The 70,519-nt window shown below is 47.3% G+C and overlaps 1 protein-coding gene across 5 annotated transcripts; it reads left to right on the top strand.

Moving 5' to 3' along the window:
- Window positions 1-3,365: 3,365 nt before the first annotated feature.
- On the top strand, window positions 3,366-46,536 carry IGF2BP1 (insulin like growth factor 2 mRNA binding protein 1). 5 transcript variants are annotated; one of them, XM_038547608.1, is made up of 15 exons: window positions 3,366-3,566; window positions 4,769-4,829; window positions 29,492-29,540; window positions 30,075-30,126; window positions 32,706-32,769; window positions 34,914-35,195; window positions 36,489-36,623; window positions 37,277-37,399; window positions 38,067-38,202; window positions 39,391-39,507; window positions 39,833-39,952; window positions 40,720-40,794; window positions 41,616-41,747; window positions 41,968-42,081; window positions 44,127-46,536. In XM_038547608.1, the coding sequence occupies exons 1-15, from the start codon at window positions 3,392-3,394 to the stop codon at window positions 44,217-44,219; spliced, it is 1,728 nt and encodes a 575-aa protein (XP_038403536.1). In that variant the 5' UTR covers window positions 3,366-3,391; the 3' UTR covers window positions 44,220-46,536. The 5 variants fall into 5 exon arrangements, with proteins under 5 accessions (XP_038403536.1, XP_038403534.1, XP_038403535.1 ...); XM_038547606.1 differs by having other exon boundaries at window positions 39,385-39,507; window positions 44,127-46,535; XM_038547607.1 differs by having other exon boundaries at window positions 39,385-39,507; window positions 39,836-39,952; window positions 44,127-46,535.
- Window positions 46,537-70,519: the final 23,983 nt, after the last annotated feature.

A 70,519-nucleotide genomic window follows, 5' to 3' on the forward strand; every position in this document is an offset into this window, starting at 1 on the left:
AATTTTTTATTTTCACAAGTGTCTATTTTCTCCCTTACTGTCATCTTAAAACATCTAAAAGAAACTAATTTCAACTAACATTTAGACTTCTTTTATATTTTTTAAATGGGAAAAAATTCTGAAAGTGAACTGAATTCAGTGATTACTTTTACAATTTTTGTTTCCCTTTGAATCTAGGCTAGGAAAAGGTGGGCTGCATTTCACAGGCGTTTTAGAGGTCTGGATGGAAATTTTTTTGTGGGGTGTAACTTGCTTTTGTTTTAGGAATAAAGAGATAGAGTAGTGGGCATGTTCCCCAGGGAGAAACCCTGAGAGGTGCTTCTATTAATTCTTAAGAGATTTAAATTAAATGAAGGAAACAGCACAAAGTTTGTGGGAACTGCAGTACCCTGCCTAGGACCCTCTCCCTTGTTCCCCAATAAAACAGAAGATTTCAGGAGATTGGGGCTCCTTTTTAGGAAGAGGCCAAGGAATACAACAGCCTTTCTGAGACCATCTTTTAGCCCTTTCAAAAGTCCACACACATCACCAAGAAAAGTCCCCGGGCAACAGACACACATTCTGGCAAGATTTTTTTTTTTTTTTTTTTCTCCTGGACTCTGAATTTTCCTCTGAATTCTCTTTGCTCTGCAGTTTGTATTAGCTGTTTTTTTTTTTTCATTTAAAAAAATGTTTACTGAATGCCTACTATGTGGCAGACACCGTTTCCAGCTCGTTGGTTTGTGTGAAAATTATGGTCTAAGAGCTGACTAAATATTGAGAGTCAGAAACGGTGGGGAGGGGGTCGCAGGAGGTGTGGGGGGTGGGATCCAGATGTCGCCCACCTTCTTGCAGAGAAAACATTCTTTTTCTACTCAGCAACTAACAGCTCATAGTATTTTCTGTTGCCCCATGCAAAGAAAAAAAAAAAAAATCACAAGCCCCCAAATCCAACAAACACGTGGCTGGCTAGAACAAAACGCGGATTTGGAGAGTGGGTTTTGAAGGTGGTGGAGATGGAGAAACCGAGTTGGAAGCCCTCCCCCCACGCCCAAGCCCCGTTTCTTTGCAGCGCGCGGGGAAAACCGGGAGGGGGACAAAGGTGCGGCGTGTGGTCTTTTAACTCCCGACTTTTTGAACGGTATAAAAATCGTCTGGCAGAGGAGCGGTGCGCCCAAGTCGGGAGTCAGCTCCCTGACTCTGCAAACAAAAAAATAATAACAAGGAAAAAAAATCCAAGGCATTCATATCAGTGCAGCCAACACGTGTTGCGGAGTCGGCCCGGGCCGCAGGCGACTGAGACAATGGGGTCGGGGACGGGGAAAGGGAGAGTGACCCCCTTCCTCACCTGCCCTCGCAGCACGCGTGCCCCCGACAGAATTGTTTCTCCCACCCGCACAAGCCAGAGCAAAACCCGAGCTTCCGCCCAGTCCAGGGAGAGTCTGGCATTACTGGGGGTCCACCCCCTCCGCCCCCCGCCCCCGGGCAGGGGAGCTCCGGGGTCCCCGGGCCGCGCTCCCCGCCACCCCCCGCCCCCCGGCGCCGGCCCAGCCCCCTCCACTGGAAACTCGTTGCCCTCGCCCGCCACTCGGCCCGGGATCCTGGTTGCGCGTGGACCGCGCGTCCCGCTCTCCGCCGCCTCTCCCGGACTCCGAAACGCGCGGCGGACGGCCCCCTCCCCCACCGCCGAGACGGGGTGCGCCCGCCCACGTGTCGCCCCTTGCCCAGTCGGGTCCGTCCCTCGGGCTCCCGGGGCCGGAGGATCCGGAGCGAGTTGGTCAAAGGCGAGGAAAGGGACCAGGGCGGATCCGCTTCCCCCTCCCCGGGAACGGGCGGGGGAGGGGCCGCCGCCCCCTCCCCGAAGCTCCCGCCCCTCGCTTCCCCGAGCGCCGAGCGGAAATTACCCCCTCCCCCCGCGGGTCTGACCTGGGGACGTGGGCGGGGCCTCGGCGCTCGGCCCCCCGCCCCCGGCCCCTCTCCCGCCTTCCCGCCCGGATCCGAACGCTGCGCCCCAAACAAAGTTCCGAGCCCCGAACCCGGCGCCGCGAGAGCCGCGGTCGCCGGGCTGGGTGGGGCGGGCGGGAGGGGACTCCACCTGTCTGCCCCCGCGCCCGGGAGGGAGACGGGGAGCGTTCGGATCTCCGCCCGGTCACTCCCTCCCGGAGACGTCCCCTCTGCGGTCCGCTCGGGTCTGCTCCCGCTACCACTCCTCCTCCTCCCCTTCACCCCTCCCTCTCTCCTGGGGTCAGCTTGGGCCGGAGCCGCGCGTCCCCCCAGGACCCCGGGACGGTGTCGTTGGGCAGCCGAGCCCCGGGGGCGAGCCACCCTTCCTTCTCCCGTGGGAACCCCGAAACGCGGTTTCCTGCGGAGCCCTGCTTCCCGGCCGCGGTCCCCCGTGTTCCCAGCTTCCCGGTCCCGCGCTCGCAGGGTCCTTCGGTGCCGGATTCCCGGAGGCAGGGGAGTCTCCCGGGGCCGGGGCGGGCGAGGCCGAGACCCCTCACTAAAAAATCTAGGGGAAGAGCGCCTTTCTTTAAAAATCACCGGCTTGCGCGACCCCCGCCTGGAGACCCCAGAGTCCTCGGCTTCTCTTTGTCTATCTCGGCCGTTCCCCGCCTGTCAGTCGCTAGCAGTTAACCGGGGTAGGGTGGGGAAACTCTCGCCCCCCACCCCCGCCCCGACCCCCACACGAATAAAAAATAACCGCACATTTCACCCATAAAGAGGTGGGAGATTCTGGGCCCGACCGCCCTCCCCCAGCCGGGCCCGGGGTAGGGGGATGGGTGGGGGCGGGGCGCCTCCCTAGGGGCCAGATTCTTGCCAAGGGGGAGGGGGCAATTAGAGCTTCGGGAACGCAGCCCCCACCGCCCAGTTCCCCGCCCGGGGTGGGGGGGGGTTGAGTGCCCCCTCCCTTCCCACCCGGGGCTGGAGATCGGTGGGCTGGGCCCGGCCGGAGGGCCGGTGGGCCCAGAGGCGTCGGGGGTCTTCCCGAGCCGGGTGGGTGGGGGCTTTCACCACGTGGCTTCGCCCTTTTTTTTTTTTTTTTTTCCGCTCCATTTTTTTTCAAGTCGATTTTATTTAGAGGCGGCGCCAGGGCGGCCGCGGAGAAACGTGACACACCAGCCCGCTCGGAGGGGTTTCGGACAGAAGGGAAGGAGCAGCGCCGCGTCGTCCGCCTCCCAGCGCGCCGCGGGCACTTCTCCCGGGCCTCCCCGAACTCTCCCGCGACCTCTGCGCGCCCTCAGGCCGCCCTCCGCGCCGCGGGCTCCGGACAACTTCAGGGGTGGGGTGCAAAGAAAGTTTGCGGCTGCCGCCGCCGGCCTCCCGCCTCTCGGCCTAGGAGGCTCGCCGCCCGCGCCCGCGCCCGCCCGCTCGGCCTTGCCAAGGGACCGCGTCCCGCCCCGACACCGCCACCATGAACAAGCTGTACATCGGCAACCTCAACGAGAGCGTGACCCCCGCGGACTTGGAGAAAGTGTTTGCGGAGCACAAGATCTCCTACAGCGGCCAGTTCTTGGTCAAATCGGGCTATGCCTTCGTGGACTGCCCCGACGAGCACTGGGCAATGAAGGCCATCGAAACTTTCTCCGGTAAGAGCGCGCCCACCTCCCCGCAGAAGCCAGCACGACGCCCCCGGCCCTCCCCGGCTCCCTGCCCGCCAACTCCTCTCTGTCCCCGGCCTGCGCCGCTTGGCCTCGCCATCGACCCTCCGCCCGCCTCTTTCGACGCCCCCTGCGTCCCCCCGCGCCCCCCGCGCGGAAATAGCCCGGACCCCCTCACCCTTTCCTCCCAGCCCGAGCGGAGGCCGGAGGCTTTCGGAAGGCCGCCCCTGCCCCCCACCGACGGGGCGGGGGCCCCACTGGCGGTGTGTCTGTGGGGGTTCCCACTCGGGCGGCCCCCGTCTGGGGCGTTATTCCCCTGCACCCCCGTGTACCCGAGGCCGGACCCCCGCCCCCGCCCCCCACGCGAACACCACCCCCCACCCACCCCCACCCACCCCCAGCTCCCTCTCCTCGGCCCTAGGCCTTTCCGGGCGGGGAAGAGGTCCCCGCGCCGTCCCCGAGCTCCCCGGTTCCCAGTGGGACGGCAGCCTTCGGGCGGGACCGGAGAGGAAGGGGGGTCCCGCCTCCCGCCCTGGGCCTGGGCTTGAGCCATTTTGATTTGAAAGTGGGGCGTGAGCGGGGTGGCGCGGCGGCGGCGGCGGCGGGTCGCCATGCTGCTTCCCGAGACGCCCAGGCTGGGCCGAGAGGCGCGCGCCGCGGCCGCCGGGGACCCTCCCCGCGGGGCCCCGCTCCGCTCCCCCAGGGCCTCGGCCCGCCACCGGCCCCGACAGGTGAGCGCCTCGCCGCCCGGAGCCCTTCTCTGCGGCCGCACGGGGAACTAAAGTTTCGTGCTGCACCCCTCCCCCGCAACGCACTTTGGGAGCACCGAGGAGCCCTTTCTCTCCCCGGCCCCTGCTCCCCACCTCCGGGGGCCGAGAGGCAGCCCGCCCCCACCCACGCCCCGGCCGCCCCCCGCCTCCCAGATCGGGCGCCCGCAGCCATCCACGACCCAAGTGACCTCGGCGAGAGAACAGAACAAAACGAAAATTAACAAAACACAATAACGAATTTATAGATTTCCACCATTCCCAGCGCGACCGTTTCGCGTCCGGCCACGGAACCCACTGCCTGGATTCCTAGGCAGATCTCTGATCACAGTAACTCCTGAATTACCCTCTTTATCCTTTTCCCACCCCACACCCCTGTTCAAGATCTTATATTGTCTTTTTTTTTTTTTTTTTAATCTTTAGGGAAAGTCGAATTGCAAGGGAAACGCCTAGAGATTGAACACTCGGTCCCCAAAAAACAAAGGTAGGAAAGGGCTCTTCGACGAAGAAGGGAGGCAACCTGGGGGCGCTTAGAGGTTGTGTTAAGGGGTCCATAGTGTCTCCAGTGGAAGAAACCCATTACTGGCCTTCCCACCCCCAACTCCGGATGTTGGGGGCAGGGAGGGAAGATTGGCTAAGATCTTGTAATGGGTGGTTTACAGCTTGTAAAAAATAAGCTGGGGTTGGGGTGGGCTGAGAGATGGTATTTGGAGAAGTAAAAGGCAAAAAAAATCAATAGAAAAACCTTGTGGAGTTTGTTCAAGGTGTGTGGGGCCATTTTTGTGGGAAGCTAAAAATCTTTGAAGAGTTGCAACTCGACATTTCTGCAACTTCTAGCAGGCCTCCTTTTTTTTTTCCCCAACCCGTCCTTTAGCATAATTCTTAAGTGGATGGGGGTGGGGGGATCCCTTTGACTTCCTAGGAGAAGTAAAATGAATTCCTGCCCCCAAAAGAATTCCCTTATGCTTGTGTTATATGTGTATTTCTGCAACAGGCAAGGGCATTTTTTTTTCCAGACCCCTAGCCCTAGCCCTTCACATCACACGCCCTCCCCTCCCAACTGGATTTTGCAAAGAATATGCTTTGGCTGTGCGATCCTTTCCGAGCCCCCCTACCCCCACTCCTTCAGTCCATTGTTATAAGGGGACCATCTGGGGTGAGAGCTTTGTGTTCAGGCTGTGAGCTGGGGCTCTTTGGAGGGTCTAGAACTCCCTGGATGAATTGTGAGAGAGGGAGATTGAGTGAGACAGAGTGAGTGTGTGTATGTGTGTCCCAATACCTTCCTACTCATTTAAGCAAAGTGGGGTATCTCTATCATGGTATCCCTAAATCTGGTTCATGGTGGCTTTCAGATCTTTCATTGAACTCTGGCTGGGAAGTATAGGGGCAGAGTTTCTGCTTTCTCAAATCTGACTTTAAACATGTTGACAGTGAAGAGTTTTCCCTCCTGTTGCTGCTCCCAGGAAATCTTTGATCCTCCGGTTCTCTCCCCCATCCCCTCCCTAGGTGTGTTCTCCCTCTCATTTCAACTAGAAACTTGCTGCATTTAGAATAATCCTGGCTTTTTCTGGGTGGGAAAGTGGAGGTGGGTGGCAGTTTTTTGGGTTTTGTTTGGTTTTTTTTTGAGCCTGTGAAGTTTTAACTGTAAAGTATAAGTGAGATAAAAATCGGTCCAGTAGGTTTAGCTTGAGATATTTTAAGTAACTTGGAACTATTGTATCTATAGATGATCAATATGGCTTGTAACTATGTTTATAGAGCCTGTGATTTAACCTCAAATGCTTCAAATACTCTTATTGGAAAGGCAATTAGAGTTAGTAGTAAAGAGGCAATAAAATCGGAAGGAAGAGAAAAAGTCTTATTTATTATTTTGAAACATTTCCTGGAGATGGGAATGAGAGAAACATACTGACACCAGTGGATTTATTGAGAAAACTGGATATTTGAGCTAAAAGCTCAGCGTTTGAAATATGTTGATGAGAAATGTCCAGAATAACTGGAATTCTGACGTGGGATTTTTTTTTTCCCTTTTGCTCTTCTGGATGGTTTAAATTTTAAAGGGAATGAAGTGAAAGCAAGAGAAATTGCAAAATGTGATGAAATGGGACCCCAAACATTTATATTTTAATTTCCATGGTGCTCTGTATTTATGGATCTTTTCCCCCTAAGCCATCTGCTTGCTTTCAAGCCATTTTTAGGCTCCTTCTTGTTCCCTCCAAAATGCATGACTTAGGGCGCTTTTGAGTTAGGAAGGGGTGGGATTTGTAAGAGTGGGAACAAAATCTTCCTTTCCACATCCATATTAAATTCCATCTTTTGTGTGTTCTCTCTCCTGCCCTGAAATAATTTTTTGAGCACACTGAGTTAGTTGTGTGTGTGTGTGTGTGTGTGTGTTTGTGGGGTGGTTGAGAAGGCACTTCATTTTTCTAGAATGAATCAATTTTTGAAGTTTGAGGATTTTAAAAAAAGTTTGTTTTCATGAAGTCAGTTTGCTCTATCATTTTGTGTTCTTTGAAGGAAGCATTTTGTGGTATGTGTTCTCAGTCTGTCTGAAAACTTTCTTTAGTTGGTCTGTTCCTGGCTTTTTCAATCTCATGGATATATAGACCAGGAACTAGTTAATTAACTATGACTAATATTTTAAGGAACATGAACAACTGTGTATTTTATATATGTGTGTGTGTGTATATATTTATATACACTCTTGTTTTCACTGTTTGAAAAAATAGAAGCAACTTTTGGATACACTCAGTTTCAAATAAGTTAATGACTTTAAACATTTCTAAGAGATTCATAAAAATCTAATAACCTAAGTGTTCCTGTTTTTTGTTTGTTTTTGAGAGGGGAATTAAACAAAAGGTAATAGGCAGTTACCTTAGCATCCTCTGATTTTGAACTATTAATTCATTTTGTTCTAACTTTGTATCTGTTTGATATAGTTTGTACTTTTTAAAGAACCCAAAAGACTGAGCACATGCCTTGAAACTGAGAACATTAATTTGATATTTTAAATGGATGATATAAAATTTCTCCCACCTTCCCAAACTCTCTGAGACAGTGTTGGAATTTTGGCAAACAGTTTTGTCTTTTGGTTGAGAATTTGTATATATTTACTGTCAAATATTAGGACACTGGGAAAAGCCAAAAGCAGTTTGAAAACAATTGTGGAAAGGATTTGTATGTGTTTTATTTTGAGAGATGGAAGAGTAGTTAAGGTGGGGGGGGGGGTCCCATTTTAGACTTGTTTATTTTGGGAAATGACTTGCTTTTTAAAGGAATTGAACTTTTGTTTCATTTGCCACTGTGCATGCCTTTTTCTAGAGGAATGTGACCTAAAGATAGCATACATACTGTCAAGTGTCACAAAATAAAAGGTGTTAAGAAAAAAATGCAAGAGATGTACTGCATTTCTCTGCATGAAATGTGTTCGACTTAAATGACTGAATTTCTTAGGCAGGTTAATGGTGGTTCTTTCTCTAAGCTGACTTAAAATGAGGTGGGCTGAACACTTTCCCTTAATTTTCCAAGTATTTAAAAACAAAAACCAAAACCAGAAATTGGTGTCAGAACCATAGAAGTGTAAGAACTCTCAGAAAATACTTAAACTTTATTCTGATTTTACAGTTTAATTTCCTGAAGTTAGCAGCTTTGAAAATCTGTGTGATGGGATGTCTTGTATGAGGCAAAAATATTTTTAATTTTAAATGATTTGCTCTGAAGCAATTGGATCACTAAATGTTTTTAAAACAAGCAAAAAGATGTTGCTTTCAGAAATGGATTTGTCTTTAATGAAATTTGTTCTTAGGGGCTGAAAATGAACTATAAGGAGGGGGTTAAGAAGCAAGGGAATGTCTAAAAAAAAACAAAGAAGTAAAAAAGTGGAGTGGGAGGATTTTCAGGCACTTCACTGGTTGTAGTTGATAGATCTGACCTGTATTTAACTAGTAAGCTTAAAGTAGAAACAGTTTATGACATTTTTAGTAAAAGTTTTTCTATTAGGTTTTTTTTTTTTTGCTTTTAAATAAACTTAACAATGGTTGTTTCTTAAATTTTTCAGCTCTGTTTGGAGGGAAGGTGGAAATTCTCTCACATTTTAATTCCTACCTAGAAAGTAAACCTTACAAATTCATAAATTACGTTTTCTTCACTGGTAGGGAATCCCTTAACTTGTTATCATTTAGTGCACAGTATTTCAAGGTATTTTCCTAAAGGCAGTGTATTTGTCCACTGGGAGAGTGGTAGGTTTCTAGAACGCTTTATTTTCTGACCCAAAGTAGAAAGATGAAATTTTATTCTAATGCTTTCTCAGATGGAGAACTTTGGAGGAAAGGCTGGGAAGAATTGTAATTCCCATCACTAATTTATTCAAAGTATAGTTAACTGTTCCAAATGTAAAGTTTTAATGGCACAGCTTTTGGTGGAAGAAGAGGAAAACATTCTTATAATTATGTTTCAGAGATGAAATACATGACATTAGCAATTGGAAGAATCTTGATTCAAGGGTTCTGAGCTTCTAATCTTTTTAAATTACCTTAATATATGTCATTTGAATCTATTTTATGTGTTTGGGTACTTTTGAGGCTTATTTTTTAGCGTTTATTCTGAACTTCAGTGTGTAACAGTTGACAAAGATACCATTGAGATAGGCTAGTGAGTATAGAATTTTAAAAAATCAGAAAAAAAATTTCAGATTTGGTTTAGTTGAATGAAAAGGGGGGAAGGAAGCCCAGCAAGTGCTGTGTGAAATTTGGAGTTTTTTAATTTTTTAATTTTTTTTGTTTTTTTCTGAAGGTGGACATTGGTTATATCTCTGGTTTTTGTATGGGGGATGGTGGTAGTGGTATCATTAGAATGAATGTATGAACCAAAGGCGTTTGAAGAACATTTTGCCAGCTGTTAGGATTTGAATTCCGTCTTGTTCGCTCCCCATCCTCTTAAAAGATTCTTAAAATGTGGCTAATGTCTTCCAGAAAGTGCAGCTTAGAATTTGCGATGGGAGTGTTAGGGAGGAAAAAAGAGGAGGAAAAAAAGTAGCAGGGGAGACTGGAGAAATCAGACGAGTTAGTCCGGGGTTGGAAATTCCAGACGGGGGAAAAAAAGAGAGAGAGAGAGATGGGGGTTGGGGTGGAGTTCCCGCTTCCCTTTAAAAGAGAAGCGGCTGGAGGCGCCCAGCGACCCACGGGAGAAGGGGTCGCACACGGCAGCTTTAAAAGGCGGGTGGGGGACTGGGCGCAGGGCAAGGCTCCTGCTGCTGTCGGAGTTGCCTGCCTTCCCTTCCCCTTTTCAAAAGGCAGAGAAAGTCGCGGAGGCGCTGTAGGCGCTTCCTGGAGAGCCCGCGGCGGCCCCGCTGCCCTGACCTTTCCCGGGCCCGCAGCTGCTCCGGGCGGCCCCCCAGTCTCTGCCCGCTCCACGCCCCCGCGCCCCCCGCAGCCGGGGGGTTCCCGGCGGGGCTGCCTTCCCCCGGGGTCCCCGAGAACCCCCGGCCGCGGCGCGCCCGCAGCTTCGCCCCGGTCCGGTCGCCCCAGATCCCCAACCTCGCCCACGTGGAGCGCTCCCCGGTTGCTGGCGCAGCCCTTCCGAGCACCCTGCCTGTCTGCAGACCTTTCCATTCAAAGGCCAAGGCGAGTGGAGAGGGTGGGAGAGAGAGGGGTAAGGAAAAAAGAGGATGGGAGGTGGAGAGAAAATGGAGGTGCATGTAGTGGTTGCCCTCTCCCAGGAGCTGAGGCCCCTCCCTTGGCAACAGGGCACAGAGCTGGAAGAGTTAACAGGGTCCAGTAATCTTTAGAAAATTGCCTGCCTCCATGTCCCAAAGGCTGATTGGAATAATAACAAAGGGACAGTTACCAGAGGTTCTAGGGTGGGTTTTTTATTCGTGTTGTAAAAGAGAGACAACAGGTCCTCCAGGGGGGCCACTGACTGGGCTTGCAAGAGTTTTCTGGGGTCCCAGCCAGTGTCTGACTCCATGTTAATGTCAGGTTTGCACACCATTTCCACCTGTGCTGAGCACATTTCCTCTCCTCCCCCACACCTTTTAAAATGCCTGTCAAAACAAAAGCAAGAAAAGGTCTCAAAAAACAGGCACTCAAGAGAGCGCATGCCCCTTTGGTTACTGATAAAAAGTTCGATTTGGCTAGAAAAAGATCATACTGGGGGAGCGTCTGTGATAACATACCACTGCAAGGAAGACAGTGCCAGCAGAAGATGTTCAGTCCCAAGTTTGCTAACTCCATTCCAATAGAAGAGCTTGAATGTTCCCTCAGATTTTGTTCAGAGTGGGGGCTCTGCTTTTCTAGTGAGTAGGAGGGGTCATCCTAGTATGGAACAAGCAGAGCCAGCTTCGTAAGACCTCCTGTTTGCAGCTAGTAGGTTTGCAATAAATAGTTGATGAATGAAGGCACAACAGGCTTTTTTTTTTAAGATTTTATTTATTTATGAGAGACAGAGAGAGGCAGAGCAAGAAGCAGGCTCCATGCAGGGAGCCTGACCTGGGACTCGATCCCTGGTCTCCTGGATCACACCCTGGGCTGAAGGCGGTGCTAAACCGCTGAGCCACCTGGGCTGCCCAGGCTTTTTCTTTTTTTAAGATTTTTATTTATTCATGAGAGACACAGAGGCAGAGACACAGGCAGAGGGAGAAGCAGGCTCCATGCAGGGAGCCGGATGTGGGATTCAATCCTGGGTCTCCAGGATCATGCCCTGGGCTGAAGGCAGCGCTAAACCGTTGAGCCATCTGGTCAGCCCCGGCATAACAGGCTTTAACCCTAAACACAGACCACTGAAATAGTGTGTGTTGATTGTGGGCAATCACAGGAGAAACGTAGGTCTGGCTCTCATCATTTTAATACAGTTGGAGAACACCTGATTGCAAAACACGGAAATATAACTTCACAGAACACATTCCACCAGCCACCAGAAATGTAGTCCTATCACAGAAGTCCAGTCTTCCAGGATTTGATGTTCTGGTTGTAGGGCAGAGAGCAGAGAGTATGGCAAACCATTAGTGGTAACCTGGTTTTGAATTAAATACAGAGCAAACAGCTGGATAATAAGAAATTTGGCTGGTATGTCAAGGTGTTTGCAAGATGCCTAAGGACAAGTTTGATTATTAGACAAGTGGCATTTTGGTGGCCAAAGGCATATAAGGGACCTGTCAGAATGGGTGGATGTGAATTTTGCTCATATTTGGGAGAAGGGTGTGGAGATCTCTCTGAGTGGAGACAGAAGTGGAGGATCTCTTTCCTATACCAGGTCTGTCTGGTGGGATTCTAGTCAGCCCTCTCAATATTTCGGTAGGAAAAGAGGGTGAAGGAAAACTTCAGTTTTTATTCATTTTGAGTAAGTTCCAGTTGAAAAATTGGTTCTTCATCCAGATGTTTTGACCACTTGAAATGGAAAATGTTAAGTGTGAGTGAAATTTGATTGGATAGTCAGTTGATTGGATGTAGTTAGAAATGGATGCAGAGGAGAAATCGGGATTCAGGAAAAAATGGTGTAAAGGTTGTTTGTGGGGTCTGAGCACTTTGGCAGCAGGAGCTGGTGGACAGGAATCATTCTGACCTTTTGAGGCTAAAGGAGGGAGGAAGCTCTATTAGGTCAGGGTCTCCCGACCTACCCTAGGTGCCTCCTTCCACCCTCTTAGAGGACTGGAGGAAAGGTCTCTCAGGAGAGAGAGCTCAGGGTTTAAAAAGCAAGAGCTTTGGAGTCAGGCAATGACCGAAACTGCAGAAGTTAATCTTCTTAAGCCTTAATTTCTGTAACTGTGAACCCATGTTATTACACATTAACTATTATTATTGCTATTATTTGTTTTAGATACGACCTCTCTGCCTCCTGTCTTTGTACTGGGGCAGCTTGGGGCATAATCTAAGGCCATGAGTGCGGTGTTTTAAGGATTCTTCTGTGACTATGACATGTATTTTTTGTGGAACAATGATGGATAGGCATACTGAAGGGGATTTATATGTAGGATGCTTTAATGACCTGTATGCTGAAAGGAAAAGCCACTTTTTGGGAGAGGGAGATGAAGCTCACCAGGGCAATCTCCCCAGAGCCCTTGGGTTATGGACTCCATCATGTCAGACAAAAGACTTGAAGAAAATGCATAAGCGTGGTGGAGAATGTTCCTCAAGGGAGTGGGCCATATATTCTGTTGCTTATGCCCTGAACCCAGGCCAGATGAAACTTCACACTTAGGGGCTACTGTAAAAGGTAGGGTAGGGACACTGGGGAAAGAGGAACCACCTTAATTCTGCAGATGAGGTAAGTGTTATAAGAATTCAGAATGAGGGATGCCTGGGTGGTTTAGTGGTTGAGCATCTGCCTTCTGCTCACATCGTGATCCCAGCGTCCTGAGATCGAGTCCTGCATTAGGCTCCCTGCGGGGAGTCTGCTTCTCCTTCTGCCTGTGTCTCTGCCTCTTTCTCTGTGTCTCTCATGAATAAATAAAATCTTTTAAAAAATAAAAAAATAAAAAATAAGTTCAGAATGAAGGGGACTCTTGAGTCCTTGGGGGTCTGAGGAAGGAAGAAATGAGAGCAGCTTCCCCCACCTGGTGGGAGATGGGATGTTTGCCTTGACGTTCAGCTCTTGGTAAGCTAACAAAGTAGCCTTTCAGAAGTTGGGGATCCCTGGATGCCCAGGAAGTGCCTACACAAATTGTTTCCCTTCCTATGCCCTTGTAGAGGGCAAAGCCTCAGTGGCCTCCCTTTCCCTTGTCCCCCAGACTAGAGAGAGAACCCACCTTGATGTCCGCTTCCTCTTGGGCCCTCCCGGCTCAAAGGGTGCACACACACCCACTCAAACAGACCTCTTGCCCCTTTCGAAATTTCAGTCTAGGGACTAAGGATTGAATCTCCTCTTAGTGGGGTGGGAAGAGGAAGGGCTTCCAATCCGGATGTGGCTTTTGGCCATTTAACAGGCTTGTGACTTTAATCAGTTACTATAAAGGGTTTTACAATTAGTTTATGTGGAATGATGTGTGTTGCCTCTTTTCTGGAGTGGTGTCTGGGATTGCTAGGGGCTCCTTAACTTCCCATGAGGTACTCTGAAGATGAAGAGGACAAAATGAGGGGAGACAAGAACTCAAGTGGGGGCTGGCGGGGTGGAGTAAACTTGGTGAGGATGTCTGTTCGGAGCTAGAAATATTTATTCTGCTTCCTCCTCCAGGTCTCTAAGTTGTTTGGGAGGAGAAGTCCAACTATAATAGAGCAGTTGCTTTGGCAGGATTTGGAGACAGAACCCGAAATTAAAGAGTAGAGATGATCCTTCGCAGACCAGACTGTTGGTGGCTACAGCCAGTGTGTTCTGAGCAGAGACTAGACTAGGAATGTGGGCTTGGGGAGGCAGCAGCATTCGGAAGAATATTCTCTTGACTCCTTATGCCGAGTGTCCATACCAGCAACTTCTTTATTGAATGTTAAAAGAAGGGAAAATCTAGCTGACTATAGTCATTTTATTTAGAGGGTTTTCCTGCTTGTGGTTATTACCATTTGATTCAAAGCTGCTGCTCCTGGCTTTTTAGATTGAATAGGGTAGAGTGATAACCTGTCCAGAATCAGCTGGGGCAGACAGGTGGAATATGATGATCTTCATAAACATACTATGTCTCTATGAGATATATTTTTTTCACTTTCCTACTCTTGCCCCTCACTATCTTGAATGAGTAGTTTGCTAAATTTAAACTTCTAACTAGAGGAAGAATGGAGCCTGTCTAGGCCCAGGCTCATTTGCTCTTTTTAAAACATCCCATGGTCAGCAACTGTAGCCTGGGTATGGGGGGGGGGGGCGTGGGGGGCACTTTGCCACTCAATCATTAGCAAATTTTGCAGGGGGGGGAGGAGAGATGTTAAAGATACATATTTACAGCCAAATTCCACATAAGGAAATAGTTAACAAGATGTACAGACTGGTGAGATAGCTAGCATTTTGCTGTGAAGTTTGGTACCTCTCATGGTGTATTCGTTCATTCATGCACCCGTATGTTCACTCATTTTATTTTATTTTATTTATTTATTTTTTTTTCAATTTTTATTTATTTATGATAGTCACAGAGAGAGAGAGAGAGAGAGGCAGAGACACAGGCAGAGGGAGAAGCAGGCTCCATGCACCGGGAGCCCGACGTGGGACTCAACCCCGGGTCTCCAGGATCACGCCCCGGGCCAAAGGCAGGCGCCAAACCGCTGCGCCACCCAGGGATCCCATGTTCACTCATTTTATATATTCAGAGTCTACTATTGTGTGCCATGCCCTCTGCCAGGTTTTAGAAATACAATGTAGAACAAGTGAAAGACCAGTCTTAAGAGTGAAGATGGAAGGAAATACAACTTATCAGTTCATTTTTCTCCAGGAGCTTTTATTTTATTTTTTTAAAAGATTTTCTTATTCATGAGAGAGATACAGAGACATAGGCAGAGGGAGAAGCAGGCTCCATGCAGGGAGCCCGATGTGGGACTCGATCCTGGAACTCCAGGATCATGCCCTGAGCCGAAGGTAGGCGCTAAACCACTGAGCCACCTACGCATCCCTCTCCAGGAGCTTTTATATTTAAACTTTTTCCTTAGTATTTTAAGAGAATTTTAAACTAAAAAAATTTTGAAATTAAAAAAAGTTTATTTGAGAGAGCGAGTAAGCAAGACAGAGCATGAGCAGGGGGGAGGGGCAGAGAGAAGCAGACTTCCTGCTGAGTAGGGAGCCTGACTGTGGGGCTTGATCCGAGGACCCTAGGACCACGAATCTAGCCAAAGGCAGAAGCTTAACCAACTGATCCACCCAGGTGCCCCAATTTAAAAAAAAAAACAAACCTTTAAATTAAAAATAACTTATCTATTTATTTATACGATTTTATTTTTAAGTAATCTCTACACCCAACGGGGCCTCAAAATTACAACCCCCAAGGTTGTAATAATTGAGTGCTCTACAAACTGAGTCAGCCGGGCACCCCTAAATTAAAAATAATTTTAAGGGGCACCTGGGGATGCCTGGGTGGCTCAGCGGTTAAGCGTCTGCCTTAGGCTTGGGTCCTGGAATTCTGGGATCGAGTCCCACATCGGGCTCCTTGCGTGGAGCCTGCTTCTTCCTCTGCTTGTGTCTCTGCCTCTCTCTCTCTCTGTGTCTCTCATGAATAAATAAATAAAATCTTACATTTTTAAGGGGCACCTGAGTGGCTCAGTTGATTGAGCATCTGCCTTTGGCTTGGGTTATGGTCCCTGGGGTCCTAGGAACAAGCCCCTGGGTCCTCCCTGCTCAGTGGGGAGCCTGCTTCTCCCACTCTCTGCCCTTCCGTTTCGCCTGCTCTCCACGTGTGTGCAAGTACTCGCTTGCTCTCTCTATTGTGCTTTCTCTCTCTCAAATATTTTTTAAAAATATTTTACTTATTCATTCATGAGAAACAGCGAGAGAAGCAGAGACATAGGCAGAGGGAGAAGCAGGCTCCCCGCAAGGAGCCCAACGTGGAATTCGATTCCAGAATCCCGGGATCATGCCCCAAGCCTAAGGCAGACACTAAACTGTTGAGCCATGAGCCACCCAGGTGTTCCTCTCAAGTATTTTTAAAGATTTTAATTTATTTATGAAAGAGAGAGAGAGAGGGAGAGGGAGAAGCAGACCCCCACTGAGCATGGAGCCTGATGTGGGGGCTCTGTTCCAGGACCCCCGGGATCATGACCATAGCTGAACGCAGCTGCTCAAATGACAGAGCCACCCAGGCGCTGCTAAAATCTTAAAAAATATATTTTAAGTATTTTAAAATAATTGAATACCTTTTAAATAATTAAATCTTATGTGATGAAGCATATATAATATGACATTTACTATCTGACCATTTTTAATCGCACAGCTTAGTGGTATCAAGAACACACTGTTGGGCAACCATCGCCTGCATTCATCTCTAGAACTCTTTTTATCCTGCAGGACCAAAACCATACCCAGTAAACAGTAACTCTCCATTCCACCCTTCCTGTAGTGGTATTTAAACCATGGACAGTTTTGCTTTTTCCTACAGAGTGGTACTGTTTTGTCCTACATAAAACGGGTGTTTTTGCCTGACCCCTCTCTTGGCATTAATACTAATTATTGGGGTTTTTTTTTTTTTTTTTTTTTTTTAGCACCTTTGGGTCTTTTTCAGAGTGGGTAAGAGACAAGGATTGAGAGAGGGAGCTGCATAAGAGGTACAAGATAAAAATCTCTGGCCTCCAGCATTTTCACTTTAGATCCAGGAAAAGCTGTGGGACAGAAGAGGCCAAGAGACTATGTATTAAAATGGGAGGCACACATTCTCAGCGACTAAAATAGAGGAGGGAGGCTTTGAGTGAGCCAAGCTGTGTTTTGGAGGATAGGCAGACAAAATAGGGGTGGATTAAGGAGAGCATTATGGATTGACAGGGAGATGATGATGGGAGGACAATTGATCTAGAAGAAAGGGATAGCATTGTTGTACAGAGGCCCTCTGGCAGGTAGGGCATATGTCCTTGTTTAATTCCCTTATTGAGCATCTTTGCTCCAGAGCTCTGTTCAAGGTGATCCAGATCAAAAGATGAGCTCCTTCTACAATTAGAGGGAGTGTTTATGGACTATCTCGTCACATTTAAGCAGTGGGACTTTCACTGGATCCTCATAAAGACTCCTGCAGGTGTCTTCCCTTCTAAAGAAGAAGAGGCTGAAGCTCTTGAGTGGTTAAAGTAACTTAGCCAGGGTCTGTACTTTGAAACAGGTAGTAGTGCTGGGATTCAAACCCAAGTCTTTCTACCTCTAAAGCTGAGCTCTCTTAGAAGGGAGGGACAGGGATCCCTGGGTGGTGCAGCGGTTTAGCGCCTGCCTTTGGCCCAGGGCGCGATCCTGGAGACCCGGGATCGAATCCCACGTCAGGCTCCCGGTGCATGGGGCCTGCTTCTCCCTCTGCCTATGTCTCTGCCTCTCTCTCTCTCTCACTGTGTGCCTATCATAAAAAAAAAAAAAAGAAGGGAGGGACAGGTGATCCTCTACCATTCAAAGAAACTGAATCTTACCTTGAGCTTTTCTGGGGGGAGAGCATAAGGTTAGCAAATAAAAACACACCCAACATGGATTTCTCCCTGTTCTGAAACTCTTCTTCCCCAGGTGTTTTATTTTTATTTTTTATTTTTTTATTTTTTCCCCAGGTGTTTTATACCTGCATTGCATTTTATTTTCCTCTCACTGTTGGGATTTTCAGGCAATCTTAAAACAAAATGAAACAAATCAAACCTGAGAAAAGTCACCTCTTGTCTGGGCAGCTAAGATGGGAAATGGGGATTCTGCTTTTAGAATGAAAAAGACCCACAGAGAGCTGAGTGAAGTGGAGAAGGACTTCAGCGGGGTTAAACTTCAGGTATCCATCTCAGCCTGCCATTTCCCCAGATGTTGTGGGATCTGGGATCTCTTATCTTTTTTTTTTTTTTTTTTTTTTTTAAAGATCTTATTTGTTCATGCAGAGACACAGGCAGAGGGAGAAGCAGGCTCCATGCAGGAGCCAGAGGCCGACATGGGACTCGATCCTGGGGTTGCCAGGATCAGGCCCTGTGCCGAAGGTGGCGCTAAACCACTGAGCCACCCAGGCTTACCCTGGGGTCTCTATCCTTTCTGGTTTCTCATTTCCTCACCTGCAACTTCCCCATCTCCAGAAAACCCATGAAATAAGCTAGGAATTTTGAGTTAGAAGGGGCTTCATCCTCTGGCATTCTGGTAGGCATCAGGGCTGGAGCCTTTGGCTGGTTTTCCCCTCCTCACTACTCTTTGTTTGGGTTCAACCCCAGGGAAAATGGGAGGCTGGGGGGAAGGGCAGGGATTGAGATACTTCTCTTCCCCTCCCCCTCCTCCTAGCAGAAAGGGACAAAGAGTTCACCTTGGTTACAAGCCTACAGAATCATAATTCATAGCTTATGTAAGTTTTTGAGGAGCAAGAAGTCAGGTACCTTGTTTCTGCTGATGAGGAGGAGCAGGGATGCTTCCTGGCTAGTGTCATCTTGGGTTAGTCACTTAACCTCTCTGAGCCTGTTTTTTGGAACTGCAGAATGGAAATACTCTCGTCTGTGGGGGTTCAGAGGCTCAAATCAACCTCTAGTCACTGTTCTAGTTCATAGGAGGTGTGGTGCAAAGGAGGACCTGGTAAACTCTAAAGTACCATGCAAATGTGAGTTAATAAAATTATCATTAAATGATGACGCCCCAAGAGGGTAGACAAAGAAGGTCCTTCTCACCCCCAGACAAATGCCCTACTCCGTGTGGGAGGGGAGGACTCTGGGATTTTAACTTTTCTGACGGGGCTCCCAGGACTCCCCGGGTTAGAGGGTCTTTTTTCCTCCAGGCCGGGCCCCCTCGGTCGGTGCCTATGGCCCAGCCCAGCCCACTCCGGAGCCTCGGTTCCAGCCTTCTCAGTGGGAGGCCTCCCGCCCGGTGCTGCCTCCTCCTGCAGCCCGGCCGAGGTCTCTAAGGAATGCCGCCTCCCGGGCCATTCTGTCCCCTCCAGCTTTTGCGGCCTCACTTCCAGCCCTCTCCCGGCCCCCTACCCCCAACCGGTTCCCACTTAAATGCTTGCAGGCCCGTTTGCAGGCGGGAAGCCCCCTCCCCCACAGGACCACCTCAGTCACAGCCCTGACCACAGGGAGGTCGGGTCTGGATTTACTAAAGGACCCCGGAGGGGGAGCCTGCCCCTCGCTGGCTGCCTGGCTCGCTCATGGGGTCGGGTTTCGGCCGGTGGCTCTGGAGTGAGAGAGACAAAGGGCAAAGTCCTGTCCCCACCCCCACCCGGCAGCCCCGGGGGCGCTGGGCCCCTCCCCGCCCCCCCATCCCCCGGGCCCTGCTGGGGAGCCGAGGGCCCCCTGGGCCGCGCCGCGCGGGACCGGCTCCCGAGCCAGTCGGGGTACCGAGGGGGTTCTGGCCGCAGAATCTTCTAGACTGCCTAGCCTGCTGCCGTGGGGAGGGGGGCGGTGCCCGGGGGGCAGCGCCTGCCCCCTCCCTGAGCAGCCGACGCGGCCCACCCAGCGGCTGGGGTGGGAGGCCGCGTGCTCAGCTTTCCCTGGGCGAGGTGAGGGGCTGGGGGAAGGGGCCGCCCGCGTGGGGCGCAGGCCCGGCGACGCCAGCGCGGCCGCTCAGCTGCTCGGGCCTTCTCAATTGCCCGTTCATGAGGGCTCCCCTCCTCCCCCCAGCTGCTGCCAGCCCTCCCCCACCCTCAGCTGCTGCCGCCCTTCCCAGGCACCTCTTTCTCCTCCGTTGCCCTGTCTGCCCCCGCTTTCGGCGGCAGGAAGGCCCCGCTCGCCACCCGGGCTCTCCCGGCGAGTCTGAGACCCTCCCTGCTCGCTGCACCATCTTGGAAGGTGTTGGTGCAACTCCTGGGCGCGTCCCTGGGCCGGGGAGAAAGGCCTACCCAAAGGCCATCTACGCCTGCCTCGGGGACGGGTGTCCATGTCCGAGGGGACTTACCTGATAACTACCCCGCCCCACTGGGGAGAGACCAACACAAGCCCCTGAAGTTCCTGACTCCCAGTTGGTCTTTGCAGGGGGGTGATGGGGGCCTGTAGAGGAGACTTGCCTTGAGGTGGTTAACCTCCAGGAGGGACACAGTCGAGGCTCCTTTCCACTCATGGAATGGTCATTTATTATTATTTTTCAATATATACTGGGATACGTTCCTATCCTTTCACAGGCAGTGGTGATGATTCCAAGAACTGTGCTAAGTCTCACAGGGTCTTTCTCAGTGGGGAATTGAGGTGCTGAAGACTGATTTCTCTTGAGGCTGGTCTAGTTTCCTTATCTTTGCTTCTGAGAGCTCCCACCACAAAACCCTGTCATGAACTGGGCTCTCCAAGCTTGGGGTTGCCACCCCAGGACAGACTCAGCCTTTCTATTTCTGAGGCATGCCCCATGCTGCTTTCCGCTGAGTGCCAGCTCTGTCCTCAGCCAGGTCTCTGGGTCCCAGTGGGATAGACCATTTGGCTCTTAGGCTTTCTGGAGAGGTGCTGACATCTCCGCTGGGGGGTGAGGGTTCAGCCAACCTCTGAGGTTGGGGCAGGAATGGTCTTTCCAGCCCCAACCCCCTTCTGCCTTTTCCTCTCAGATTATATTAGCTTCCACCCCCCTCCCTCCAGTGAAGAGGCTGGAAACACTTCTCACTGCCAGCCTGAGAAGGTTGGTGAATAGTGTCCACAGCAGTTCATTTCTGATCCCCACACCATCGCTGCTTCCACCAGGGAAGGGTATGCTGTCCCGTTGAGTCACCTCTTTATCACTTGTCCCCACAAGTTAGGTTTATTCTGGAGGCTTCTCCAGATGTCTCCATAGCCTCCCACTTCACCTTGCAGCGCTCAAATGGCCAGCTCCGGCTCTAGGAATCACTCAGGTGAAAAGAGTGCAATTCTAGTCAGGGAGCAGGGTGGAAGGAGGGAGAGGCAGTTGGCCCGGGCCGACTTGAAATTTGTCTGGAAAGAGCTCCACTGTCTCAGAGCTTCTGTTTTGGCTTCTTATCTGGTGCTGCCCAGATGGGCAAGAAAAAAAATGTGGGCTGTCTTGTCAAACCATTTATTTCCAAAATGAGTGAACCGAGCGAAGTATTCCTGCTTTTGAGGTTTGCTTGCTAACACCGGTTAGCACCTTCCCCGCTTCATGTCTTACCTTTGCTTCCTTGCCTATCCCTAGACGTACACGAGATTTTGGAAGAATTTTTGGTTACTATCCTTCTACACTGCTAACATTTTTCTGACAGTCATCCAGCCGTATTATAGTATAGTTAGCTCTTTTGTGAGTTAAACCCTATGCCCAAATTAGAGCCGCATGCAGTAAAAGCCAGTTGGCATGCACTTAGCCATACAGAATATGGGCATTTTTCCTGCTACTGACATCGGGGCTATACAAGCTTCTGCTGTGTTAACACTTCTTGTCAGAGAGAAAGCAGTAAGGTTTGGTGAGATGAGCACAGACCAGCCTCAGAAGAGAGCTGAGTTCCAGTTCTACCTTAGCATTGCCAAGGCTCTTCTTGTTTTTCTGAGCCCTGGTTTCTCCAGCTGTCAAATAAAGGTGACTGGTGAAGAGCCTCTCAGGCTTGAGGGGCTTACTCCCTCTCGCTTCAGTGTATGAATCTGATTTCCTTGAGTTGGAACTTGATAGCACTGGGCTTCCATGTGCGCAGCCACGCACATCCTTAGTCATGTAAGCAGGCTAGCAACTCCTCCCTGCCCCCTACCTGCTTCCCTGCCTCCAGGTAGACTGGGAGCATATTTAACATGATATAGATCCTTCTGGAGGTTGAGGGGGGTGGTGCATGGCTCATCCCAGTCTCTCCTGGAGATTTGATTTTCCTTTCTGCTTATCCTCAGCGTTAGCACAGGAGTCCGAGCATATGTAAGACAGTGCATGTGCACTACGTACATTTAAAAGACTGTGTTCACGGGACCACAGATACATTGCACTGGTGTCCCTGCCTTCCAAGTCCCCTAACCCGTTCCCTACCACACACACACCTTGGCATTCACCTGGGTGGTGACATCCTCTGCCTAGTTCTGTACCGTTCAGTAGGTTAATTTCCTTTCCAGGCCCTACCCTGCCCATCAGCCCACCCGACAGCCCGCCTGTCTGGCTGCCCTGCCTCTGGATCAGCCTGGCACGGAGCCCTGGGCATTGGGCCAGCTCCTCCTCCCCTCTCCAGCCCCGCCCCCTTTCTCAGCTACTGCCATGCCTGGAGCGTGCCAGGTCCGCCCCCTTCAGAGGCTTTCCTGGACAATTATTTTCTTCACCTCTCCACCCTCTAGGGATAAGGAGGCAGGGTGGAGAAGGACTGGGTCAATGGTGGTCTTAGGGAAAAGGCAGGGATTGGCACTTTAGGACATTTTTTATGTGTGACTTCCAGCTGGAAAAAACTGGGAGGAGAGCCAGCTTCGGGAGGGTGCTTCTACTATAGCGTCAGCCACAGGGGAGTCTCTTGTTGAAGAGTCAGCAGGATCACCCACTTGTAAAGAGATCCTGTGGACAACCCCTCCACTCCTTATTTACCATTGTACACCCCTTCTCTCATCTTTAACCAATGGGATCCCCTACTTGACGGTCAACTCCTTGAGAGCATGAGGCTTACCTGTCTGCCATCACCTTATGCTCTGCTCTAGCACAGTGCCCAGGCCCATCCAACAGAAATGCAGTGACAGCCACATACGTAAATAAATTATCTTCATTTTTTTTGGCTTAGATTCTTTTTAAATTTTTGAAATTCCCTAATAGCTATGTCAGAAAAGAGTGAAAATAATGTGAAAGTTTTTTAAGATTTTATTTATTCATGAGAGACAGAGAGAGAGGCAGAGACATAGGCAGAGGGAGAAGCAGGCTCCATGCAGGAACCCGATGTGGGACTCAATCTCGGGACTTCCAGGATCATGTCCTGAGCCAAAGGCAGACGCTCAACCTCTGAGCCACCCAGGTGTCCCAGAAAGGTTAATTCTAAAATTATTTTAGAATTTGAAAATGGTATTAATTCAGCATGCAGTCAATGTAATAATGAGGTCTTATTTGGGGGGGCATGTACAAAGTTTTAAGGAATCTGAATGTGTGTTATTTTATATTTTGAGCCTATCTAATTCAAATGCTTAAGTTTTCATTAGAAATATTTGATCAGTATTTGAATTATTTATAAAGATTTTTAGAGTGTGTGCGGTGGTAGGGGGCCAGGCAGGGCGAGGGAGAGAGAATCCTAAGCAGACTCTGCTGAGCATGGAGCCCAAGGCGGGGGTTGAGACCATGATCTGAGTGGAAATGTAGAGTGGGACGCTCAACCCATTGAGTCAACCAGGTGTCCTCTGATCAGTATTTCACAAATTTTACAGAGGAAAAGTTCAATTATATAAATACCTCGAAAACGAGTATTCCGTGCCTCAGTTGCAGTACCCACAATACAGTGGCTCAAAAGCCACATGTGACTAGTGGCTATTGTGTGGACAGCACTGCCCTGGTGCTTAGTAGGGGCCAAGAAAAATTTGTAGAATGACTGAGTGCAGCAGCTGGACTACAGAAACCAAAGCACAAGCCATGGTCGTGAGTTTGCCTGTGGATGAAAAAGCAAGCATGTGTGTGTCTGCAGGTTTTTGAAACCTTTGTTACTTACTCTTTTCTGACATGCAAGTCACCACTCCAGCCAAGTCATCACTCCAGCCCAATCCCCAGCCAGCCTCATTTTCTCATTGCCTTGAGTTAGTTTCATCCCAGCTTCTCGAAGAGCCACCTGCAGGCTTGAGCGAATACTGGGGCATCTTTGGGATGTGGGATGAAGTTAAATGTGTAGGCGTGTGAGAGGATGTCTTAACTGTGGACTTATGGATGGATTCCAAAGTCTTTAACTCCTGGGATCTTGAAGAAATTGTGTGCGAAATGCTGGCACTTTTCTAGTATAGTTTTCTTAGCTTTTATCACATTCCTAATGGGAGCGAAGTATCAACAAAGGTGTTCAGAGGGGTGGGTGTTAAGAACCACTCTTTAAGACCTTTAGGTTACAGAAAATCCTTCAGATTAAGAATACCTCTTTCTATAGGTAGACAGGGTTGATACCTGTCTGGAAACACCCGACCTTGTAAAACAGACCAATCCTAATCCTTGTTTCCCAGTTGTTGTTTTTTTTTTTTTTTTGTTTCCCAGTTGTGAGAAACAGAGGTCCAGGGTATTGGAAGGCTGGACTTGGCCAAGGCCACACAGTCTGCTTGTCAGAAAATCACAGCCTGGAGGATGGGGGGGCAGCTGGAGTGGAGCATCTAATCTGGAAATCCCAGTTTAATCCTGGTTCTCTGAGGAGATGAAAGTCCAGGTTGGAATCTTGATCTGGGGGCCCCAAGCTTGACAAGATTGCCAAAACCTGTTGCTGCTTCCCTCTACCTCCCCCCACCTTCCACTGATTTACCCCACCCTAGTTTATTTATTTATTTATTTTTTAAATTTTTTTTTTTTAATTTTTATTTATTTATGATAGTCACAGAGAGAGAGAGAGAGAGAGAGAGGCAGAGACACAGGCAGAGGGAGAAGCAGGCTCCATGCACCGGGAGCCTGACGTGGGATTCGATCCCGGGTCTCCAGGATCGCGCCCTGGGCCAAAGGCAGGCGCTAAACCACTGCGCCACCCAGGGATCCCCCCCACCCTAGTTTAAAGGAACTCCTTCTTCCAGGGGAGGGGTCAGATTCCTTCCCTTGGGGTTGTGGAGGTGGAAGAGGAGTAGAACACTTCCTGGGGCAGTTTTCAGCCTTTTTCCAGGAGACCTGGAGTCCTTGTATCTAGGGTGCATTCTGCTCTGCAGAGAGGCTTCATTCTGAAAAGATAGATTACCATTTGTATATCTGTTCCTCTGGATACTAGACCCCAGGCCCATGACCCCTTCCAAATGCCAGCAGGCTCACCACACCAAGGCTTGCATTCTTGCTAGTACAACACCAACTGGAAAATATCATTAGTTAGATCCATTATTTTGGAACCTGCTATGACTTTTAAAACTGGGTAAGCTAGAATAATTTAAAAAACAATTTTAGGGGCTCTTGGGTGGCTCGGTCATGAAGTGTCTGACTTCTTGGTCTCTGTTCAGGTCTTGATCTCACGGTCGCGGGTTTGAGCCCTGCTTAAAACAAAACAATTTTAATTATGGAAAAAAATTAAACAGAAAAGTAGAAAGAATAATGTAATAAATTTCCCAGGTACTCATCACCTAGCTTTAGAAATTAACAACTCCTATCCATTGGTATTAATTTTTTCTAATTATTTTGAAGCAAATCCTGGACACCTTATTTTTAATCTGTAACTATCTTTTTTTTTTTTTTTTTTTAAGATTTTATTTATTCATGAGAGAGAGAGAGGCAGAGACACAGGCAGAGGGAGAAGCAGCCCCCCGCCCTGGGAGTCCAATGTGGGACTCACAGGATCTTGGGATCAGGACCCAGGAAGGAGAAGCAGGGAGCCCAATGTGACCAAACATGGGTCTCCATCCTAGGACCCTGAGATCATGATCTGAGCTGAAAGCAGATACTTAACTGACTGAACCACCAAGGCACCCCTGAATTCTGAATTTTAATTTTTTTATTTTAGACTGTATTTATTTATTCATGAGAGACAGAGAGAGCAGACACATAGGCAGAGAGAAGCAGGCTTCATGAAGGGAGCCTGATGCAGGATTCGATGCCAGGACTCCAGGACCATACTTAGGGCCAAAGGCAGATGTTCTACTGCTGAGCCACCCAGGAGTCCCTGAATATTTTTAATTTGTTCTTTGGCCTAACTTGACTGAATTTTAGCAGAGGCTTTTTGTCTCCTTTCTCCCATCAAAACAGCAGCGTAGGGGACAAGGCACAGAGCCCGGAATCAGACAGGTTTTGAGTTCAAAGTCTGTTTCTGGCTTTTAGTACCTGTGTGATTTGGCAAAGATAATCTTGAGTTCTTGGGGCCCTGGTCTGTAAAGTGGAGCCGTGGACCCCACCCTCATGGGTAATAAGGGTCTTCCAGCAAGTGGTGAATTTCAGCTTGGCATCTGTTAAGCATTCCTCAGATGTTCGGCCCTTCCCTAACTGACCTGTTTTCCTTTCCAGTCTAAGTCAGTAACACTTCTCTGAGAAGGTGAAAAGGACGAGAACTTCCTTCCCAGGGAGAACTCCCAACCACATCCCTTTCCGGGTATCCAGCTCCTGTGTTTCCGGAAATTCTTGGTTTGCTACTTATTTCCTTATGCTGTTGCATGGGTGCTCTCTCACTCTGTTCTCTCCGAAATTCCCCAGGGCTTGAGAAATATGGTCATTTGGTCTCTGTGGCCCTCATGGGCCCCCTCCCTTCCCCTCCACTTCCTCCAGATGGATCCCCTGTGGTTGCTCTGTGTTGGGAGCTGCCCCAGGGCTTGATAACTGCCCTTCCTGTCAGGACAGGCAATCCACAGGGTGTTGGCACCCAGGGAAATAATTGGGTTGGTGAAACCATTGCTTTCATTGCCAGGGGCTATCACTCAACAGGTTTATCAGTTCCTGGGTGAACCTCTAGGCATTCTTTTGCCATTTCTGAACAAGGATGTTAAGGCTTAGGCACTCCAAGATTGGCTCAGTATAGTACCCTGTTGTTACCTGTAGGGCAGAGGTACTGTTCTACCTCATGGAAGCTGATACACTGGCATGTGGAGTGCGTCCCTGGACCAGACCATAACCCTTTAGCTGTCAAGAGAGGCAGGGGAGCAGGATTGTAGGCCCACTGCATCCCCAGCCATGAAGTCTAAATATTGTAATGACTGTTCCCATCACACTGAGTGCTCGTTGTCAGCCCTTCCTTCCTCCCTCTCTCTTCCTAAGCTTGTCTGGGCTCCTGAGGACTGGTACAGGGATTGGGCACCCACTCCAAGTCAGGCACCTTCACTCACACTTCCTTAAGTCCTCATGAAAGCTCAGTCACTTTCCACAGGAGGAATGTAAGGTGCAGAGCAAAGGAATACCTCATCAGATGCTCGTAGCTTGTCTCTAGACCCCTAAGCCCCCAGCATACCGCCCTGGCCCAGCTTGCACCTGGCCTTCCATACTTAACCAGCAGTCCTGGGGAGGGAGGATTGGGTACAGTTGCCAACACCGCTCCGTGTGCTTTGGGCCTGAAAGAAATTAGGTAGCACCATAAGTAATAGAAACCAGGCCAAGGGCTTAAAAGACAAAGGGTCTTCCGAGGCTTCTGTTGTGTGTTTGTCAGGGTTGGGGGTTTGCTGAAAGGAGGTTTGGAGGCCTCAAGGGGTTCCCAGGATTGGGTGTGTGTGTGTGTGTCCTCGAGGGGTGGGTGTCTGCCTATGGGGTTGGAGAGGGCTGCCCAGAGGTCTTTTCTTTCATTGGTTGTGTGGCCCTGCCCTCCTCCCCCTCCTTCTCCTGGAACATTCCAGACATTCCAGACTGCCATTGCTTTCAGGATATGGATTAAAACCCCAAACTGAGATTTGATTCCTTCACACCATCCCCTCCCTAACTCTTCCCTACCCTGGAAAGAAAGCCCCTAAAACTGGGAGTTTTGAAGTAGGACTGTGTTTTTGACCCTTGACCAGAGATTATGCTAAGGGGCCATCTTGAAAGAGCCATCTTCAAACTGAGCCTCCCGCACAGGGGTTGCTTTAAACCCTACTGGTCTGAACTCCCAGGAAGGCAGCCTCAGCCCTTCATCCACAAGAGTTTGCTAGAGGGAGTGACTCCTGTTATTGGCATCAAGCGAGATCAGTGTCCTCAGTCTTCCAATGCTGTACCCATCTCTTCTTCAATTCTCTAACAGTTGGGCTTTGATGGTGAGAGTTTTTGTGTTTTCTCTTCCCCTTTGGGCACAAAATGAGTGTTATATGGGACATCCCTCACAAGGGCAGATGCCGAGGGTCTCCCTCCTTTGCCTATGAATGCAATAGAAGAAAGTGGCCTGGTGGGAATTCTGAAGACCTGGGAGTGGAGTTGAAGTTTGCTATCCTTACTCTTGTCCTGCATTGCATTCTGATGACCATAGATCAGGTTCATGAACCAAATGAGATAGAGAGCCATACACATAGATTCCCTTCCACATGTGTCTCCTCTTCCAGGAAGTCATTTTGTCGCAGGAAGAGATTTCCTTTGTGTATTTCATCAATACTTTTCATGCTCAGAGCTGCACAGCTCGAAGGGATCTTAGTGACTCTTTCAGTTTCCATTTTGCAGCTTAAGACATTTAGGGTCACAGGGATGGAATGAGTGAGCTGGCCTAGGGACAGCCAAGAGGGAAACATGGGAGCTGAGCATCTATCTCTTCCTTTGTTCCTATGTGTTTTCAGCACCCTGCACCCCTAGCTTTGCAGGAGCTGACATGGGCCCAGTAGGAACACTGAGGCCTGAAGCTTATACTTGGCTTAATCAGAAGAAGACCCAATCGGGTAGTTTAAGAGCTAGAACAGGATTTTCTTGCTTCCCAGGTCAGATTTCCTTCATGCTGTTAAGGTTTCATTGGACTATGTCCCCAAACTAAGTTTGATCAGGGATATGCAAAGACATAAATGACAATTGACCAGTGAAGATCAAGTCAATTGAAATGTTGTAAGCCCAGGGATTAGGGCATCGATTTGGGTAGTGAGCAGTTAATTGCCCTGGGAATCAACCTTGAACCTGAAAGCCTTTCTGGGGAAAATGACACTTTTAAGAGGTATTTGAAAGATGGGAAGGAGAAAGTATAGTCATTTGGAAGGAGGGAAGGTGGCGGTCATGATGTTGTGTTGTGTGTTAATCGCTTCCACCTTAGTATTCTGGATGCATCTGTACTTGAAGCCCTTTGCTAAAATCTAATATTCTCTAACATCACCTGAAACCACCCTATGTATAGGTATTATCCCTGTTGTGCAAAGAAAGGAAAGTGAGCCTCAAAGAAGTGGAAATAATTTTAAGGTCAGTGCTGTTAAGTGCAACACAGATTAAAATCCATACCTGTATAAAAAATACTTGACTAGGAGTGCCTGGGTCGCTCAGTCAGTTAAGCATCTGCCTTTAGCTCAGGTCATGATCTCAGGTCCTGAAATTGAGCCTGCTTTGGGCTCCTTGCTCAGGCGGGGGGGAGTCTGCTTCTCCCTCTTCCCTCTGCTCCCCTTGCTTGTGCTCTTTCTCTGTCAAATAAAACACTTAACAACCTTACTATTATCCTGTTGTAATTTGTTTGCATGTATGTCTCTCCCAATAAACTGAGTACCTTAGGGCCAGACACATTGTTTTGTCACAGTGTCCCCAGTGTCTAGAACAAAATATAGCATGAAGTAGGCAACAGTTAAATGGGCATCAGATTAATAAATGATGTCTTCTGTAGCAGCTTGGTATTCCTAAGTGCCTGAAACGTAGTGGGAGGTAAGAGATGAAAATAGGTGGTTAGTGAAGAAAACAGAGGGGAAGACAAGTAGAGGGACAACTGAAGCATATGTGATTGGTGTTACCCTGGTGCTGAGGGCACCTGATCTTAGGCGTCGTATCTGTGGTAGCACTGATAATTTACATTCTCATGGGAGGCACCCCTCCACCCCAAGTCTTCATTCCCAAAGTTTATCATTCTTGGATTCTTAGACTTGGGTGTTGAACAGAAGGTAGAGAGATAAAAACTAACAAAAGCATTAAACACTGCAGGGTCATAGGTCCCTACAGCATCCAGAGCATTATTAATCCTTTTCCCTCTTATTTCAGGAGTCGGAAAATTCAGATCCGAAATATCCCACCCCAGCTCCGTTGGGAAGTAAGTGATTGGGGGAAACTCAAGGCGTGGGGTGGTGGGGATGGAAAGGAAGCCCGGGTCAGTCTGAGTCAGCTGGGATGACTGGGGAGGTCCCCCTGGTGGTTTGGGGGCTAGGCTAGGCTAGGGTTGCCGGTGCAGACAAAGGTTGATTGGGTCCCATTTTCAGCCCAGGACTACCCATGTTAGCTTTTTGGGCTTATCCTCGTCATGAGAGGCATTAGGGAGGTGGGTAGGTTGTTTCTTCAGCCCGAAATTTAGTGATGGCAGAAGCTGATTTGGGGACCCCAGCGGCCCAAGTCTATTCCAAAAAGTCTTTCAAAGCCTTTTTGGTGCTCAAGTACATTTCTTCGAAGATACCCTAACAAATCACCATCAGCATCAGTACCCTAGAAAGGGGAAGCTGAACAGGTGATACTACTCAGTCCCCACCTAAGGCTCTGCCTGTACCACCTTGCTTTGGGGAGAGGGTATCTGGTGGTTGTGATAGTTCCTGGGATGCTCAGAGTAGCCGTCTTCCCTTTGCTATGCTCCTAGGTGCTGGACAGCCTGCTTGCTCAATATGGTACAGTGGAAAACTGCGAGCAAGGTAAGACTACAGAGGTGGTGGCTGGTGGGAAAAGGGTGGGTGTTGGAGCACTTTGGGGGGATCTGCTCTGCTTCGTTTTCCATGACCAGATCCACCTGGCATACAAAAAGAAGGCAGACAGGATATGGCAATATGGCACAGAGGAAGATACACGCACAGGAGGGCATGGGCATGTCATCCCAGCTTTGGCTATGCTGCTTCTCTCTAGAATAGGTTTCTCTTTGTTTAATGAGGAAAGTCACTCATTTCCAGCATGAGATGCCAAGCTCTTAGGGGGTCAGCCTTGGTAGAAATAGAGGTCTGAGGATTTCAACAGTAGTATAAACATGGAAATTGTGTACTCAGCCCTAGTAAGTCTGCAGCCCTTTTACTTTTTAAAAGCTTCATAATTCTTCATGTTTGACAGGAATAGCCAACTGGTTTTCTCTTTTTAGAAGCTCTGATTGTCAGCTACATGTCTTTGGTCAATTAAAAGAAACAAAAAATGAGATTTTATTATTGGGTACTTAGTGATGGGCAAGAACAGTCTTTCAAGAGTGGGCCTACAAGAGAAATAATAAGAAAAATCTGGGTCATAAAATATTTGCTAAGATTTCTGAGGTTCCTCCATTGCTTAAGGTTATAAGTAATTTTCAGAGGAAGTGAGCTAAAATAGAGAGTGGTTTTGGTTGGACATGAGTGCTTGGCCAAGAGAAAAGATACAATTAGAGTTTGTAGAACTTCAAGAAATGTAAATAATCACCCTGTGAAAATTTAAATTTTCATTTTCTGTGGAAAGATGGAAGCTAGAAATCACTCTAGATTAAAATATTTGCCTGCACAAAGGTAAGGTGCTGAGTCCATCAGATGGGTTCTCCTGCTCTGATCTTGTAGGTTGCTTTTGATCATAAATGCCAGGACACAGCCAGCCACACTGATAACCATTGCCCAGTACTGCTCACTTGTTAGACTGGTGACTGAGTTACTCCTGGACAGACAGCAAGACTGAGCACTGGCTTTGAGGCTCATCGTGAGCTTCACTGGGAGGCCCTGCAGGAGCTCATACTAGTGGAAATCTGTGTGTGGGTCACCCGGGCAGCTGTAGCACACTGCATCCTGCTCCCCATCCCTACAGAATGGGAAATGTTGGATTTTGTTGGACAACAGGGAAAGTCTTCAACTGTCACTGAGTGAGTGCTTTCTGTCCACTATTTAAAATCGCATCCCTCTCCACTACCTTTTTTTTTTTTTTAAGATTTTATTTATTTATTCATAAGAGAGAGAGACAGAGAGGCAGAGACCCAGGCAGAGGGAGAAGTAGGCTCCACGCAGGGAGCCCAATGTGGGACTCGATCCCGGGTCTCCAGGATCACATCCTGGGCTGAAGGTGGCACTAAACCACTGAGCCACCCGGGCTGCCCTCCACCACCACCTTCTTTACCCTGATTTACACTCTTTGTGGCATTAATCAACCTCTGCTATGCTAGGGAATTTGCTTATCATACTTTGCGTTGTCTCCTCCCGCTAGAATGTGAACTCCATGACAGCAGAGCTTTGGTCAGTTTGACTCCTGTTTCAGTTTAACTGGAAAGAACAATCTTTCCATACCCTACTGTAGTAGTGGTGGGGGAGATTCTGCTGATGAAGGCCAGAGGGGTTAAGAGTGGTCTGCACTGAGGATTTGTGGCCAGGTAACTTACTAGCCTCAGGGAAGTGGGGGCAGAGTCTTGGTTTTTTGTCAGTGTCCTCCACCCTGGTGTAGTGGTGCTGAGTTGGCCTAGGGAACCCTAAATCAAAAGACAGTGATGCATAAGACAGGTTAATTTTATTAACTTAAAATAAGAGGTGTGCCTCCAGACATCTGGAATTCTAATGTCCAGCCCAGTCTGGGACTGGCTGTAGGAGAGAGTGTATGGCAAAGTCAAATGAAGTCCAAGAGGATTCATGATTAAGTGCAGATGATTTAGGTGGCCTTAATGGCAGGTACCATGAATTTATGATGGATTGAATGTGCATTTCCATTGCCAAGATATTTGGAATACTCAGGAAATCACCACCCCTGGGCTACCTAGCAGATGCTTCTCTCTGCCCGCTTAGCTAGGTCATGATACACTCACGTTTCATCTGTCCTTGAGGATGCTCTGTAGTGGATGTACATCTCTTTACCATATTCTTACAGACCATGTCTCAGGATGTTTGCTTCTGTAAATTGCTAATCTTACTGTGTATGTATTTTCAACTAGTTTGGCTTCCCCAGAATAAATTTGCTTCCTAGATGGGGTGTGTGCGTGCACTCCCCACTGCCTAACTGCTGTGTTCACTGCACTATTTTGTTGCCCAGCTCTCTTGGCGGCTGGCCAGAGGGAATCAGAGGAAGACACAGAAGGGAGAATGTAAAAAGGTTTGAATTTTCTAAGATTTCTGGTGAGAGGGTTCTAAAAGGGGAAATATTTTGCCTTGTCATTCCCAGTATTTTCTTCGAACACATGTAACTTCTACAACCTTCTAACCTGGAAGGATGTGCTTTAAATGCTTGGGATTCCTTGGTGGCATTTCCAGATCTCACTGCTCTAACCTTGGCTTCTGTTTTGCTCCCCCAGTGAACACCGAGAGTGAGACTGCTGTGGTGAATGTCACCTATTCCAACCGGGAACAGACCAGGCAGTGAGTGGGCTGGGAAGCGGGCCAGGGTGGGTCTTTGGGAGGTATTGGAAGCCAGGTACCTCTTTTACAGGGCTGGGGTCCACACAGGCAGTAGTGCCTGCTTGGATTCCGTTATTGTGATAGCCAATTGCAGACTCTTGTTCATTGGTTCAGGGATCTTAAAAGTTCAGAAACTCCTCAGGATTGATAGCAAATTCACAGAAGGGAAGAGACCCAAGGGCCCTTCCAGGAAAGGGGAAATCCTCCGTGAGAGAATAGATAGGCTTTCTGTTGGATTTCTCTAGCTGCCTTGGACCTGCAAGAGTCCTTTGCTGTGTTGATTGTGCCATCTAGTGATAGTGAGGGGGAACTGCGAGATTTACAAAAGGGATTTGTTCTTGTTTTGCTGGGGGGGGGGCAGACATTTTATTGTGGTGAGGCCATGAGCCCAGTTTATGCTGTTGTCGGGTCCTCTTAGTCCCACCACACCCATGCTTTCTCGATTCTTAAGCCCTTTGGTTGAGCAATTACACTTCTCATCTACTGGTACTGACACACTGTACGTTTTGTGCACTTATGTAAGATTTGTGTAAGACCTGTTACAGGCCTTTTGCTACATTGTGCTTTTGATTGCTTTCTTGTTCCTTCAGAATGCTGTCTCTAACTGGGTGGTGATGCATTGTAAAAATCCCACCACTTCCTCAAATACCATTTCCTTTATTTTTAAAAAATTTTTATTTATTCATGAGATACACAGAGAGAGGCAGACACATAGGCAGAGGAAGAAGCAGGCTCCCCACAGGGGGCCGGATGCGAGACTCAATCCCAGGACCCTGGAATCATGACCTGAACCAAAGACAGATGCTCAACCATTGAGCCTCCAGGTGCCCCTATTTTTAATTTGTTTTATTTTCAAAAGTTATCCCTATACCCAACGTGGGGCTTGAACTCACGACCTTGGGATCAAGAGTTAGCACACTCTACTAATTGAGCCAGTTCCCATTTTCTTTAGACCGCTCTCAGGCTCAGGATTTTCTGGAGGCCCCTATTGTCTCTTGTGGCCAGTGTATGGTCCTTAGCCTGGCTCTAAAGGTCATGTCAATACTCAGCTTATTCCCTGCTCTCTGTTGTTGCTTTGTTAACTTTTCTTCTTTCTTTTTAAAAGATTTTATTTATTTATTCATGAGAGACACATAGAGAGGCAGAGGCTTAGACAGGGGGAGAAGCAGGCTCCCTGTGGGGAGCCTGTTGATGGACTTGACCCCAGGGCCTCAGGAGCACACCCTGAGCCAAAGGCAGATAGATGATCAACCACTGAGCCACCCAAGCATCCCGCCTTGTTAACTTTTCTAACTTGCATCAGCCAGGCTGGGACTGGATGGAGCCTGCCCCTCCCCCCCAATGTTACTCACTCCTGGTTTTCAGGCATTCTAGGTATATTTAAACTCCTGCTTCCAAGCTGTAAGCAAGGACATTCTATCTCCAACTCTTTTTTTTTTTTTTAATTTTTTACAGTTTTCTCAAATATGGAAGGTGCCAACTCAATAAGTGTAAAAATAAGTGTCTTGTTTCTCATGTTTTTATTAAATTCATTCACTCACACGAATCTGGTATTTTATTTTTCTGAGAGAGAGCATAAGCAGATTGGGGCAGAGGGAGAGGGAGCCGATTTCCTTTCAGGCGGGGAGTCCAATGCGGGGCTCAGTCCCAGGACCCTGAGATCATGATCTGAGCCAAAGGCAGATACTTAACCTACTGAGCCACCCAGGTACCCCTGTCTTCAGCCAGTTAATTTAGACTGGAAAGTTCTCTGAGGTGGAGGTGGGAGTGGTGGATAGGTCTTCTCCCTTGCTTTTATTTATTTATTTTTTTTATTTTTTTTAAAATTTATTTATTTATGATAGTCGCAGAGAGAGAGAGAGGCAGAGACACAGGCAGAGGGAGAAGCAGGCTCCATGCACCGGGAGCCCGACGTGGGACTCGATCCTGGGTCTCCAGGATCGCGCCCTGGGCCAAAGGCAGGCGCCAAACCGCTGCGCCACCCAAGGATCCCTCCCTTGCTTTTAGTATATTTCATGTTGTAACCCTGAGTGCTTTATACATGGAGTGCATTTGGTGCGATTGGCATGGATTGGAGTGACCAGTAGATTTCCCTTTGTCCTCAGAGCCATCATGAAGCTGAATGGCCACCAGTTGGAGAACCACGCCTTAAAAGTCTCTTACATTCCCGATGAGCAGATAGCACAGGGTCCTGAGAACGGGCGCCGAGGAGGCTTTGGCTCTCGGGGTCAGCCTCGCCAGGGCTCCCCTGTGGCAGCGGGGGCTCCAGCCAAGCAGCAGCAAGTGGATATCCCCCTGCGGCTCCTGGTGCCCACCCAGTATGTGGGTGCCATCATTGGCAAGGAGGGGGCCACCATCCGAAACATCACGAAACAGACCCAGTCTAAGTAAGTCTTGGCTGTTGGGAAATGGAAGTGGGGTGCTTCCAGGAAGCACACCGAGGAGTCTTAGTATTTACTACTTAGGCAATGTTGCCTAGAATGTATTCCCTTTTTTCTTCATTTGGGGTTGGGGGGCCTGCAGTGGTCATTGCTTCCAATTGCAGCCTCCTGGAAAGGTGAGGCCAAGGGGGGATGTTAAGTGGGCCTGGGGCTTCTCATTTGGTGGCAGAGGCTGAGCCACACAGTCATTAGTAAGAAGGGTTCTGCAATTTCTTGTAGGAAGTCACATCAAGCAAACCTAGTCTAGATGAGTCAGCTTCTCTTTGGTGCTCTGTGGTTTCAGTGCTGCCTGTTAGTGGACATTGGGCTCAGCAGCCTGGCCACGGTTGGCCCTCAAGAATAGGTCACCATCCTGTCCCATCTCCAATGTTCACCACAGCTACCCCCTCTAATCTTTTAGAATTTGACTTCTATTTTTAAAAAATATTTTATTTGAGAGAGAGATAGTGTTTGTGAGAACAAGCAGGGGGACACGGAGAAGCAGATTCTCCACTGAGCAGAGAGCCTGATGAGGGGCTCAATCCTAGGAGCCGGAGATCACGACCTGAGCCATAGGCACATGCATAACTGACTGAGCCATTTAGGTGCCCCAACTTTATTTTTTTTATTTGCATGTAGTTGACCCCTTATCTTTTTTTTTAAGATTTTATTTATTTATTCATAGAGACAGAGGGGGAGAGGCAGAGACACAGGCAGAGGGAGAAGCAGAAGCAGGCATCATACAGAGAGCCTGACATGGGACTCCATCTAGGGTCTCCAGGATCATGCCCTGGGCTGCAGGCGACGCTAAACCGCTGCAGCCACCGGGGCTGCCCGACCCCTCTTATCTTTATAGCTGATCAGTGTACTCTGGAAAAGAAAAAGCCACATCATATCCTTATTCCAAATACATTCTTTATTACTCTAAGTTTGGGACAGTGTGCCTTCCCTTTATAGTTGTTTCATGAGGGAATCCAGAATTTAAGAGGAAATGGAGCTTTAGAGTTGTGGGCTGCCATTTGCCAGCCCTGTGTTCCCATGCCAGATGCAACTATTGTCCACCACCTCCTGATTGAGACAGAATCCAGAGCAGCAGGCTGGCCACATGACCCTGGCCCTTTCTCTGCCCTTCCCCATTCGTGCTTGGACTTGTTTCAAGAGTTGGTTCTGTGCTTCAGTTGAGAAGTAGCAAGGTATGTGAAGAAGATTCTGGGTTTTACCAGGGACTCCCTTAACTGTCCTTGGCTTTGTGGTCCTCAGGATAGATGTGCACAGGAAGGAGAATGCAGGCGCTGCAGAGAAGGCCATCAGCGTCCACTCAACCCCTGAGGGCTGCTCATCTGCGTGTAAGATGATCTTGGAGATTATGCATAAGGAAGCAAAGGACACCAAAACGTAAGGCTTTTATTCAGTGTTTCTTGTAAGGAGGGAATTGCTACCTCCCCCACTACAACACAGACTTCTTATTAGCAAGAATGCAGGGATAAGTAGGAGACAGACGACATAAACTGAAACATGAAGTCCTCTTTCCCACAAGTAACGAACACCCCTGTACACCCTTTTAGCAACTCTGTGCATTTATAATGTGTGTATTTGTGTGTACATATGTGTGTGCATCGGTGTATGCATGTGCCTGTTTTAGCACACATAGAATCATAATGAGTGCAATTCTACAGTTTGCTTTTTTCACATTATGGATCAGTATGGTAATATGGATCACCTTTCTAAAACTGCATGGCATTCTCTAGAGTGGCTATTTTAAAACAGACAGCTGTGAATGGGTTTTACCATGCATGGACCTGCAGAACCATCATCACAGTTATGACAGTGAGCATGGCCATTGCTCTGATAGTCCCATGTGGCTCTTGGCAGCCTGTCCCTACCTCCCCATCTCTAGCACTAAGCACCCACCCATCTGTTTTTTTGTTTTTGTTTTTGTAACCTTTTGGGATGTAATTGTCCTGGAAACCCCACATTTGCAGTTGCATGCTGTCTGGGTCTCTGCGCGGCTCACCACTTAGCAGCTCTTGTCCCTTACCCTTCCCAAGGGCCGACGAGGTTCCCCTGAAGATCCTCGCCCATAATAACTTTGTGGGGCGTCTAATTGGCAAGGAAGGACGGAATCTGAAGAAGGTGGAGCAGGACACAGAGACCAAGATCACCATCTCCTCGTAAGGCTGTCATTTACCTCTTTATGAGTGGGATGCCCAAGGGCCTTGGGGGCACCAATGTGTCATTAGCCTTAATATTTGGGTTCCCTAAGTTGTATGCAGTTTCTGCCCTACTGAAGGAGAATCCGTGCAGTGGCAAAGAACGTTTATATCTGTGAGGGCTCGTATTGTTGGAGTGAATCTGTCCATCCCCTGTTCTGCACATTACACCTGTCCCCTGCAGTTGGGAGCCAGGGCTTTGGGGTCTTGGGCATGTTTGCCAGGCCATGAGAAGTGGACCCACCCAGGCCCTTGTCTGAGGATTCTCTGAGTCCTGTGCCTCTTCATTTCATCCCTGACTTGGTCTGTTCCAAAAGCACAGGAAATGGATTGTGTAGAACTATTGGAGAAGCTTCCAGTTCTGAGCATCCTTCTTGCTTTAACAGTGATGAAAACCTATCTGTGATTGGGTTCATTCCACACCGAGGGGTTTCAGTTGGGTATTCTCATCTCCCTGCGCCTTCCTCCCTCCCTGCTCTGGTTACAGACCAAAGGCGAGAGACAGGGAGCTGTTTGCCAAAAGTTAAACAGCCTGCAGGAGCTGTTTCTGTGGCTAATTCCTAGCTGGGGCCACTTCCTGGTCCTGGCCTATCAGTGCAAGGGTGACTTGGCTCTGCTGTCCCACCAGGCTGCAGGACCTCACCCTGTATAACCCTGAGAGGACTATCACCGTGAAGGGGGCGATTGAGAACTGCTGCAGGGCTGAGCAGGAGATCATGAAGAAAGTTCGGGAGGCCTACGAGAACGACGTGGCTGCCATGAGTGTGAGTGGAAGAGGTGGCTGCTTTACCCCTCTTTGAGGCTGAGGCACAGCAGAAAGGGGGAGGTCTCCATGTAGGTGGGCAGGTCACACACTTGGGATCTCCATTCCTGCAGGTCATTAAGAGATCTTTATCTGATTCCTGGGGTTGGGTCTCCTCTTGGGCTTCAGTCTGTGATTTTCCTATAAAATTGGTATTTGTGTGTACTTCAGTGAAGAGAGGGGCCATAATTTTCATCTGATTTTTTTTTTTAAAGATTTTATGTATTTATTCATGACAGAGACACAGACACAGAGAGAGGGAGGCAGAACACAGGCAGAGGGAGAAGCAGGCTCCATCCAGGGAGCCTGATGTGGGACTCGAACCCAGGTCTCCAGGATCAGGCCCTGGGCTGAAGGCAGCACTAAACCGCTGAGCTACCCGGGCTGCTCTCTCATTTTGTTTTTATTTAATTTTAAAATTTTTTAAAGACTTCATTTACTCATGAGAGGCAGAGGTATAGGCAGAGAGAGAAGCAGCCTCCCTGTGGGGGAGCCCGATGTGGGACTCAATCCCGGGATTCCGGGATCACAACTGAGCCAAAGGCAGACGCTTAACCACTGAGCCACTCAGGCATCCTTCATCTGGTTTTTAAAGGGGATTGAGGGATCCCTGGGTGGCGCAGCGGTTTAGCGCCTGCCTTTGGCCCAGGGCGTGATCCTGGAGACCCGGGATCGAATCCCACGTCGGGCTCCTGGTGCATGGAGCCTGCTTCTCCCTCTGCCTATGTCTCTGCCTCTCTCTCTCTCTCTCTGTGTGTGTGTGACTATCATAACTAAATAAAAATTAAAAAAAAAAAAAGTTAAAGGGGATTGAGGATGTGGGGTACAGGAGAAAAGGTGAGTCCTGGATATCTAACGGAGATCTGTCCTTGCTGTGCCTTTTCATAGGAATGTTCTAGCATAGGGTAGTTGAGTAAATCGCCAGAGAGATGGTACATCTGAGGCTCTGGTGGACCCTTCTGGTTGGAGTTGCTGGTTCTTGGTCCAGCAATAATGTCCCATCACTCATGGCTCCACACTCTAGGTGTGTGTGAGAACCAGAAACACTCAGTCTCCTGTGTCCTCCACCTCACCCCTGCCCTCTGGGTTCAACTAGGCCCCTGCAGCCTGAGCTGACCTCTCCCTCCTCACCTTCCTTTCCCAGCTGCAGTCACATCTCATCCCCGGCCTGAACTTGGCAGCTGTTGGTCTTTTCCCAGCCTCGTCCAGTGCAGTCCCACCACCTCCCAGCAGTGTCACGGGAGCTGCTCCCTACAGCTCCTTTATGGTAGGTACAAGATCTAATTACAGGGGACCCCTGGGCCCTTCCATGGCCTCTGGTAGGGTCCAGTACCATGTGGGAGCTTGACACCTAGAGAATTCTTGAAGAGGGCAGGGAGGTCTGCGATGCCTCTCCTGGGCAGGATTCCCAGCCATGTGGCCGGCACCTGAGATGCTGGAGGCACTCTTCCTTCCCCTTTGTGCTTGCTGGGCCTGGGGAGTGCCAAGGAGCAGGTAGCCCATGTTATCTTCCCTTTGGGGAATGCTCACCTGGGGTGTGGAGGGGCTCCCGTATCCTTGGCCCATGGTAATGACGTGCTCTGTCTTGACAGCAGGCTCCGGAGCAAGAGATGGTGCAGGTGTTCATCCCTGCACAGGCAGTGGGCGCCATCATTGGGAAGAAGGGGCAGCACATCAAACAGCTCTCCCGTTTTGCCAGTGCCTCCATTAAGGTGACCTGCTCTGGGTCCTCCTGGGTCCTGGGACGATGGGAACACTGCATCCACCACCTATGTCCCTGGGTGCCACATGTGGCTGCTGTTGTGTGGCCTCTGTGTCTGAGGGATTGCAGTCCCCTTTGCTTTTGAACTTGCCAGGGCCTTTGGTGCTCCTCGGCTTTTGGGCAAAGAAGGAGGTGCAGTTGCAGTGTAGGAGGAGAGCCCGAGCTCTGGCACAGACTGATGTGGGTTCAGCCTCAAAGCTAAAGGGGCTCATCACCGCAGCCACTGGCATAATACTGTGAAGTGATGCAGTCAGGTATCCCTCGGTCAGTGCCTGGCAGTCAGTGGTTATGGATCCTAGCTGTTTTTTCACCTTCCTCGGCTATGGTCCAGTGTGGGGAGAAGGGAGAGTCTGTCCTCGTCAAACAAAGTTCTATTCCACAAGCCTAACTCCATTCGTATTGATGGTCCTAAAGGAGTTGGTCAGAGATTCTTCTCTGCTGAAGGGTGGTCCCCACCCTCTGAGCAGGACCCTACCAAACCCTCCCCAGGAGTTTGGGAGGGTGGGCAGTGGGGAGGCCCTGATTAGGAAACCTCCCTGGAACACATTCACGCCCATCTTCATCACATTTTTGGTGCAGGGGCAATGCCTGTGGGGCTCAGGGCCTTGGGTCTTGCCTCTCGTAGCCCTCAGAAGTGGGCGGTGGAATTGGGGTGGTGGCAGGGGGCTTGGGGGGTGGGGTGGAGAGTACCTCTTTGACCAGCTCTTTGCTTTCTAGATTGCTCCTCCCGAAACTCCTGACTCCAAAGTTCGTATGGTCATCATCACTGGACCCCCAGAGGCTCAGTTTAAGGTTCTCATCTTTCTTTTTCCAAAGAAGGGAACGGAGGTTGGGTGGGAGTACAAATCTGCCTGATGCTTTTTAAAAAAGTTTTAATTCATTTAAGTAATCTCTGCACTGAGCGTGGGGCTTGTACCCACGACCCCGAGATCAAGAGTCTCCTGCTCTATTGAATGAGCCAGCCAGGCTTCCCTGCTTAACACTTAGAGCTCCTGTGCAGGGACAGCCTTGCGATGCTGCTTTCAGTTTGGCATCGAACTCCTTTCCGTTGACTTCCTTACTCTTTTTACTTCTCGGGGTGAACAGAAATTGGGGATGGAAGGAAGCTTGAGTGCTTCTTTCTTGTACCCTGCCTTAGTTAAGCAAGATCTTTGATTCCAAATCCCCTCCTCTCCTTTTTGTCCTTGTACGTTGCTAGGCCCTGAACTTTTGGTCACATAGCCAGAGAGCTAAGAGTTAGGTCATCCCGACCGAGGCAGGGATGGAGAGAGAATGGGGATGCTCTAGCGGCTGTGTGGGGTATCCAACAGCCTGTCTTCTGGCTGATTCTTTTGGCTGCCTTATTCACATAAATGGGATCATCCTAGACCCTGCAGGGTTTTTTAGCTTATGAATTGTTCTGGGAAGTATGTATTCAGTTACTCTACCCAGGCTCTCTGGTCTTAGTATTCTTGGTCATGTTCCTATCACCTGTTGTGGATGGCTGATGCATCCCTGGGTTGGGCCCTTGGGGCGAATCTCCAAAGGGTGGAGCTTGGGGGCCTGTTTTCATGTTTACCCACTTCCCTTTTGTTATGTGTACGATCCGCTGATTAACAAGGACCTTCTCTCAGGCTCAGGGAAGAATTTATGGAAAACTCAAGGAGGAGAATTTCTTTGGTCCCAAGGAAGAAGTCAAGCTGGAGACCCACATCCGGGTGCCAGCGTCAGCTGCTGGCCGAGTCATTGGCAAAGGCGGCAAAACGGTGAGCCTTGGGGCCAGATTGGAAGTTTTGGGGTCTCAGCCTGCTCCCCTATCCTGTACAACTTTAGGACTCCCAATATGTTTCCTTACTTCTGTCCCCAAGCCCAGCTTTTGAGTCCTTCAGTTCCCCGTTAGTGACTTGCCTGCTGCCCCTCCCTGCAGGCCTCTGCATGCCTTCTTGATAGCACCCTGAGCTTCTTTCTGCCCCTTACTCCACCCAGGTGAATGAATTGCAGAATTTGACAGCGGCTGAGGTGGTAGTGCCAAGAGACCAGACCCCAGATGAGAATGACCAGGTCATTGTCAAGATCATCGGGCATTTTTATGCCAGCCAGGTACGTATGGCACTCTTGCCTTGTAGAGAGGCAGCAGGAGCCTGAGGATCAGAGAGGCAAAACTCCAGACGTTGACTTGGCATGGCTTTGAGTCCTGGGCACTACGCCTGCCTATGGGCTGGACCATTCTTTTCTAAGTGTGGGAGTGTGATGTGTAGATGTTTTGTCCTCCTTAGGGAAAGTGATTTGAGAACTTGTACATAGACTATATATTCTGTGTTACTTGCCATATATTAAGAGTTTTTTCATGTTGTTTGCCGTTAGTTCTTTGCTATCCCCTTTTGCACTGGACAAGAAATGAAATTGGTATTACCCACTCATCCAGTCTTGTCTGTGGAATAGTAATAGTAATGATGGTATTCCAGATTGCCTTTGTCCAGTACGGTCCCTTTGCCTTTCTCACAATGACTACTGCACCCCTGGTTACAGTTCTGCCTCCCCATTCCAGAACTCACCATCTCCACACCACCTCTAGAGGGCCAGTCAGCACTGCTCCGTATTGATTGGGACTGGCCCCAGAGTCTGGAAAGAGGGTGGATATCAAATTCAAATGCTCTGAATTTGAAAGTCAGAGTTTGAAAGGTGGTGGTAGTGAGGTTTTCCTAAAATTGGAACTGGAAGGGATATGGAGATTACCCTGGACACACCCCCTTCAGTTCAGAGGATACATACTTCCTAGCAGGCCTATGGCCTGGCTGGTGCTGCCTAAGCAGCCAAGGGCTGAATAGGAGCCTGGAACCCCAGCTCTCAGCTCCAGTGTGGTGTGGCTGCACAGCACCAGGAAGCAGAGGGCTTCCTTTGGAGGCAGAGGGCTTTGATTTCAAACCCCATGTGGCCTTTCTGCTGTACGGCCTTGGTAAGAAACTGCCGGTGACAATCCTTGGGGAAGCATTTTTTAAAAATTTAATTTATTCATGAGAGAAAGAGAGGCAGAGACATGCAGAAGGTGAAGCAGGCTCCCTTTGGGGAGCCCGATGCTAGACTTGATCTTAGGACCCCGGGATCATGCCCTGAGCCAAAGGCAGACTCTCAGCCACTGAGCCAGCCAGCTGCTCTAATCCTCAGAGAAGTATAACAAGAGCTGCGGTAGCATCTAAGATTTATGGGTGCATCTGATATACTAAGCACCATCCTTTGTGATTGACATAGATTAACTCATTTAATCCCTGTGACAACCTCATTTTACCAATGGAGGAGCATGAGGTGTGAGAAGGTAAAGGATAGATCCGAGTATGCAGAGCCAGGATGTACTCAGTACCGAAAGGGGTGGGGCGGGTATTTTTCATTTGTTAGACTGAATTAGAGGGAAACCTAGGTAAACCATCCACTTGCGGCTGACTGAGTAGGAAGTGACATAAATACAGAATCCAGAGCCTTTCCCCAACCTAGACCACCTTTTTCTTAAACCAAGAAACCAAGCACTACCTTTATGGAAGGAAACGATTCTTGGTAAACTGTTCAGTGCACCACACTTGCCATTGGCTTTGCTCGCAGCAGAACTCTGTTCTTAGGGAAGAAACCTTCAAGAAAAGAGGAGTCAGATCTTTGCATATTTTGTCTTTTTTTTTTTTTTTTTTAAATGGCAGAGTTTAGGTTTCACTTCTTGCTTGTAACTCCACGTCCAGACATTTCATCCCCTTTGCTGGGGATATTTTCATGGGTGTTGGAGCTCAGATCTGTGGGGAGGCCTCCTGCCTGATGACCCTCTGGCAAACATACTCCCGGAGTTTTATTTTAGATTCAGTGACATGTGTGGCAGTTTGTCAGTTTTTGAATTCTGGTGAATGAGTTTCTACTCTGGTCCCTCTGTCCGTTCTCCAGCCCTCCCTCCACACCCCATCTCCTGTCCTCTGTCCCATGCAGTAGCATTGCCCCCTGGGTGCTTAATGCCCACGGGGAGGCAGAGGAACTTTGGGGCCTGCTCACCCTTGCTCTTCCTGTTTGCTGTCGGTGTCTAGAACTCAATGGCCTCTCTCCCTGGGCTCGGGTTTTCTCTTATGTCTTTGGAGATCTTCACTCTTGCCTCCTGTCTGCTTCTCCTACAGATGGCGCAACGGAAAATACGAGATATCCTGGCCCAAGTTAAGCAGCTGCACCAAAAGGGACAGAGTAACCAGGCCCAGGCACGAAGGAAGTGACCAGCCCCTTCCTGTCACATCGACTCAAGGACAACGGGCTGAAATCGAGAGCGCGTTCTCCCCAGCAGGCCTGAGAATGAGTGGGAATCAGGGACACTTGGGCCGGGATGTAGATCAGGTTTGCCCACTTGCTTGAGAAAGAGACGTTCCAGTGAGGAACCCTGATCCCTCGGCCCCACATGCCCAACCAATTGGCCCAACACTGCCCACCCCTCAGGGTGTCACCATGGAAATTCTAGCTCAGGGTGCTTTTAAACGTGGATTGTTTTAAGTAAGTTCTCCAGGTCCCACCGAGAGGGTGGGTCAGACCCCAGTGGGAAGAGAAATAAAATTTCCTTCAGGTTTTTGAATCATGCAGAGGGGTGTTTTAATCAGCCTCAAAGGATGGTTTGCTTCTCAACCCTAAAATCCTTCCAACCTTCTCCTGCTTGGTCCGTTGATTAAAATACCTCTATTCTTGTGCCCTGACATAGCCTCTTCCTATATAGTCTCTTCCTATATTCACACAAATTGTTTTATCTGTACTGCTACTAGAAAAACTGGGAACTGACGCATTGCTTTGCTTACGTTATTGATTCAAAGGAGAAGACACACCAGCATCTATAGTTTAATTCCACTCCTTCCCTAACCAACCAATAGGAACAGCAGGGGATAAAGAATGGGGGAGAAATATGATTAAAATATATAGTAATCCACGTTTAAAAGGAGTGCCCTTATGGCTGATCTAGTCCAGATCACCATCTTGAAAAATTGGCGCAATTAAAATTTTTCCATTCTGTCGGGACTTCCCCACCAAGATTCCCTGCCCCATCACGTACTTCTACCCATCTAGGTGCACATGGGTGGTACTGAATGCTCAGCGGGATAGGGGCTGACCACTGTACTGTCCCTGATTCCCATCATTCTCAGGCAGATTTTATATTTTTTTAAAGTCTATTTTAATGATTGGATATGAGCACTGGGAAGGGGACATAACTCCCCTTGATAAAGTCTCAGTTCCATGGAGGACTTAGAGTGGCCCCAAAGGCTGCCACTGTGCCCTCACTCCAGCCCATGTTCTCCTATAAGGGCTGGTTCCCAGAGGCAGGAGTTGCGGGGCACTCCCCCACCACGGCACTGTTCCCTTGGTGGCGGTGGGATGTGGAACCCAACCCTGAGCTCCCGGTAAAGCTAAAGTCTGTCATCTGGCACGTATTATGAATATTCAGTACATTGGAGAGTATTTGCTTCTGTTTTTATGCTAGAGGCATATTTAACTGATGGCTTCTGCCTCCATGAATCATTGGCACGATGGTAGTTGTGCCTGAAAACAAAATTCAAAATACCAGCATCGTTATGCACAGAGAGGTAAATAAGCTTAATTTATTAATTTACCAGGCTCAATAAGATCCCGTTGGAAGTTCAGCCCTTGTGGAAGACGGCAGCCATCAGTTAAATGGGGTTAGGCCTCCCCCCTCCTAATATACTGATTGTCAATGCATATTAGCCAGGTGGTGCACTTTAGCTACCTTGGACAATGCTATCAAGTGTGCTGGGAAGGGAGGAAGGCCTCTCTCTGCATGTGGAAAAGCCCATGCGTGGAGTCCCCTCCTTCCAACACTGCAACAACGACAGTAGTGATAACGAGACAACCATGACATGTGGGCGGAGTCAGGTAATGCTGTGTGCGAAGTAAACTACCTCAAGGTATGAAGTTACCTCAGCAATTACTTTCCTTTTTGTTCCCCCCACCTTTTTTTTAATCTTTTTTTTCTTTGCGGCTTGCTGATATTTTATATAAAAAAAAAGAAAAAGCAAAGCAAAAGAGAAGCTGATAGTCTTGAATATATTATTTTTTTAATGAAAAGAAAAAAACAAGAAAGTTATGTTTCATAATTTCTTACAACATGAGCCAGTGTAAGCCTTTAGGATCTCTCTATGGAGAACAGGCCCTGTGGGAAAGGCAGCAAGGGCTGGCTCTTTGGGGGAGGAGGCTGAGGCTGAGCAGGTAGGCCCAAGGTTGAGAGAGTCTAGGGGGAGGCCCTGATTTCTTACTCCCAAATTCCTAAGCCACTGGCCTCCTGGGAACTCCTGCCTGCTGGGATTCAGAGACCTAGCAGAACTGTGGGCCTGCGGAGGCCAAATAACAGTACCCAGCAACCAGCCTCTGGGGTCCCCTCTCTTCCCTTTTTGGTTAAAGGGCATCCCAGCCAGTTTTCCCCACCAGTGGTACTGTTGAGATATTTAAAATATTGCCTCCGTTTTATCGAGGAGTGAAATAATAACTAAAAAATATACCCGTTTAAAAAGAACTCCATTTCTCTGTCTAGAAATATGGGAGCCAAGATTCCGTTGGTAGAAGAGACAAAACTGCTCTCTCACCCTCAGAGAGGTCCACCTGGTTTGTCATTGCAATCTTTCTTTTTCTTTTTCTTTTTCTTTTTCTTTTTCTTTTTCTTTTTCTTTTCTTTTTCTTCTTCTTCTTCTTCTTCTTCTTTTTCTTTTTCTTTTCTTTTCTTTTTTTTTTTTTCTTTTTCTTTTTCTTTTTCTTTCTTTTTTTTTCTTTTTCTTTTTCTTTTTCTTTTTCTCTTCACTTCACTTCACTTCACTTCACTTCACTTCACTTCACTTCTTTCTTTTCTTTTTTCATTTCAGTCCCATCTTGTTCTTTTTGGTCTATATCAACAGACCAAGGAGCAGACAGACTGCCCCTCCATCTCCTCCATCATCTTTAGATTGATCTGATTGATTTTAACAGTGGACCCAAACTAAAGGAATTCTTAATTTAGGGTGGTGGATGGTAAGGAGACATAGGAGGTATGGAAATGTGATTGGGGATAGGTTCTAGCCTCGCTCATGCCTTATCCCTTTGTCCTCATGACATTCCTTTATAACCTCCAGAATGGTCTTCCCCCAAAGAGAGGAGGGAAGCAGGAGAGTATTTAGGGGGTAATATCAGGCCAGTATAATTTGAGGTTCCCACCTGTCCTAACGACAAAAAAAAGGGTCTTCCAACTTCATCTCTGGCTCTCTATGCTTTATCCCAAAATGAAGCAGATAACATTCAGACATCGGCCATTTGGTGATTTAAGGTGAATTTCCAGCAGCAAGCATGCTTTAATATCTGGTTCAAAATACCAGCAGGAAAGAAAAAACAAACACCCACAGTACCTGAAATGTGATTGTTGCAGTGTTCAGTTTGGGATCCTGGTCCCTTCACACCTTAAGCCCACGTCCTTTTCCTGTGGCTGGTTCGGCTCCCAGAAGAGACCAGGAAGTGTGGCGAGGGACTGTCCCAATGTGAATTGAATTAGGCACAGCTGCCCTCAACACTGACGTTTGCCCAGCAGGAAGGTTGTGAAAGTTTATTCTATCAGAAGCAGAAGGAATATGGTTTGGTGGTTCAAGTTTAGGGGAGGTAGAGGACCTGTCTTGGTTGACCTACCTTGGACTCCTAGGCTAGGTCTCGGGCAGTTCCTTGTCCTGCACATCACCTCCATTTCCCCATCCTTGGTGAGATAAGTCAATGTGAAAAGCACTTGGGAGATTTGGATGATCTAAGAAAAGCGACTTTAAAAAAAACCACTTCTATACTCGAATATTATATATATATGTGTATGTGTGTGTGTGCGCTACATATATATTTTTTAAGAAAGGACCATCTCTTCAGGATCTATATTTAAATCTGTGGAACACACAGAAAACCAAAATGGTTTGATTCACTAACTTTAAAGCTGCATCTGACAGTTACACCCCGATGGCTTTAATCCCCTCTAGGGTCTAGTTGCCTTTTGCAGTGTGGGTTGTGGACTTGGCTCCTCATAGGGGTCTGGGTAGGAGAGCAGAGCATAGGGACAGGGAGCTTTATCCCCTGCTGCCCTCTCCTGCCCCCCCCCCCCCACCTCTTTGTCTTGATTCCCTTCCCGAGAGCTCACCACTTGCTGGGGGCAGTTGGGAGCTATTCCTAGGTATGCCTCACTATTGGCAGAAAAGACCCCATGTAAAACCCAGAGAACGCTGGGGGCGGGGGGAACACTTCAGGTGGCTCTGTGTCCGTTTTCCTCTGTGCCAAAGACAGACAGAGGCTGAGAGAGGCCGCTTCTGAATCAAAGCAGTAGCCATTCTTTGACATATATGTGGGCTGTCTGAGAGGGGCTCTTGGAAATGAGCTAAAGATGCGTCCCTTCCCTTCTGAGGCTCCTCGGGGGGATGTGGGGGCGGTATTTGCCAAGGGGTAGGGAGCTGAGAAAGGGGTCCATTGGCTCCTGGTTGCACTTTGGGGAAGGAAGGGAAGTTTGGGGCTCCTCCATGTGGGAGTGCTCTCTGCCCCCCCCCCCCGCCCCCCACTGCAGAGATAGCATGGTGAGTTCCCTTCAGGCCTGGCAGACTGGCAGTGAGGAGGGGCCTCAGTTAGCTCTCCAGGGTGCCTTCCCCTCCTCCCACTCCAGACATACTCTCTGCCAAACTGGGAACCTGCAGTGCTATGTAACTACCTCACAGAGCCCCAGAGGGACCGCTCGACCTGTGGTCCACTCTTTCTCTCCCACCTCCCATCCAGGGGTAGGGGATCTCTTCATTCTCCAGAAGTGTTTTTGGGGAGATCCTAGTGGCTTTGACATTCAAACCACACAATGGTTTTTTGCCTGTTTGTTGAAAATGTAGAAGGAAGACAGCACAGCCTAACAAAAGTCATTGCAGGAAGATGGAAGACAAATCCTCGATGCCAGGGGAGGTAAAGCCATTTCCCTTCCAAACACTCGATGACTTAGATGCAGAGCATTTCTCTTGTATTCAGACTTAGAGTAACACCAGCTGAAAGCTTTGGTTTCTTTCCTTTGGATACATAAGGCTTCTCTGTCGGGGTACAGGGCAGGGGGGAGGCCTCGTGACCCAAGGTGGAGGTAGAGGGTGAGGGCCAGGTCCCAACCTTGACCTCCTTTGGGGCACAGCCTGATGATGGCACCATTCGTATGGCGCCTTAGTATGGTTGAATCCGGACTGACAAGACATGAAAGTTTTTTTGTTTTGTTTTGTTTTTCTGAAATGAAATAGCAGGAAGCTCCTTGGGAGCAGGTGTTTTGAGTAACCACAGGTGATGGATGCTACGAGTAGAAATGGATTAACTACCTCAGTCCTTACAATAAGATAAGATTGGAACAAGGGCAGGGACTCGTGCATGAGGGTATGAATCCCAGCCAGAAGTGAGTTGAGGCTTGTGCCACAAAAGGTTTGTTCTTGAGGAACAGGCAGGCCTGCCAGGATCCCCCACCATTGTCAGTTAGGCTGGAGGTCTGGCAGTTGGGTCTCTCCTTTCTGCCTGCCTTGCCCTGGGGTTCAATGTGTCACCCGTTTCCCTTTGGTTTGCCCCCTCTCACTTTTTGGACCAGAGAGGCTGGCTGAAGGTGAAATTGGGGGGCTTTGGCCTGGAACCCATCAACTCAGCCCTAGTGTCAGGAAGCCTGGGGAAGCCAGAGCTAAGACCTCTTCAGGGTTTCTTTGAGATACTCCACCTCCACTGTACCCCTTTCGCCGTCTTCATGGGGACAGTGGCTCTGGAAGAAGAGGTGGTGCAGGATCCTTTGTTCTGAGAGTCCAAGGCCCCGGTCCTCTGGTCGCTCAGGCATCTTTGTAGTCGGGGAGTCCACTGGGCGATCCCAGCCCCTCCCCACCCTCTAATGGACCTCCTCATAGAAGCCCCATTTCACTTTTGTTTTATCTACCTCTTAGCAAGACAATAGAGATAAATTAGGTAGTGGCAACTCCACTTGCTTAGGTTAGGGGGGGAAAAAGATTTCTTTTTCCAAAGGAAAAAAATATTACCTTAAAAATACTTTCCAAAAAATTAAAAAAACCAAAAAAAAAAGTTAAAAATTAAAAAAAAAAGAGGGAGACATTTTTCCAGTGATCACTGGATGTTTTAATTTCCCAAACTTTTCTCTTTTTTTCCCCCGTAAATAAGTTTCACTCTTGGGCGAGTTTCTCCACTTGTTTAAGATATGTGCTATTCTAACAGGTACGGCTTCCACAGTGCCCCCTGGCTTGTGTCCCCTTCCCCCACACCCTGTTCCTGCAGGTGAGTCTTAACCTGTGTTCACCCCAAGACCCTCCCAGCCAGGTGACTTCAGCCCCCCATCCCCCGCTGCCAAGAATAAAGACTTTGTGTGTTGGGGTGCTTACCTCTCAACTCACCATTTCCCCCTGTGGGGGTTGAGGGGCCACTTGTAACAGTTGTAACACTTCTGTGTAAATTTTATGTAACCCACTGTAATGTAAAGCTGTTCAAAATGAATTTCAGCAGATGATGAGTTAGCCTAATGAATAAACATCCTCTACCACCACTTGGATTCTCCCCTTTCTCCAGCATCTTCATCCTGGTCCTGGAAACCAGAATAAGTCAGAGGAGCCCCCCCTCCCCTGAGGCAAAGTGAATAGGTAATCCAGTCTTGAGACCTCACTTAAGAAGAGTGGGAAATGTGTTATGAATGCGAATCCTGGTGGGGGCTGGAAGGGGCTCCTGCTATCCTAGTCTGTAATTGCGGCCAGGTTGAAAATTGTACTTGGCTGGAAACCTGCCAGCCATCACCACCGGATTTTGATTGTACCCTTTCTCCCACCCTTTCATCTGTTCTTTGCTTTGTCCAGGGAGGTGGGGCAGCTGGCTCAGACTTTGCAAATTTGTTCTTTTGCTGGATGAGCACTCCAGCTTTTCCCGTGAAGGTTGTTTCAGCTACAATCCACTTCGTTCTGCTGTTTCAATTTCAAAATAAAAGGAAACTTCTATTGAAAGCTGCGTGTGTGTGTGTGTGTGTGTGTGTCTCTGGAGGGTTTTCAGGGCCTGGTAGCTAAGCTGCTTGGACCTTCAGTGGCTGACTTAGGCGTCAAAGCCCTGGTTCCCAGGGGGCAGAGTCCCTTAAATACAAACGAAGCATTTTTCTTAAATCAGTCAACAGGAGTGGCTTTTAGATAGTGCACTGCTGTTAACTTCCTTTGCATGCTAGAGTAAGGCCTCCACCGTGAAAGATGTTGCAAAATCACAGTTCAGAGCAGCTCTGCAGTTGCTCTGGACTTAAAGAAGAGGTGTTGCCCTTCCTGACACCTGCCCTATAAAAAACTATGCAAATGGCTGCTTTTTCCTTCCTCTATGATCCTGCCCTCGCCTGTTTTCCCTTTGGAATGTCAGGTCCATGGAGGGACAACCTCTCATGTGACACAACTTACTCTCCCAACTTGCCTCCCTTACTTCTTGGTCCAGCCCTTTTGGCTCTGACTTTCAAAGATGATGTGACCGTACTGGGGGCAACATTGTTGAGTAAATAGATGGGCCCTGGTGCCAGTTATGGTGTTGTGAAGTCTCGTGTAAAGTGGACACACTAAGAATGGCCAGTCCTTCCCACTTAGGTTTTATGTCTGCTCCGGGTCTTGAGCAGATGAGTGAAGCCTTCACCTCCCATGTGGGACAGTGGGGAGTACTTGCTAAGAAGGGTTATGCCAGTCTCTGCCTTTCCAACTGCTGCTTTCTCCTCCCTCTACATCTTCTCTTTTTCCCTACTTAACCCAGTTTTGTTTGAAAAAGCTTTAAAGTGGATCTGGTGTGTGTGTGGGGGGGATTCAAGTCATTAGGCTAGGTTCAGTGTTGCTGTTAACTTGGGCCTTGCCAAATAATTGGATCCATGTTGGGAATGTGATTTTCAAGTCTTGGTGGGAGCATTATATAGGAGGTATTAGTTCCCTGCCTTGTTTCAGAAATCATGAAGGTAGCTTACACGTGGAAATAAAAGCCCCATGGATACTTTTCTGATAATGGTCAATGTTGAGATAAAGATTGTGCCTCTTAGACATGTTGAAGGCATTAGAAGCCTTGCATTATGGAATGTTTAACTGTCACAGCAATCCTCATGAAAATGACCCCCATTTTATAGATGATGATCTCCGAAGATTAGAGAGATTATGTTACTAAAGCCACAAGGCATTTGATTCTAGAATCTCTGCCTTTAAGAGCTAACCACCATCTCTGAGGGAAACTTTGACCATTCGGGTGAATGATCAACGGTCAATCTACAAGCGGCTCTTTGTATCTTTACTGGTCAAATGAGTCAGAACTGGCTTTGGTCTTGCCTTGTCATGGGTGCTTGAGCTTGACAAATTTGATGCTCAGTGTGGGGCCCATAACACCATGGTGCCCTTAAAAAAAGACTTGGAAACTTCATTGGCTGGCACAGGGGATAATATACCGGCCCCAGATCTGGTAGTACAGCCCTCACCTAAATAGTGGCCAGAGGGCAGCTATCCTATTTGGGAACTGCAAAGGTCATGGATTAGATTAGTGTATCGAATTTTGTGGAACCTGATAGTTGATGCCACCTGTTGATGTTTGGAGGTCAAGTGGCTAGAGGTAGTATTGGTGCCTTCAGGTGTTAAAAGTGAGTTGAGGGGCGCCTGGGTGGCTCGGTTGAGCATCTGAATTTTGATTTTTAGCTCAGGTCATGATCTCAGGGTCCTGGGATTGAGCCCCTAGTTGGGCTCCGTGCTCAGTGTGGAGTCTACTTGAGATGGTCTCTCTCCCCTTCCCCCCCGTTCTTGCTCTCTTTCTTTAAATAAAAAGTACATATTTTAAAAAGTGAGTTTGATACTGAGTTGATGATGGTAACTTAAAGCCAAAGGAAATGCAAAGCTGTACAAGTTGCTTCCCCCTGGGTTCAGGTATTGCATAGACCCCCTGAGCTGCCTCTGTTAAAACTACCTCGTTTGTGTTTCTGTTTAAAAAAAGCACCTAAGAGTTTGGGAAGAAAACTCTCAGGGAAGGGGCACCTGGGTGGCTTGGTGGTTGAGTGTCTGCTTTTGACTCAGGTCATGATCCCGGGGTCCTGGGATTGAGTCCCGCATTGGGCTCCCCACAGGGAGCCTGCTTCTGTCTCTGCCTCTCTGTATCTCATGAATTAAAAAAAAAAGCCAAAAACAAAACAAAAAGCAGCAGTGGGCAGGCTGGGGGGGGTGGGGGCGCGGCAGTGGTGGTGCTGGTGCTAGAGATAAGATGAAGTAATTTTGCCAGTGAAGAGTCCAGCCCATTTATTTATTGTATGAACTGTTGTAATTGATAGTAACATGTCTCATAGGCTGGAATTGTGAATGTGTATGAAATGCTAGAAAGTTCCTCCGGGGTTCATGATTTCCGTCTGTGATGCGTTTTTTTTAAAGATTTTATTTATTTATTCATGAGAGACACAGAGAGGCAAAGATACAGGCGAGGGAGAAGCAGGCTCTCTGCAGAGAGCCCAATGTGGGACTCAATCCCAGAACTCCGGGATCATGACTTGAGCCGAAGGCAGGCACTCAACCACCAAGCCACTCAGGTGGCCCTGATGCATTTTTTTTTTAATCTTCACAGGAAAGTTTTTATTTTTTCTTTATACATTATATATATTTCTTTTTCTATAGCAGCCATATATAATTATGGACTCTTTTTTATCGAGCATTATTAATTTTAGGTGTAGCACACAGCTGTTTGTAGTGTGTACACACTGTAGAGTGATCACCACAGTAGATCTAGTTACCATTCCTCACCATAAAAGTGACCTGAAACCCCTTTTTGTCCACCCACAGCCTCCTTCCCTTCTGATAAGTGACAGTCTATTCTCTGTGTCTGTGAGTTTTGTTTTGCTTCTTAGATTTCACATACAAGTGAAATCATATATTTGTCTTTCTCTGACTTATTTCACTTAGCATAACATCCTCACAGTCTTATTTGTGTTGTCACAAAAGGCAAGATCTCGTTCTCTTTTTGTGGCAGAGTAATATTCCATTGTGTATATAGGCCACATCTTTATCTGTTCTCCCGTTAATGGCCACTTAGGTTGCTTCCACATCCTGGCTATTGTAAATTATGTTGCAATGAACATAAGGGTGCAGAGATCTTTTTGAGTTAGCATTTTCATGTTCTTTGGGAAAATACCCAGAAGTGGAATTGGAATTGCTGGATCATATGATAGATCTATTTTGAATATTTTGAGGAACCTTTATATTGTTTTCCATAGTGACTGCACCAATTTACATTCCCACCAGCATGTGTGTGAGGGTTCCCTTTTCTCCACATCCTCCCTGACACTTGTTATTTCTTGTCTTTATAATGATGTCTTATTGTTTGGCAAGTTAAAGATCTCATTCTTAGTAGCCTTGGCTGCCTGCCAGTGGGAGCAACCACAACCAATAAGCCCCAACAAGACTCAGGGCCTGCTTGCCAAGTAAAGTGTCTTGAAACAATGAATTTCTCTGACAGTCAAGGAAAAACTGCTGTGTGTGTGTGTGTGTGTGTGTGTGCGTGGGTGTGCATTTTAACAAAGTAAAAAACTCTGTGTACCTAATTCAAAACTTGTAGTTCCTGACAAAAGTTGACCTATTCATCTTGCTGTAAAAAAGGCTATCTTGGTTTCCTATGGCTGCTGCAACAATGACCCCAATGTTGGTGGCTTAAAACCACAGTTCTGGAGGCCAGAAGTCTGAAATCAAGGTGTAAGCAAGTCAGTTCCTTCTGAAGACCCTTAGACCTATGCCTCACTTCTCACTTCTGGTGGTTGACAGCAGTCCTTGGCCTTCCTTAGCCTGCAGATGAATCACTCCAGTCTCTGCCTCCATCTTCATGTGGTTTTCTCTGTAGCTCTCTGTTTCTCCATCCTGTGAAGACAGTTGTCATTGATTTAGAGCCTACACATCCAGGAGGATCTCATCTTGAGATCTTACAGACATCTGCAGAGACCCTGATTTCAAAGAAGGTCACATTTTTAAAAAGAATTTATTTATTTATTCATGAGAGACCCAACCACCGAACCACCCAGCTGTCCCATAAAGTCCCATTCTAAGGTCTAGGGTGGACGTATCTCTTGGGGAGATGCCATTCAACCCAAACAGAGGCAATATGATATGGGACTAGGCCCACCTGCCCCTGAGGAGTTGGCTCTAATGTATTTTAACACCTCTTCTGGAGGCTGATAAGATCACAATGGAAAGAGAGAAGTGTGACCACCCAACTAACCAACTATGGAATAGGATGCATGGAAGGTAGGGACCCTGGTTGCCAAAGCATTTGGTGAAAAGGGGACCAACTGTTACTTAGCTATTGCCCCAAGATCCCAGTGTTTTGGGTTGGTGACTGGAGTTACAGAAGAAGGGAAGAGGATTCCATAAAGCTAAGAAAAACAGCATGGTGGTTGTTCACCCTTTTGCCCCACAGGGAAAAGAAAAATTCCTTCTTGCCTGTGGCTGTGACCACAAGTGAAACTCCCTGGAGGTCAAAGACAGTTATTTATGCAGAAATGTACTAAGGTCTGCTCTTAAAATGTGTGAGAAAGGAGGAACATTGGGGATGGTTTTGGGCAAAAGCTTAATATCTTAGTCCACCTGGGCTGTTATAACAGGATATCATTAACTGTGTGGCTTATAAACCACAGAAATTTATTGTTCACAGTCCTGGAGGCTGGGAAGTCCAAGATAAGTCACCTGCAGATTTGATGTCTGGTGAGAGTGTGCTTCCTGGTTCCTAGACAGCCATCTTGCACCCATCCTGCACATGGTGAGAGGGTGAGGGAGCTCTCTTAGATCTCTTAACAAGGGCACTAACCCCGACAATGAAACAATGGCCTGCCCAGGGGGAGCTCTCTGATAATACTCCTGGGCAATGATAAGGGGAAGCTTATAACTTCCCTTGGGTCACTGTAACTTGGATTTATTTTATTTGTTTTTTCATTCATTCATTCATTCGTTCATTTGTTCATGAGAGACACAGAGAGGCAGAGGCAAAAGCAGGCCTCCCCCCAGGCAGCCCGATGTGGGACTCAATCCCAGATCTTGGGATCACACCCTGAGCCAAAGGCAGCTGGCCAACCACTGAAGCCACCCAGGCGTCCCTCAGCCTGGATTTATTATGGAAAACATAAGCCACCAGATGATGTGATAGTCATTCAGGGTCAGATTGACTGGCTTGTTTGATTGGCACGAATTGTCAGGGACAATTACATCTAGAAAATTTCAGCCACTGAGCAAGCAACTCCCCAAAATAGAAGCCCAGATGCATATCAAGGTAAATCCCCTCCAGGCTAAAGAGGAGAAAAAGAAACAAATTGAAGGTCCAGGCTGGAGGACAATGTGGACTTGGCATTTATGCCGAGAAGTCCTCAAAGAAGAAATTGATGGTTTTTCCACAAGAGAAATTCTATCAGGTCATAAGAAGGCCAGATAATTTAAAGATCTGGTCTGTAGGGATGCCCGGCTGGCTCAGTCAATAGAGAGGGCAAATTTGTTCTTGGAGTTGTGAATTTGAGCCCCATATTGGTTGTAGAGTTTACTGATAAACAAAATCTTGGGCAGCCCTGGTGGCTCAGTAGTTTAGCGCCACCTTCGTTCGGCCCAGGGCGTGATTCTGGAGACCCGGGATCAAGTCCCACGTCGGGCTCCTTGCATGGAGCCTACTTCTCCCTCTGCCTGTGTCTCTGCCATTCTCTCTCTCTCTGTGTCTCTCACGAATAAATAAATAAAAATCTTTTTTAAAAAATCTTAAAAAAAAAAAAAGATCTGGGCGGTAGCAGGTAAAGATGCCTGGCCAGCTTTGGCATTATGTGGACAAATGGGAGGACCAAGGGAGCTTAGAACACCTGTCGAGGCCTGTGCTGTTCTGATTGGAGTTTTCCAATGCCTTCACACTACCCTTCTACCCAGATGTCACCACCCCCTTCAATGACAAACAGGACTAGGGTAAAGGCACCTGGGTGGTTCACTCAGTGTCCAACTCTTTTTTTTTTTTTTTAAGAATATTCTCCCCCCCCTTTTTTAAAAATTTTATTTATTTATTCATGAGAATCAGAGAGAGAGGTAGAGAATTGGGCAGAGGGAGAAGTAGGCTCCCTGCAAGAAGCCTGATGCAGGACTCCATCCCAGGACCCTGGGATCATGACCTGAGCCAAAGGCAGATGCTCAACCAGGTGCCCCAAGCGTCCCAACTCTTCTTCTCAACTCAGGTTTTGATCTCAGAATTGTGAGTTCAAGCCCCACGTTGGACTCCATGCTGGTCATAGAGCCTACTTTTAAAAAAGAAAACACAGGACTAGGGCAGAAGCCAAGGTCCCTTCTTTCCTAAGGAGGGCTGGAAAGCCGTCTGTACTGGTCAAGGTATGCTGGGGATTTGATGACAACAAAGGTGGCCAAACTTTTCCCTACCTTTTGGATAGATAACCTGGGATAATCTCTTTATCTCCAATTCAGTTTATTGGGAACTTTAATTCCATCTGGCAATTCTTATTTCCCTTATCAGGTAACAATGTATTCACAGGGTCCAAGGATTCAGATTTAGATACCTTTGAGTATCCATTATTTTGCCTACCAGAGATGTCTTTTCAGAGTGGCACTACCATCTCCATCTGCACGGGACATGGGTGCCATACTGGTAGAGGACTCTTAGATGGACATCACATTTTTGGATTTTTTTGGTAAATCTTTGCAGCAAAACATACCTATTCTGTTAATAGTTTAGTAGTGAGCAGCACCTGGGACGTGTGCTGGCCCTTTTAGGCTTGCATCATCCCCAGGCAGCAGGTGCCACTGAAGGATAGCCTGAACTAAACAAGGAAAAGGTGGAAGGGGTAACTAACTAGATAGCTGAGGCTCAGCTTCCAGCAGAACACAGTTCAGACATTTTGGTCTCTGAGTGTGGCAATTCCCTGGAAGTTCCCTCCCATTGATAAAAGCTGGGATTCCTGGGTGGCTCAGTGGTAGAGCATTTTTCTTCGGCTCAGGTGATCCTGAGGACTCAGGATCAAATCCCACATCAGGCTCCCTCCACAGGGAGTCTGCTGCTTCTTCTGCCTATGTCTCTGCCTCTCTCTCTGTGTCTCTGGTGAATAAATGGATAGTCTTTTTTTTAAAGCCCTTTAATTGTGAGTTTGAAGAGGCCTGGCATGTCTAAAAGGGACCCAAATGACATAATTAATCCCCTCACTCCATCGTTTCTCCTCTCACATCATCCTCTGGGAAATGGCTTCCAGCATTTGCAAGTAACAAAGATCTCAGGAGGGAGGTTAGCAACTCTAACCTGGTGCTTTTTTTGCCCCTCCACCCCCACTCTGCCCCTAACCCCAGCTCTGCTTGCTGGATTTGGGCAGTTGTAGACATTGATGATTGGCAATCCAAAGTGACAACTTCTAAGGTGATCTTTCCTGGCAGAGGTGACAGGTAGGTGTTCTAGGGTGGTACAGGGCATTTCAGAAAGACACACCTGAGGATGAGGCTGGGTGTGTGGTGTGGGCCAGACATGGGAGGACTGCAGACAGGGTGACGTGCTGGCTGCAGAGGCTGGACAGTCACATGGCTGTGGAAGGAGGGAAAGGACCCCACCCATTGGGAGAAAGAAAAGTCTTAGACTTCAGGAGGTTGGCTAATGAGGCTAAGTCACGTAATTTGACAAAGGGTTTGCAAGATTTGTGAGACTAAGTGGGCCACCCTGTTATTTTTAACCCCACCAAGTAGCCTAGATGGAGAGCCCCACATCTGCCTGGATGAGGACAGCCGGTGGCGAGTTTTGACAGTTCAACAGGCAAGGGCAGATGGCAGGGAGCTTTGCATGATGGTCCTGCAGGAGGCTAGGAAGAACAAGGAAGTAGCACTGCCAGCAATGGCGGTATCCAGAAGCGTCTACCCTTGTAGAGCTTCAGGAAGGGAAAACAAGATGATACAGCAAATTTGGAGGTAACTAAGGGTGGGAGACAAGACAGATAGGAAAGCTGATCAAGGCTCGAAACCCAATCCAGAGAAGGACAGGAAAAAGGGGACTCAGGTTGGTTTCCATATTGTCAGTCTTCAGGAAGAAGGGTCTTGCCCAGAAGACATCCTTGTTTCCTGAATGTCATCTGAAGATGAAGCCATACCTTCACAGGCAAGTACCAAACTCTTTACCTTCTTTTTTCTCCTTTTTGCCCTGATGGCTATTGTGGCTGGTTTGCTACTTGTGTCAGAAGCCAAAATTCTTTTCTTTTTTTTTAGATTTTATTTATTTTGGGGAAGGGGCAGAGAGAGATCTCAAGCAGTCTCCACACTGAGCACGAAGCCCAATGCATGGCTTGATCTCATGGCCTTGGGGTCATAACTTGAGCCGAAGGCACATGCTTAACTGACTGAGCCACACAGGCGCCTCTGTAGACATCACATTTTTACATTGAAGGCTTGTGGTAACCCTGTATTGAGCAAGTCAGTGATGCCATTTTTTCTAACAGCATTTGCTCATTTCATGTTTCTGTGTCAGGTTTTTGTAATTCTTACAATGTTTCAAACTTTTTTGTTGTTATATTTGTTATGGTGATGTGTGATCAGTGATCTCTGATGTTACTATTGGGCTTGTTTTGGGGTTTTATGAACTGTACCCATATAAGATGGCAAACTTATCCATAAATGCTGTGTATCTTCTTACTGCTCTACCAACCATCTCTTTCCCTCTCTTCAGGCCTCCCTATTCTCTAAGACACAAGAATATTGAAATCAGGCCAATTAGGAAGCCTATGTGGCCTCTAAGTGTTTAAATAAAAGGAAGAGTTGCATGTCTCTCACTTTAAATTAAAAGCTAGAAATGACGAGGCTTCGTGAGGAAGGCCTGTCAAAAGCTGAGGGGTGCTGAAAGCCAGGCCTTTTATGCCAGTCAGCCAAGTTGTGAATGCAAAGGAAAAGGTCTTGGAGGAAATTAAAAGTGCTACTCCAGTGAACACAAGAATGAGAAGTGAAACAACCTTATTGCTGATATGGAGAAAGTGTTAGCAGTCTGGATAGAGGATCAAACCAGCCATGACATTTCCTTAATCCAAAGTCAAATCCAGAGCAAGGTCCTACATTTCTTCAATTCTGTGAAGGCTGAGAGAGATGAGGAAAGTGCAGAAGAAAGATACGAGGCTAGCAGAGATCAGTTCACCAGAAAGAAGCTATCGCCATAACCTAAAAGCATAAGGTGGAGCAGCAAGAGCTGATGTAGAAGCTGCAGCAAATTATCCAGAAGGTTTAGCTCGGATAATTCATGAAGGTGGCAACACTCAACAACAGAATTCAATGTAGGCCAAGCAGCCTTATTTGGGAAGAAGATGCTGTCTAGAACTTTCAGAGCTAGAGAGAAGTCAATGCCTTGCTTCAAAGCTTCAAAGGACAGTTGACTCTCTTGTCTGGGCCTGATGCAGCTGGTGACTCTAAGTTGAAGCCAATGCTCATTTATCATTCTGAAAATCTTAAGGCCCTTAAGAAATATGTTAAATCTACTCAACCTGTGCTGTGTAAATGGAACAAAGCCTGAATGACAGCACATCTGTTTACAACATGGTTTACTGAATATTTTAAGCGCACTGTTGAGTACTGCTCAGGGGAAAAAAAAGGTTCAAGACATTACTGCTAATCAACAATGCATCTGGTCACCCATGAGCTCTGGTGGAGATGTTCAGTGAGATTAATGTGGTTTTCATGCCTGTTAACACAATATCCATACCGCAGCCTATGGATGAAGTCATTTTGACTCTCAAGCCTTATTATTTAAGAAATACATTTTAGAAGGCTTTTGTTGTCATAGATAGTGATTCCTCTGGTGGATCTGGGCAAACTCAATTGCAGACTTTCTGGAAAGGATTCACCATTTTTTAAAATTTATTTATTCATGAGAGACAGAGAGAGAGAGGCAGAGACCAGACAGAGGGAGAAGCAGGCTCCATGGAGGGAACCCGATGTGGGACTCGATCCTGGGATGCCAGGATCACGCCCTGGGCTGAAGGCAGGCACTAAACTGCTGAGCCACCCAGGGATCCCCTGGATTCACCATTTTAGATGCTGTTAACATTTTGTGATTATGGGAAGAGAGCAAAATATCAACCTGAACAAGAGTTGGAGGAAGTTGATTCCAGCCCTCATGGATGACCCTGAGGGACTCGACTTCAGTGGAAGAAGTCACTGCAGATGTTGTGGGAACAGCAAGAGAACGAGAACTAGAAGTAGAGCCTGAAGATGGGACTAATTGCTGCAATCTCAGGATAACTTGAACAAATGAGGAACTGCTTCTTACAGATGATCAAAGTGGTTCTTTTTTTTTTTTTTTTTTAAGATTTTATGTATTTGAGAGAGTGAGAGAGAGGGAGCATGAGAGGGGGGAGGGTCAGAGGGAGAAGCAGACTTCTCACTGAGCAGGGAGCCTGACGTGGGGCTCGATCCCAGGATCCTGAGATCATGACCTGAGCTGGAGGCAGATGCTTAACTGACAGCCACCCAGGCACCCCAATGATTTCTTTTTTTTTTTTTTTTTAAGATTTTATTTATTCATGAGAGACAGAGAAAAAGAGGCAGAGACAGGCAGAGGGAGAAGCAGGCTCCCTCCGGGTAGCCTGATGTGGAACTCTATCTCAGGACCCTGGGATCATGACTTGAGCAGGAGGCAGACACTCAACCACTGAGCCACCCAGGTACCCCTAGAAAGTGGTTTCTTGAGATGGAAACTACTCCTGGTGAAAATACTGTGAAGATTGTCAAAATGATGACAAAGTTTTGGAATATTGAAGAAACTTAATTGATAGGAACACCTGGGTGGCTCAGTGGTTGAGCATCTGCCTTCAGCTCAGCACATGGTCCTGGAGTCCCGAGATTGAGTCTCACATCTGGCTCCTGCATGGAGCCTGCTTCTCCGCCCTCTGCCTATGTCTCTGCCTCTCTCTGTGTGTCTCATGAATAAATAAATAAAATTTTAAAAAAGAAACCTGGGATCCCTGGGTGGCGCAGCGGTTTAGCGCCTGCCTTTGGCCCAGAGCGCGATCCTGGAGACCCGGGATCGAATCCCACGTCAGGCTTCTGGTGCATGGAGCCTGCTTCTCCCTCTGCCTATGTCTCTGCCTCTCTCTCTCTCTGTGTGACTATCATAAAAAAAAAAAAAAAAAAAAAGAAACCTAGTTTATAAAACGGGATTTGAAAGAATTGACTCCAATTTTGAAAGAAATTCTACTGTGGGTAGTACTAAAATAGCATCACATGCTATGGAGAAATCATTTGTGAAAGGAAGAGTCAATTGATGCAGCACAAACTTTATTGTTGTCTTATTAAGAAATTGCCACAGCCCCACCCCAACCTTCATCAGTCAGCAGCCGTCAACATCAAAGCAAGATCCTCCACCAGTAAAAGATTATAACTTGCTGGAAGTTCAGATGATAATTAGCATTTTTCTAGCATTAAAGTATTTTAAATTAAGTACTTTTTTTTAGACATAATGCTATTGCACACTTACTAGGCTACAGCAAACTGTAAGCATAATTTTTTTTAAAAAGGTTTTATCTATTTATTCATGAGAGAGAGAGAGAGAGGCAGAGACACAGGCAGAAGGAGAAGCAGGCTCCATGCAGGAAGCCCCGAGGGACTCGATCCCAGGACTCCAGGACCACGCCCTGGACGGAAGGCAGATGCTCAACCACCGAGCCAGCCAGGCATCCCTAAGCATAATTTTAGATGCATTGGGAGACCCTAAAATTCATTTGCCTCATTTTAATTACAATATTTACTTGATTATGATGGTCTGGAGCCAAGTGCACAATGTCTCTGAGGTATACCTGTACTACTTTTTTTTTTTTGAGATATAATTGACATTTAACATTATGTTTATGTTAGTTTCAGGCATACAACAATGATGATTCAATATTTGTGTAACTTTTGAATACTTCATTCTTTTTTTTTTTTTTTTAAGATTTTGTTTATCTATTTGAGAGTGAGTGAACATGAGAGAGAGAGAGAGAGTAAGGAGAGGGTGGGTGGTGGAGGGTAGAGAGAGAAGCAGGCTCCCCGTTGAGTGGGGAGCCCAAAGCAGGGCTCAATCCCAGAACCCTGAGATCATGACCTAAGCTGAAGGCAGATGCTTAACCGACTGAACCACCCAGGTACCCATTTTTTTTTTTAATGAACTAATTTGTTTTTAAGGTTTTATTTTAGTTACTTACTTATTTACTTATTTATTTACTTATTTATTTGAGAGAGAGCGAGCATGAATGAGGGGAGGGAGAGAGGCCAAGGGAGAAGGAGAAGCACATTCCCTCTGAGCAGGGAGACACGGGGCTTGATCCCATGACCCCAGGATTGTGACCTGACCTGAGCCAAAGGCAGATGCTTAACTGGCTGAGCCACCCAGGCGCCCCCATTTCTTCTTATTACGAAATAATATTCTACTGTATGGGTATACCATTTTGTTTATGCATTCATAAACAATGATGTTTGTATTGTTTCCACTTTTTGGCTATTTGGCTTTTTGGCTATTATGAATAATGCTGCAAGAAACATTCCTGTCCACGTTTTTGTGTGGACATATATTTTTGTTTCTCTGGCTATATACCTATGAATGGAATTGTTGGGTTATATGGTAATTCTGTGTTTAACTTTTGAGGAATTACCAGACTTTTCCAAAGCAGTAGCCCCTTTTACCTTCCCACCAGCAATGTATTAGGGTTCCCCCCATTTTTTTTCACATCCTCACCAATACTTGTAATTATTGGTGTCCTTTTGCTAATAGCCATCCTGGTGGGTGTGATGTGTTATCTCACTGTGATTTTTAAAAAAATTTTGTTAAAGGATTTCATTAATTTATTCATGAGAGAACAGAGAGAAAGGCAGAGAGCTAGGCAGAGGAGGAAGCAGGCTCCCTGCTCCCAGTGAGGAGCCTGATGTGTGACTCAATCCCAGGACCCTGGGATTATGACCTGAGCCGAAGGCGGACATTCAACCACTGAGCCATCCAGGTGCCCCTCTCACTGTGATTTTGATTTGTATTTCCTAGATGGCTAATGATATTAAGCATCTTGTCATTACTTCCTATCACTTAGAAGTTTGTTTTTTTCTTATAATGAGAATTTTGAGATGTACTCTCTTAGCAGCTTTCAAATATGCAAAACAGTATTATTAACTATAGCCACATGCTGTACATGACTTCTCTGTGACTTATTAATTTTATAACTGGAAGTTTGTATCTTTTGATCCCCTTCACCCTTTTACCCATGCCCTGCCTCTGGGAACCACCAATCTTTCTCTTTACTTATGAGTTTGGCTTTTAGGTTTTTTGTATTTGGGATTTTTTTAGATTCCACATATAAGTGAGATCATATGGTGTCTGTCTTTGTCTGATTTATTTCACTTAGCATAATACCCTCAAGTTCCACTCATGTTGTTGCAAATGGCAAGATTTCCTTCATTTTCATGGCTGAATAATGTTTGTGTGTGTGTGTGTGTGTGTGTCCCCACGCACGACACTGAAGCATTATTTACAATAGCCAAATGTGGAAACAACCTAGGTGTCCATCAATGGACGAATGGATAAACAAAATTTTGTAACTGTGTATAGTGACAGATGTTAACTAGACTTACTGTGGTGATCATTTCACAATATATATAAATATCTAATCATTGTACACTTGAAACTAACATAATGTTATATATCAAATATACTTCAATAATAATAAAATACCCTGTTAACCAGGTGTAAAGTTGTTAAGGAGGTAACTCAGAGTGTAGAAAGAGAGCTGTAGGATATCATGGAGTTAGAAATTGTCTGAAATAGCTGCAAATAAGAAAAGAAGTTGCTTCTATTGACTGTTTTATTTGCAGATTATTGGTTACATTTTTCCTTCTTCTCATGTCCAGTAATTTTTAGTTGTATGTTGGACATTGTGTAATATGTTGCAGAGGTTTTGGATTATTTTATCTTTTCATAAAAAATATTGTGTTTTATTTTGGCAGGCAGTTAAATTACTAATAGATAACCCTGTCTTGCTGAGGCTTGCTTTTAGTCTTTGTTACAATGGGTCTACTTCAGTTTTGCTTTTATCCCTATAGTGTATGTAGCTTTACTCCTAGAAGAGTTCAGATTATTTGCCAAGCTCTCTTCAGTGCAGGGAAATCTGGGATAACCACAAAAAAACATCTAAGAAGTATGAAAATAAAATTAGATTTTATGGGAAATTTGCTGCCCTCAGCTGGCTCTTCTAGAGAGAATTTTTATTGTTTAATAACATACATCACTTTTCATTTCTCAGAATTAGATTTTCTTCCTCAAGACTTTTAAAAAAATGTTTAAATTTATTTTTATTTTTTTATTTTTTTGAAAGATTTTATTTATTTACTCATGAGAAACAGAGAGACAGAGCGGTAGAGACACAGGCAGAGGGAGAAGCAGGCTCCATGCAGGGAGCCTGACGTGGGACTCGATCCCGGGTCTCCAGGATCATGCCCTGGGCTGAAGGCAGTGTTAAACCTCTGAGCCATCTGGGCTGCCCCAGACATTTTTTTTTTTTTTAAAGAAGGTTCCATGCTCAACGTGGAACCCAGTGTGGGGCTTGAATTTAGGACCCTGAGATGAGATCAAGAGTCAGAAGCTTAACTGAGCAACCCAGTCACCCCTCTTCTTCAGATTTTGTTTTATTTTTAAAGATTTTATTTATTTATTAATTCATTCATGAGAGACACACAGACAGAGGCAGAGACAGAGGCAGAGGAAGATGTGGACTCCATACAGGGAGTCTGACATGGTACTCAATCCCGGGACCCGGGATCGCGCCCTGAGCCAAAGGCAGATGCTCAACCACTGAGCCACCCAGGCGTCCCATTCCTCAGACCTTGTACAACAGTTTTGAAACAGATTGAACAGAATAGGCATAGTTTAGGGGTTAAAGGTGTCAAAGATTCTAGAAGAAGGACCAACATTTATTTAATCTTCAGTGGAAGTCATGAAGAGCTTAGCGTTTATTTTTTATTTTTTAAAGATTTTATTTATTTATTCAGAGAGAGAGGCAGAGACACAAGCAGAGGGAAAAGCAGGCTCCATGCAGGGAGCCTGACATGGGACTTGATCCCAGAACTCCAGGATCACTCCCTGGGCCAAAGGCAGGTGCCAAACCGCTGAGCCACCCAGGGATCCCCCAGCTTAGATTTTAAAAAGCAGAAGTTAGGAGACTGGAAGAAGGAATGAAAAAAATAGAATTTGATAGAAAAACAAATGCTGTTTTTCCCTTCTTCCTTTTTAATAAGAAATTGGATTAGTCAGTAAGTTGCTGTAAGCTAGGCATTAAGAATCATCAGATTGATTCCCACTGTTTGCACTATCATCAGGGATGTTTATTTCAGCCAAGTCTCAGTTATGCATATTGTTAGGGGAGGCCTCTGGATAATGAGAAATTTAAATCCTCACCCTAAGCAATAGCTTTACCTACCATCTCCTTTTAAATTCTTCATCAGAACCACTTACACATGAGAAATACCATGATTTGTAAAATTTGCAAAATCATGATTTAGAAATCTTCTCTCATTTTCTTTCTCTTTCGCAGTGGGGCTATTGTGAGAAAGAAGTGGACTGGTTAAGTCATAAGCAGAAAGCATCACACCCTCAAATCCTGAGAACCAGCTGCATCCTCCCCCTCTCAGGGGCTCAGTTTTCTTTTCTTTTCTTTTCTTTTTTTTTTTTTAAGATTTTATTTATTTATTTATTTATGAGAGACACAGAGAGAGGGAGGGAGAGGCAGAGACACAGGCAGAGGGAGAAGCAGGCTCCATGCAGGAAGCCTGATGTGGAACTCGATTCCAGGTCTCCAGGATCACGCCCTGGGCTGAAGACAGCACTAAACCGCTGAGCCACCCAGGCTGCCACTGGGAGGCTTAGTTTTCCATCTGGTCTCTCTGGAGGCTCTGAACAGGCGCAGGCCATCAAAGGACCTTGGATGAGCACTAGTTAGAGGCGGGGGTCCTAGAATCCACAGTCTCCTCCCCTTGGGAGGTGGTCAATTGAGCAGGTGCCTTCTGGTGCCCAGGGGCGCTTTTCTGCTTGAGATCTCCACACTGTGGACGATAGAATGACGTGAGGGGAGCCGAGGCTTCTGGGGTGTGAACGGATTTTGGACACGGATGTGTAGGTGGAAGGGTGTTCTGGCCTCACAGGCTTCCAGCTGCTAGAGGTCAGGTTTTAGCCGAGTGTCAATATTGGGGCAGCTGAGCTCCCAGAGGGTCATTCAACCTGTGTCAATGGGCTGTAAGTAGTAAGGAAATTTAAAAATTTTTAAAGTATTTATTTATTTTAAAGAGAAAGGAGATGGGGAGGGGCAGAGAGGGAGAAATCCTCAAGTAGACTCCCTGCTGAGCATGGAGCCTGATTCAGGGCTCAATCCCAGGATGCTGAGGTCATGACCTGAGCTGAAACCAAGAGTCAACACTTAGCAGACTGAGCCACCCAGGCACCCCAGGAAATTTAATTTTTTTTTTTGCCTTTGTTTCCCACATCAGTACTGAGGATATAGCACTGAACAAAATAAATGCAATCTCCGCTCTCCAGATGCTTAGATTCTGCAGGAACTGAGGAACTGGTAAACCAAGAAAGTGATTTACAAGTAAATATTAGGCAGTAGTAAGTCCTGTACAAAAACAAATAGGGCATGATTAGGGGAACACATTATTCTGGAAAACCACCCCCGCATTCTGGGAGGTGACATTAAACTGAGGCTTGAGTGACAAGAAAGGGACAGCCAAGTGACCTGGAAGAAGAATATTCCAGATCAGGGGACAGCAAATATAAAGGCTTCACAGGAAAAGGAACTCAATGTACTTGAAAAAAATGAGATCAGGCTGTGGGGCTGGAGAAGAGAGAATAGACGTCTAAGTCTAAGGGGCACCTGGGTAGTTCAATGCTCAGCAGAGAATCTGCTTTTCTCCCTCTTCCTCTGCCTCCCCTCAACCCTTTTCTTTCTAAAATAAATATTTTTTAATATTAAAAAAAAGAAGTTGAAGTCTGAGAAACACCAGGGACCAGATCATGTAGTCTTATTTTTTTCCTAGTCAGTGAGAGATATTGGATGATTTTATTTTATTTATTTATTTTTAAAATTTATTTATTCAGAGAGAGAGAGACTGAGAGGCAGAGACACAGGCAGAGGGAGAAGCGGGCTCCATGCAGGGAGCCTGACGCGGGACTCAATCCCAGGTCTCCAGGATCAGACCCCGGGCTGCAGGCGGCGCCAAACCGCTGTGCCACCGGGGGTGCCCGATATTGGATGATTTTAAATCAAGGAAGTCTCATCTTCTGATTTTCCCCACGATGTCATGAAGCATGGCTGGTGGAGGAGCAAAAGCAAAGAGATAAGCTAGGAAACTCTTATAAACAAGACAAGAAACAAATGATGGTGATTGTGGCAAGAGTGGCACCTGTGATGGTGAAGACACTTGGACGGATCTGTTGTGTCAGACACAAGGGAGTAAGGAGAAGAAGGAATAAGTTATGATCCACAGATTTTTGTCTTGAGAAACTTGTTGGTTGGGGCAGCCCAGGTGGCTCAGCGGTTTGGCGCTGATCCTGGAGACCCAGGACGGAGTCCCACATTGAGCTCCCTGTGTAGAGTCTGCTTCTCTTTCTGCCTCTCTCTCTGTGTGTGTCTTATGAGTAAATAAATAAAATCTTAAAAAAAAAAAAAAAACAACAACTCTTTGGAAGATCATGTCATTAACTTAATCCAGAAAGATTGGGGGATGATCCTGTTTGGGGAAAATTCAGGAGCTTTGTTTCCAATACGTGAAGCTTATGATTCCTTTTAGACTCTCAGATGCCAGGTAGACAATTAGCTGTGTAAAGGAGACGATTGGATACGCAAGTGTTATATAGTAAAGTGTTTGGCTGGTCTTTGGCCCTGGTTCCTGAGGGGTCACCCCTAAATCCTTGAAATTTCATGAGTGATAAGAACTATTCCTGAGTTAAGTAAAAGATGCAACCGTGTGATCAGAGGGTTGGAGTTTGGAGCAGGGGTTATCAACCCAACCTCTAGGTAGGGGAGGCTGAATCATGAGTTCAGCCACAAGACTAATGAGTCAATCAATCATGCCTGTGTAATAAGACCTCAATGAAAATTCTGCAAACCCAAAGCTCATTGGGTTGACTTCCTGTTTGGTGAACATATTAATGTGCTGAGAGGGTAGTGTACTGATCCTGTGGGGAGAGGATGTAGAAGCTCTGCATTTCAGACCTTTCCAAGCCTTGCCCAAGTGGTCTTCATTTGGCTGTTCCTGATTTGTATCCTTTATAACAAAACTGTGGGACGCCTGGGTGGCTCAGCGGTTAAGCATCTGCCTTCAGCCCAGGGCATGATCTTGGAGTCCTGGGATCAAGTCCCACATGGGGCTCCCTGCATGGAGCCTGCTTCTCTCTCTGCCTGTGTCTCTGCCTCTCTCTCTCTCTCTGTCTTTCATGAATAAAAAAAAAAAAAAAAAAAAAACCTGTAATAATAAGTGTAGAGTTTCCTGAATTTTGTGAGTCATTCTAGCAAATTATCAACTCTGAGGGGCGGGTATTGTAACCTCAATTTGTAAGTCGTTGGTTGGAAGTGTGGGTGGTCTGGTTACCGCTGAACTTGGCATCTGAAGTGAAGGTAATTTTGAGGACTGTGAGTTTAAACCTGTGGAGTCTGTGCAAACTCTGGGAGGTTAGTGTCAGAACTGGATTGCAGTATTTCAGTAAGTCTGGAGTTTAGGGGCATGGTGGAGATACGGATTTGATTGTCATAGGCTTCGGAGCACCTTGGTGACTCAGTTGATTGAGCGTCTGCCTTTGGCTCAGGTCATGATCCCGGGTCCTGGGATTGAGCCCCACGTGGGGCTCCCTGCTCAGCGGGGAGTCTGCTTCTCCCTCTCTCTCTACAGCTCCCCCTGCTTGTGCTCTCTCTCTAATAAATAAATAAAATCTTAAAAAAATAAACAAAAAATAGTCATTGACATGGAGATGGTCTTTAATACATAGTCTGAGTGAGATTTCCTAGGGGTAGGTATAGTTGGAGAAAGGAGTCTCAGGAATGACCTTGGGGCGCCCCAACATTTTGAGTCTGAGCAGAAAAAGAGCCAGTAAAAGGAGACTAGAAAGCACCTGGCAGGGATGTAGGAGGGAAGCCTAAAGGATGTGTTGAGGTAGAAGCCAAAAGAAGAATGGATTCCTAGGCAGAGGGAATGGTCAACTGTGTTAAGAGTCAGAAGGCAAATAGGAGTGCAGAAAAGGGACCAACTGCATTTGGCGCATGACTTTCTCAGTGGATGCTCTCTGAGCATCCTTCCTGTTAGATCTCCCTCAATACTCACAAGATCTTTCCTTTCTCCCCTTCCTCCTTGGTCACAATGGAAGAAGGCATTGAAACTATGCTCTCTGTTGGCAGAGAAGCTTTCTTAGCCTCCTTCCTATCTATAAAGTTGGGAGTATAGAGGACCTTTTACATCTCCATACTGTTTCAGTCCAGGTAGGGGGCAGTTTGCCAACATAGCTCTCTCAAAACTGAATCTTT

The sequence above is a fragment of the Canis lupus genome, chromosome 9 (assembly GCF_011100685.1).
Source record: "Canis lupus familiaris isolate Mischka breed German Shepherd chromosome 9, alternate assembly UU_Cfam_GSD_1.0, whole genome shotgun sequence".
In the NCBI taxonomy this organism is placed as follows: domain Eukaryota; kingdom Metazoa; phylum Chordata; class Mammalia; order Carnivora; family Canidae; genus Canis; species Canis lupus.

Bases quoted from the DNA above. Each gene is read 5' to 3' on its own strand.
- IGF2BP1 (XM_038547606.1), top strand. From the start codon at position 3,392: ATGAACAAGCTGTACATCGGCAACCTCAACGAGAGCGTGACCCCCGCG. The intron at 39,508-39,832 runs GTAGGTACAAGA...CTGTCTTGACAG, and splicing joins CTCCCTACAGCTCCTTTATG to CAGGCTCCGGAGCAAGAGAT. The intron at 42,082-44,126 runs GTACGTATGGCA...CTTCTCCTACAG, and splicing joins GGCATTTTTATGCCAGCCAG to ATGGCGCAACGGAAAATACG.